The sequence below is a fragment of the Dermacentor albipictus genome, chromosome 5 (genome assembly GCF_038994185.2).
Source record: "Dermacentor albipictus isolate Rhodes 1998 colony chromosome 5, USDA_Dalb.pri_finalv2, whole genome shotgun sequence".
NCBI classification, from domain to species: domain Eukaryota; kingdom Metazoa; phylum Arthropoda; class Arachnida; order Ixodida; family Ixodidae; genus Dermacentor; species Dermacentor albipictus.
The window spans coordinates 106,133,032-106,205,120 of record NC_091825.1 but is presented as its reverse complement, the minus strand read 5'-3'; positions in this window follow the sequence as shown (position 1 = coordinate 106,205,120).

Below are 72,089 nucleotides of genomic sequence, written 5' to 3'. Positions count from 1 at the left end.
ATTTTACAACAGTGTAATTGCCGAATTGTACATTGCAGTATGTATTGTGTGACACATTTGTTGATGTCATATATGTATAATGTGCATTAGTAATTAGCGTTAATTCTTTCGGTTTCAATTGTACGTGAGTGCTATATGTACTGCATATACATTCTGTTTCACTTGAATTCATTTTACACATATATGTATGTATATATTATAGATATGCATTATGTCTGCCACTTGTGTTATTGGGACTTAGGTATTTCTAGCTTAATATGTAACACCTAACCCTATGCTCTGTCACTGCTTGTCAAAAGGGGCTGCGGGCCTTGTCAAGCCATAAAAAGGCCTTTTGTTCGCGGTCCTCAACATTGTGGTGTTGAAAATAAAGTGAATTGAATTGAATTGAATATTTTCGCCAAGCTACATAGCTCCCTTACCCCCCTGTCGACTCACACGCGTCGGCACTCAATCAAGTTTCCATTCGCGCCCAACTATACTCAGCAACACTCGCTTGCGTTCACAGTATCTTCCATTCACGCCAGCGCACGCTTGAGCTGATGCGCAAGTAAACTCGTACACACGTACTATCACACTCGCCGACCGTCACTCGCATTAGTACTGACCAGTGACCTCGACTGAAAAGTACGGTCAATGAATTTTATTCATCCTCACGTTAACTGGAAACCCTTCGCAATTAATTCCTACCTTCACAATTCATCAATTGTTATGCCCGTTGTACGAACGAATGTTATATTCCATTTCAGACATCAGGTACAATTAACGCTGTGGAGGCTAGAGATCGATTTTTTTATGCAGTGGCTGCGTTTGCACTTGAGAATAGTTCGATGTTCTTGATTGCAATTGAACGAAAGTGTTCTTGAGTGTCCCAACTATCATGTACCTAGATTTTAAGAAAAATGTGCAAATGCCACGTTGCTGAACAGAACCAAGGTAATGTTTGCCATTGCTTGGAGCTACTCAGATGATCTTTTTTTTCATTCGGCTTACTTACATAATTAGTCTTAATTACTAAGTTAATCAACTTCTCAAATATTATAATTAGATGAAAAGTGTCAATGAGAAACTTGAGGAGCAACATGAAAAACTCCCGATGCAGCTTTCTATTACTTAATACGTGGCATACATATAAGTGTTTTTCTGAGCGTGAAGGAAGCCCGACAATATACGCAAAGTTGCTGCGCGACTGGGAGCTCGATACACTCGTATTCATGGTCGCACGCATTACACTGGGGGAGGGGAGGGAAGCGGGGCGTTGTACAGCCAACCGCAAAAGTTTACGGGACGCAGGATCTGCCAAGTAGCTGGATTCTCGCGAAGCGTAGTCACACAACCTCGAATTAAAGATACCAGCATGTAGTAGCCTTCGCCACCTACATGATGATTCATAATATACGAAGTGTCATGCCTTAACAGTGCAGGAATTCCCATTTGAAGGGGAAACCGCATCCCGTAAACTTTTGCTGTTCACTGTACATCGGCCGCGTGCAGTCGCACAGGCTTTATCTTGGAAACAATCATCTTTGAGGGCACAGTCTAGGTGTGCCGACGGCTCGTAGCTTTGCGCGCGCAGTGTTCGCATCCCTCAGTTGGCGTTGAAGCGTCACTTCGCTCACTGCTGCTGCCGCGATTCCTCACGCCAGCGTTTTGTCAGCGAGTGTTCGCGGTAATCGAGTGTGAAACGTTCATGTTTGCCTGTGCGCGCTGACACCATGCTAGCTAATCTAGTTAGTAAGCGAATATTACACAAGGGGGCGTTCTACTCCGGCGGCTGCTGCGTATGGCGCGCCCGCGCGAGCCCTGTCTTGAATGCGATGCGGACAGTGTAGGTGTATTAGGCGCACTGATGGCCGATATTGTCCTGTGCTTCACCCGTGTTCGGCGATGTGAAACGTCCCTACAATTATTTTTGCGTGCATTTGAATTGCGACTTGTAGAGAGGTAGAATTCACAAAGCCTTGCTTTCGTATGTCCTGTATGCCAATGGCCTACCGCATTCGCTGATATTATCTCCTACATCACGATTGTCTGCATCTGCTCTTATGAACATTTCAAGCCTAAGAACTACATTGTGAACGCGGGCCCTGTGGATAACTTAGACCGTGGCTAGTGTTTCACGGTATATGATCCTCAAGAGAAAACAACTTCGCCTTTGCGTCAGTCATTAGCAAAGCAAATTTCGCACGACAGAAGCGCTCGTGCGCGACCACATTTATTGCTTCCATTTTTACTCTTTCATTTTCTTTCCTTCTCAGAGAAACTAGGGTTCTTCCCTGGCTCAAACCAATGATCGGCCCTGAACGCAATCGATATCTAGCAAGACAGCTGAAGAAAGAGAGACCGGAAGAAAGATCATGCACTGCGCGAATAGGTTTAGTTCAAGCATTATTTGGCCACAAATGTGCCCTGAATTTGCTATCTACCGTTTCACAGCTCAAATGAGTGCTTCAATATTCTCAATGCTCCTTCTGCCACGAGCTAAGAATGACAGTGGTGAGAATTAATGCGCTTTCAGACACGTTCGCACCTTTCCAAGCGTCAATACGCATTTCAATCACCTCAGAATCCTAGATAAGCCAATATCGAAAAGCTGCGAATAAGGTAGGCGTTAAAAGCTTGCGCCTGGTCTAATATCTAGAGCATCGGGCTATTTGGCCTGGGAACTTCGGCTCAAATTCCACTATTGGTTAGCGAAGAAGTTAGCGAAGAAGCTGACATCTATAAACACCTGAAGATGTTCGCTTAGCTGAAGGCCTGGCATTTGTGTTTCAGGTGTTAGTTAAGATATTGTATACACATGAGAAAAAAATAACGGTAACATACGAAGGTGGAACGTACAACCCACGGACTCGCACATCTACATCTTAGCGATGTAGACTATGCTTCATACTAAATTAAATTAATTTATAAGAGCTTTAAGGGCCAAAATCGCGACCTAATTGCGAGGTACGCCGTAGTTGGTGACTGCAGATTAATTTGGACCACCTGGTGCCCTTTAAAGTGCACCCAAGGCTTGGTAACCGGGCGTCTATGTCCCCATGGTAATGCGTCCGCCACGGCGTTTGCGAGCTCACCGCTACGATTCGTAAATTGCGATATGTGCCGTAAAGTAATGAATTAAAAAATCTTTCTGCAATTGTTGTTAATTATTGGATTATGAATTTGGATTTCTCGTGCGAGTAAGGTTCGCTGCTTCGAGCAATCTAGCTCAAGGACTACAAATACACTAACTGCCACAATCAAGCAAATGGGGCGCAGGGGGGGGGAGGAGGGGCGGTGCGACAGATGGAGTAGCACACGGTGGTATAAAAGTTAAATAAACAGGGATTAAGTGCCTCAGAAAGGCTGGCCTATGTTTCGATAGGTGGATCTATCTTTGTACTAACTACCACAAGAGATTTTTTAAAAATTCTGTGCTGTCTAAATAAAAAAAGCTCAGTGCCCTTCCACTCTGTGAAGTAGGATGACCAGCGAAGCTGTGTATGTGGGCCCCTCATTGGCGAACTCCACCTTCGCCACGGGTCGGTCCGGCATTTCATTATATTCGAAATCGGCCCACGTATGGGGAGTGCTTAACGCCTGCTTCACTTCACCTCCGTCGTGGGACGGCCCGGCATCGCCCTATATTCGGGATCGGCCCACATATGGGGAGTGCTTAACGCCTGCGTCTCCTTCACCACGGGTCAGCCCGGCATTGCCCTATCTTCGGGATCGGCCCAAATATGGGTAGTGCCTAACGCCTGCGTCTCCTCTCCCGCGAGTCGGCCCAGCATTGTACTAACTTCAGGATTCTTTTTTCTACACGCCGACACTATAGTGCGGAAAGCAGCCCTTAACAGCTTCGCTGTAAAATAAACACCCCGTGCAAGAACGCCCGCGTACCGACGCTGCAGAATAGAGAATTTGCAGGAAGAGCAACAGCTGTCCTGTTTCCTTCCATATTTTAGGGGAAGCAAGACCCGTTGCACAACGATATTCCCATTCGACGAAGCTAAAAGCTGCCACTTTCCGCTTAGTAGAGGTTTTGTTTAGGCCCAATCGAGGCACGCCAGTGCAGCCTGTACGTCGCGCGCACCTGAAATTTGGTAAACTGCGAAGCAGATACTCGCCCGTTCTCTGAAATCAAAGCAAAACGTATAACTCGGACGCACGCACACAAGAACGACGAATGCGTCTCACAGTCAGTGAGCGTTCAGAGGCAGTTTCGGACAAATATTTAGAGTGAACATCCCGGACAAAAGAAAAGCTCTCCGATTCTCCGAAATGAAAGTAAAAAAATACATTGCCTAATTCGCACATGCAAAATCAATTAAAGCGTCTCGCTGACACTGAGCTTTAGGAGGCACAGTTTTGACTGTACGACGTAAAGTGAAACATTGTCACTTTTCGGAGGTTCCACGAGCGCGCGCCACCAGACTTTGACCTCTGCGTCGCGGTCCTTCGCGCGAGTGGACGAAGGTGGGAGCGGAGGGACACTGCGAAGCATGGACAGAAATGAGCTGAGTTTTATTGCGTCTCTGTGCATAAATATGCAAAAAGGAAAGAGGGAGAGAGAGTGAAGAGGTCAGTTACATAGCCCCCAAAGAAACTTCACGCCTCCGCATCGGATTCTTAAGAGATACTGGTGCGATGGAAAGGGGTGAAGCACCACAGTGATATTGTAAGAGACGCTCGGGCAGAGCAGTTGCCGGCCTTGATCGCCAGGTTAAACCCGCCAATTGCTACGACCCACCTCCATTACCACCGCCAAAGAGGGAGAAAGAGAAAAATAGAACTTAGGAGGGACTCTGTCTATGCAGATCACGCAGCTCATCTATGCCACCGAGTGCCATAAGGACTACCTGTGTCTTATTTTTCTTGTTTCATGTACAGCGAAGCTGTTTATGGCTATTATCTGAAAAAAAAACCCATGTCCGAGATGTTGACAAAAACAAATCATCATGTGGGCTGAGCGTGGTGTATATGCAGAGAGGGTCCAAGCTCAATAGCACATACCCCTGTGGGCTCGGGGATGTGTAACGCTCTCTTGAACTACCCCTGTCGCACGTGGGACCCACGTGTAGAAACGTCAGTGTATACGTGTAAAGTAAAAAAAAATTAAGAAAGCAAGAATGAAAAATAAAAAAATTAACGAAAATTAAAAGGTAAAATAAGTAAATGAAAATAAATAGCGAAAGACAAAACAAACAACGAAGTTATGCTGTTGACAAAAACAATGCACCGGAGCGATGAACGCTGTTGCCCAAACGCTATCTATGACGACGTGTGTCGAAACATCAGTGAATATGCATAAAGTAAATATAAAATTCTTGGGCCAAGCATTGGCCTGCAGTATAAATAAAAAATTAAATAAATAAATAAATAAAACTAAAGTAAAGAAAGAAAAATAATAAAAATGCAAAGTATACAAAAAAAAGACGAAGCAAACAACGAAGTTATGTGTTTGTGCCTTTACTCAACCAATACAGCATAAACACCACGTAGAACTTAATATAGCTGTTGAGCAACATTACTGAAATACTATAGCACAATACTGCATACTCATATAGCAATACTGAGTACACCATACCAAGGCTTCGTATCGACGACACCATCGTCTTCTGCTGCCTATACATAACTTGCACGCACGTCACTTCCGGCAGCTTCCGTGACCGCGTCCGCCATTGCCGAGTACCAACCGAACCGGCAGCCGTACGGACGACTGTGTTTGCGTCTTTCCGTAGTCCTTGCTTTATTCGAAATAATGCCTATATGCGCAATATATGGTTGCCGAACAAGAAGCAAGAGTGCTAAGAGGCCCAGCTGCACTGGCTCGAGCGTAGGATTACACAGTGTGCCTAAAATAATAACTCGGCAGTGTGAGAGAACGAGGATTTTCTCCGAAAAGCGCAGGAGCCTCTGGCTTGCTCGTATTAATAGGAGCGACTTGAAGAACCTTGAAAACGTCCGTGTCTGCGGTCGCCACTTCATCACAGGTAAGGAAAAGGCACACCCGCATGCATTTACTCGCCGATATAGGCAAGCCATGCCGCTGATTGCGATGCACGCACGCAGTAGATCTCGTCCACTGTTTACGTACGCGGATCTTTCTCTCGCTTCTGTTACTGTACGCTGCACGCCAGGAATTCATGATTGCTGTTTACGTACGAATTTCGCTTTTTTCGCTGCACGCCAGCAGTTCTTGAATGCCGTTTACGCACGCTGCTCACTTTTTCTGCTCATTCTTAAAACGCTGCCTGCGCAACGTCGTTATGTGCCGTGTAAAAACATGTGTGCTTTCGTGTCGGCAGCTCGAAGTCTCGCCACCCTATGTGACCATTACATTGGGAGGCTTCGCGATGGCTCTAAATATTTGCAGGCAAGCCTTCCAAGTTGATGGATGAGGCAAACCCTGACTGGGCACCAATGCAGCATCTGGGTTACGGAAGTGAAAGACCTTTGACTAACGAAGCGAGGTTCCAGCGATCGAAGAAGCGCAGCCAAAAAAAAAAGAAAAGGATGCTGTCGAAGCCAGCGTAGCAGCGCAACAGTCTCCCGCGGGTATCGAGTTTCCCGAAAGCGGTGCAAGCTCGGAAAATGAGGCAGAATGTCGAATGGAGCTTCCAGTTTCTACTGTGGACTCAGAACCACGCAGACGTAAGTTTGCAACAAAATTTTGTGATACTGCCTACTGTGAATCACTTGAAATATGGTTTACATTTTTTTCTTCTTTTGCAGGTGATATTGGTGCGCAGACAGATTTAACGGGCAAAACATCCAAGCACTTAAGGCAGACAACAAGAGACTTACTTCTGAATTGTGCACCTTAAAAAAGCAAAAAGAATTGCTTGAAGTTACGGAAGCATCTCTGCGTCAAGATGACGCCAAAGTTCCTTTTACTCGGGAATGATAAACTATTCAGTCTTGCATGCTATATTCCAAATGGTCGAGTCGGCTGTAAAACATACGCCGCAAAATGGGTTGCCAAAGTTTCAAGAGTTCATTATTTTCTTAATGAAACTTAAGTTCAACTTTCCGCACCAGGATCTTGCCTACAGGTTTCACATTTCATGTGCTACCGTCAGTAGAATTTTTGAGAAGTGGCTGGATGCTGCCTTTTCAAGGCTGAGGTCACAAATTGTGTGGCCGTCACGAAATGATATACAAAGGACATTGCCACAAGCGTTTTTTGAATCATTTGGCTCAAAAGTGGCAGTCATAATTGACTGCTTTGAGATCAAAATTGAAAGACCATCATCCTTGCAGCCAAGAAGCGAGACTTGGTCAAACTATAAGAACAGCAACACTGCCAAGTTTTTAATTGGCATCTGTCCACAAGGTGTAATTACATACATTTCTGAAGGTTGGGGAGGCAGAGCTAGCGATAAGCACATAACCGAACATTGTGGCATTTTGGAATATTTGTCACAAGGGGATGTTGTTTTAGCTGACAGAGGTTTTGACATTGCAGACACTTTAGGGTTGTACTGTGCTAAACTCCATATCCCTGCTTTCACGAGAGGTCAGAAACAACTTACTGCGCTGGATGTAGAAAACACGAGAAAACTGGCCAATGTTCGCATTCATGTAGAACGGGTGATAGGGCTTGTGCGGAACAAATATTTGATAATGAAAGCAGTCCAGCCAATTCACTACGTTGCTAGCAAGGCAGGACACGCATTCACACCACTTGATAAGATTGTAACAGTTTGCTGTGCCCTCATCAACCTTTGTCCATCGGTAGTTCCTGCAAATCCAAAACTGCCCTCGTGAACAGACTTGCGGACATTTTTGCTGTTTACAGGTATGGTTGAATGGGCTTGGGCTAGTTGGTTACATACAGCAATGGGGGTCACAGCACAAAGAATGTGGTTTACATTGGGCAGTCGGAGAGATGCCTGAATGGTAGCCTAAAATAACATGACCAAAAATTGAACCGATGTAGAGATTGTCATGTGTCTGTGCATTGCGGTGATTATGGGTGTAAACCCTTGTTTAAGAGTGCTCTGTTTTGTATAGGAATGTAGATGAAGTCATATGAGATGTGATGAAGCTGCATTGATAGCGAGGGCCGCTGATACCTGCATCAGTTCCCCTTCGGTTGCAGTTCCCCATCAGTTCCCCTTCGGTTGCCCTGGAAGCGGCTGGTTTTCATATGCGGTGATTGGGCCGTATCGGTGTGTGGACCTACAAATACATGTTTTTCTGGGAATAAATACCCAGTTGAAAGTCAGCGCTCATCCTTGTTGTCTCGCTCCCATCCGTGTCTTCTGACCCCCATTGCCATTCTTTGGTGATTGCGCATTTTCATTTGTGATTTCACTGAGTGATTGCTTCCATTGTTCTCCCATTGCATTGTAAATAACTTCATGTTGCACAGTAGACAGTTTGCAAAGTTTTACTTAAGGCATTCTTTTACAAGTATGAACTTTTCACAAGTGCTTTTACATTCGCACAGGTATTCACTCAAGCACTTGGTGTGTGCCCACACACATGCATCTTCGAACAAACATGTGCTTGTAGATATGTGCTTAATGTGATCTGCAATGTGTGGTCGCAACATGTGCATATTCTCCCTGTAGTTTACTTGTGACACAGCTTCTCTTTTGATAGTCCATTTTCTGATTCCTGTACGTTGACAATAAAGTCTGCACTTTTGCTGCTTGCTTATCAAGGAACATTTTGTCGTTTGAGTGATCTTTATGTGTGTGTACTTGTTCGTCCACTTAGTTGCAAGTGCCTTCGCATCCCAAATAAGTTTTGACTGCGTTCTTGAGTACAATTGGTCTTTTTACCCTCTGCAATACCATATTGATTGTTTTAGTATTAAGCACTCCTGTCCTGACTGCAAAATGGTAGATTGCAGTATTGTGCAAATAATAACAGTAAGTTTATGAATAACTTCTTATTCTGAAACTTCTTCAATTTCAGCAAAAGAAAGCTAAAATTATGGGCATTGGACATAAATATGGCATACCAGTTCATATTGGTGCATTTACACACTTAAAGCTTTTCTTCATTTAGCAATAGTTGTTTACGTGGATCTAGCTGTACATGCAAATTCACAGTGTGTAATCTTGATGTTTGTTGCTGTATACATAACGGGCGACAAGGCTTCACTTCACTAAGCTATCCTGTGTTTACACTTGTCGCTGTACTGGCCGCTTCAGGTGTAGTTTTGACGTTTGACAAGCAGCTGAATGGTGCTGCAGCTCTGTTGGGGTTTGTAGCTTTCTGTTGGCTATTTCCAGTGGCACAGTCCTCACAAAACCACTGTTTCTGTTTTGGAGCCCTCTTAATACCAAGACAAACATATTGAAACTAGCCATACTTGCAATTTTTGCCTTCGCATGCCAGCATTTTGCCAGATTCAGGCCCTCCGCAGAAACAGTAGGAGGCTTCCTCTTTGCTCTTTTGGCTGCTTTCTGTACTTTTCCTGGTGAAATACTGTGCAAGCAGTTGTGGCATGATCACTTGTGTAAAAAATTTCTTTGTAGAGCACAGCATGGAGCTCAAAAAGGTATTGTCCTTGGCCACTCTTTCTATGTACACTGACAATGGTGTCCAAACAACAAACTTGCTATATGTTGTCTCGCATACCGCCATTTGTGTTTGCACTTGAAAGTAGTATGGGTGCGTTCGTTTCAATGTCAGCTTTCCATTCACATTCTCTAGACAAAAATTTGGGTCATTGCTCGCCTCTTCTATTCATCTCCTGGCCAGTGTGTACGGGCATTTAACCTCAACGACGCCTTTGCCGCAGCATGTGCAACTGATAAAAGCATCTGGTGTCGCTGCAAGGTATGGGTGCTGTGTGCTCAAGTAAACTCCCGGCTTTAAGAGTTCAAAGTCACTATGATGCCGCTTCATTTCAGACATGTAGCTCGTGATTGCGTCACACTCGTGCTCCAATCCCCATGTTGTTGATGTGCAGGTGAAATTCTGCTGCTCAGGATATCATATTTTTTTTCAAGAGACTTATAGAAGGCTTTTTCAAGCTCGTCGAGCATACACTTTTTGTCACAGAAGCAGTGATTCTGCGAGCACGGTACACAAACCAATTTGGACAACTTGACTTTCCTCTTGTGGCACTTTCGACGTGGTCCACCATTTCTTGACTGATGTGAAGCACACTAAGGAAGTCTTCGCCCCGTTTAATCAGTGTTTCCAAGTCCTCAGACCGAGCTTCTGCAAATGAGAGATCACGCAGAACACGTGGTTCTAGCATTCTTGGTTTCCCAAACATAGCGCTGTACCTTCGGTGGACCATGAAGACAGCGGGTGTAGCTCCAGCATCAGCAAGACGTGAATGGAACAGTTGTATGGACTCTTCAGTAGGAGCTAGTGGCAGGGCTTGTGGGAGGCACGTTGATGTGATTTCAACACCTTGCTGCAGGTGAATCGAGTCCATTTTTCTCTTCCTCATCTTGGATGACGAGAAATCTATGTCTCTTAGGCGCTTGGGCTGTGTGCCAGAGCAATTGGCTGGGAGCCAGGCATTTTTTCTTCCTGTGCATGTTCTCGTTTCTCTTAAGCGCACTGATGTCTCTACAGCAAATAGCACAGCATCAATGTGCGAGCATCCTTCCCCTGCACCTGCCATGCAGGTGCAGTGCGCTGTTATGACGCTTCCATCTGTGTTTGCTAAGCACAACACTTTCAGGTCTGGCTCCCGAAGCCGCTGAGAATGGCTGACCTAAAAGAAATGTTGCTTAGAATTAGTTTTCGAAAGTTTTGTTTGGTTAATGACCCTATCGCGAAGCTTTATATTGGCGCGTACAACGGTTGCGGCATCTAAACGTGCAACCTGAACTTTACTCTCGGGCACCTAAGAAAAGCTGCACCACGTTTACTTTTAACTGCTCTGTGCACAAAGACTGAACAGAAATAGCTAGTGCGGCAAATCGGCTGCGTCTGAATGGAATCGTAGAATAAAAACGAGATATTTCGCTGTCGTCTACGCTTCCTCGTGCACAAAAATGTGTTTTCATTCGCTGTTGCCTTACCTCGCCGAGTACGATGATGCGCTCCGACTGGAGCCGCATTGCTGCAATGTTCCGCACGCAGCCGCTGGTGAAGTAGTTGTGTGAATCCAGCGATTTATACACCTTCATCTGCTGCAAGGTGACGTAGCTGGTTGACAAAACCAGGTAATTGATTATGTCCACCAGCGTTGTAGCTGGCCGCAGCTCCAGATCTGCAGTCGCATCCGCGCCGACTCTCTGTGTGTAAGGGTCCATGCCGTTGCAGAGTTTGGTCTTCGTCTCGTATAGTGCCCGCATAGCGCCGACAAGACCTTCGTAGTAGGCAGGGCAAAACTCCGAACACTTTCCTCTTAGCACGGCCACGCTTCAACCGTCGTACACGCCTGTCACAGACGCGTTGTACTTCACAGGCAAAGAGCAAGCGACCCAAACGTGGTACCGAGCAATGGCGGGCGGTCGGTGCAGACGACGGAGGTGACGTCACGTGCAAGTTATGTATATGAAGAGCTGCTGGAACCCCGGCGTCCTTAGTGGGCGTGTGAACAGCACAGTGGTGCGGCTTACTAATCCGCTCTGCTTCTTAGTCCAGGTTAGTCATGTTACATCTATTTACGCTAAGAGATCGAATAATGTGTGTCTGTTGCTGTTACCACGCCCGGGAGTTCAGTTTTGCATGTCCCTTGAGTGCTTTGACGTTGCAACCCAACTGATTATGCCGTCTGGGGACGTTCAGCTCAACCCTGGACCTAGTACGAGAACCCAAAACCAAGTGCCGGACCCTGTGCTTGATTCGCAGTCTAAGCAATTTGATGAGATGTTCGCGATGTTACAAACAGTAAACACGCGAACAAAAAAAAATGGGAAAGCACCACATGGATTTAATCAAGCCTGTTGACGACCTTACAAAAAACGAAGGCGAATGTTCAGAAAAATCAAACATCTACAGACAAAAAGTTGAACGAGATTGAACGCAAAACGGTCGCGCTTGAAGAATTCGAGGAGGAGGTACAGTGTCTTCGTCAGTCAATTTATCAAAGTAAGCGGGAAACGTTCAACTGCGCTCTAAACAAGCTGAGCTTGTTTAGACGTGCAGACGTGCACGTGCAGACGTGCAGACGTGCAAGCAAGACGTGCAGCGCCGAGAGAACCTTCTATTCTACTGCCTATCCGACGCCCAATCTGAGTCCTAGACTCAGTCGTAGCTAAAGCTGTTCAATGTGCTTTCTTCCTACTTGAAATTGTCACCCTCTGAAATACTGATCGAGAGAGCACACTGGCTCGGAGGGTATACTTTGAATAAGTGCTGATCAGTTATTGCCAGATCCTCTTCTTTAAAGCTCAAACACCGAATACTCCTCAATAACTCTAAGCTGAAAGAAGTAAATATTACCGTTAGTTATGACTACACACCCGCTACTCGTTTTGCTAGGAAGAAACTGGTCGAATTTGGCAAAACGCAACCCTTAACTTTCAAGCTTCGCTTCAACAAACTGTACGTAAATAAAGAGTGCTACAGCTACAGTCGCTCTGATAAGTCTGTGCGTGAAACTTCTAATGCTTTCGCGCCATCGGTCGAATCTTGTCATTCTTCCGCGCCATCCGCCACTGAATAGCAGTGCTCGAGAGTAATGGGATCAAAGTTACCGGTCAGTAACCAACTTTCGCTTTTATTCACAAATACCCGCAGCATACTTCAAAAACGCGACGATCTTTGCTCTGCTGTCGATCCTTCTGACGCCGACATAATCAGTCTTACTGAAACCTGGTTATCTGCGAAGGTTGATAGTAGCGAATAGTTCGAATCTAAAAGAAAAAGAAAAGGAAGAAACTATAACATATAATGGTGTGACAGGGGTGCTATAGGTGTGGCGGAGACGTGGTTATAGCAGTCTCTGATGCTGTTTTGTCTTTTCCTATCATCTTACTAACGATTTAGTACTTGTCTTGGTTGAAATACAAACGTGCTCAAAGAAAATGATACTGGGTGTTTTTATCGTCCGCCCTCCTGTTCACCAACTTTTGCTGACGACCTTCATGATGTCATTCCTATGATATGATTACAGTGTGGTATCTGAAGAGCCCTTTCCTTTTCCTAGGTGACTTTAATTTCCCTAATATAGTATGGTCTAATGTGCATTCCTATTGTCATCCTTCTTCCAGTGAAGGTGAAAGGCTTTTGAATTTGTGCAATTATTTTAAACTTGACTCGGCTTGTAATGCAGGCCCCTAGAATTGCGCTTGTTACATCTAACATCCTGGATTTATTGCTCACCACTACGCTATCCTTTTCATCTCATATCGTACCTAGCAAGGCGAAACGGAACGAGCCTTCGCAGAAGTTAGATAGATAGATAGATAGATAGATAGATAGATAGATAGATAGATAGATAGATAGATAGATAGATAGATAGATAGATAGATAGATAGATAGATAGATAGATAGATAGATAGATAGATACATAGATACATAGATAGATACATAGATAGATACATAGATAGATAGATAGATAGATAGATAGATAGATAGATAGATAGATAGATAGATAGATAGATAGATAGATAGATAGATAGATAGATAGATAGACAGACAGACAGACAGACAGACAGACAGACAGACAGACAGACAGACAGACAGACAGACGGACGGACGGACGGACGGACGGACGGACGGACGGACGGACGGACGGACGGACAGACAGACAGACAGACAGACAGACAGACAGACAGACAGACAGACAGACAGATAGATAGATAGATAGATAGATAGATAGATAGATAGATAGATAGATAGATAGATAGATAGATAGATAGATAGATAGATAGATAGATAGATAGATAGATAGATAGATAGATAGATAGATAGATAGATAGATAGATAGATAGATTTACCCAAGGTACTTATAGCTACCTGCAACATAAACAGAAGAACAGAAGACACAGAAGTCTGTGTAATCTGTGGGGGCGCTCGAGCCCAATGACGGAGACGAGTGGTCGCCGCGATGTGCCACCTGCGGGGAGCAGTCCCTCACGCGCGACCACAGCTGTAAAAAACGCCTGAAGCAAACACGACCACCAGGCCGACCGAGGAACGGAGCACACAAAGCTGCTGAACAACACCGACCCCGGTGGTTTGCAACAGAAAACGAATAATTGGAGCTCAGGGATTTCCCGGAGGTCCTTCAACGGTAAGGGGGGACCCCCTCGAAACCTAGGCAAGAAAGAAGATCGAGATCCAAAAAGTGATCGCGCACCAGACGACGGAGTCGTCAGAGCTCTAGGTAAACATCCTGGGCACGCAATGTGAAGCGTCTAGCCCCTAAACAGGAGAGGGATCCGCAGGCTAAACATTATACGACGGCCACCGCCAAACAACAGGTAAGCTGGGCGCGAGTAGTGTCTCCCACTGCCGATCCAGTAACTCAGAGTCCAGCCTATGAAAAGATTTTAGAGAGCAGAATTTTAAAGGACAGCCTTGCAGAAATCCGAAGGAAGCTACCTGATTTCAAACAAAGGAATGAGGCCCGCACAAACAAAGTCATGCCACGAGAAACCAAGAACGCCAACCCACAAGGGACAGAAAAAGACGATAAACTGCATACCGTAGCGGGACAAATCCAACTTCTTTTCACGGAGACGCACAGGCTCAAACGACAGATAGAGGGCTCCTCTTCTCACATCACGAAAGAGGGACCGAACACACAAAATAATACCAGCCCAGGAATTCCTACACCCAGGCCTCAAGAGATAGAGCTGACAGACAGCGAAAGTTCTATAGATGGCTAGTCGCCACACGAGAGTAGCCGAAAACCTCGAGGTCTGGCAGTGGAACTGCAGAACTCTTAGAACTAAACACGCAGCGCTTTTGAGTTTTATAGATGCGACGCCAGTTACCTCGGATATCATTGCATACAAAAGCTAGGCAAGAGGGTACCGAACCACAGATGACACACGGTGCACACCTACCCTGACCATCCTCAGATAGCATGCAGCGCTGACACCGGCAGACATAGCGGTGAGCGTGGACTACGTTCCTGACTGCGGTGTCCAACACCGCGTCCACATGGTCTGGCCATGTAGACGCTGCAAATCGAAAATATTTATTGCCAACGTCTACATCCCACCTAGAGACAAGAAGGCAAAGTTCGACGTGCTAGTGACGGCCGCATTGCGCAAAGTGAAAAGCAACGACCGATCCTAGGGGACTTTAAGGCTCCGCACTCTGATTGGGGCTATGATCGAGGCACACCTAAGGGCCAAAGGCTAGCCAACCTCTCGGGGGAGCATGAGTTTGTCCTGCTGACGCGATCGAGTGAACCAACTAACCAATGACGCGAGTGAATTAAGCAACCAACCAATGACGCGATCGAGTGAACCAACCAGAACGGGAAACAGTGGAGTAAAAGACACCACACTGGACCTAACTTTCAGCAACAATGAAATAGGCGTTACCTGGACTAACCTAGGGAAAGACCTTGGCAGTGATCACTGCATCATTATTGTCTCAGTTGACACGACGCGGAATCACCATAGGTTAGGAAAAGCCACCATAACTGATCGGAAAGCTTATAGAGAGAAGCATAGGCAGACCACACCGTTCGATAGTGCTACAGAATGGACAGAAGTCATCAGGAGTACACACAGAAGCACTACGCGGAAATTCGCGACAAAGGTAGAGACAGCGGCAGGAGAGGCGCGTACTGCACTTGCGCATTTTCTTGCACACAACATTATACTGCGTCATTGTGCCCCATCGTGCGTCATTACCGACCAAGGAAGGGTATTTACGGCACGACTCACTGAAGACATTTCAAAATCAAGTTACACGACGCATCGAAAGGCAACTGCCTATCACCCGCAGACAAATGGCCTGACCGAAAGGCTCAACAAAACTGTGATTGACATGTTGTCTATGTGCGTAGACGCACAACACAAAACGTAGGACGAAGTACTTCCGTACGCAATGTTTGCGTGAAACACCGATAGGCAGGAAACCACACGCTCCACACCGTTCTACTTTGTTTACGGTCGTGAAGTCCAGACCATGCTTGAAGAAATGATCCCATGCGACAGCTTTGATCGTCTTGACCAAGACGCCGAGCTCTTCGTGCCGCCCCTCGAGGAAGCACGCCAACTGGCTCGCGCGAACGTAATGAAACAACAGCGCATCGACACACGACCTTACAACATCCGCCATCCACAAGTCGAGTACCAGCGAGGACAGGCACGTACGCAGGATTTTTTTTTCGGGCAACCCAAGGTAATATTTCTATGAAAATGAGGGGGAGGGTACTTTTACTAGTACAAATGTGAATAATGCCCACCATTCGCCATAAAGACGCGTACACCCTCAAAAGAGAATTGAAATCACGTGTATCTCACAGGTACACCTGTGAGATACACCTCCTTTTTAGTTGGCAAACAAAGAACCACATCAAATGGACTCGCGCATGAAAGATGCGCAGGTAGAACCTTGCCAAGAACAAGTTAACAAGCGAAAGTGCCAAATAAAGATTTCTAGTAGCGTTTTATGAATTAGCTTTGGAAGAATTATAGAAAAATGTATATTTGCGGAACAATCACAGTTATTTTCCATCCCTCATTTACTGCTCTACAAAGTTCCAAAACCGAATCATGCTGTTACTTGGGAAGTTGCGTAACGATTCGTGGTCCCCAGTCCCGTACAACCACGTAGAGCACAGGACGCTGTGGAGTTCTGGATGTACTGAGGCCACCGCGGAAGGTTAGAAAAACACCCCCATTAGCACAGCAGGGAAGTGGATACGTCAAGCGGCTCGATTAATAACTGTAGAAGTGTCATTCAACACACGGAATTGTTCTCAACTTCCAGTGTCGTTTTCTCTACTTCCTTTTTAAATGAAAAGATATTGATCCATAAGTATTTTCACGAACAATTTTCGCTTTTCCTCCCTGTTTGGCTGTTGCCGTGGCTTTCTCCCTTAGTACATCGCTTAATTTCTCATCTCCTTGCGACTCTTGTTTCCAGTTGCCAATTTTGCACGAAAAGTGCTGTACAATTAGGGAAAAACCAGACGAGGTAATGGGTGACAGTCATATTGCTTATGGGTTTAACGGTTATTGCGGGGTCTGATGATGGACGCTGTTTCTCAATATCTATTTTGCCATCTTATCTAACCCATGTCGCGGATATATGGTTCCGAAGATGTGCCAACGTCGCGGCGAGCCATCACTCGAGGAAATAATGAAGCAAAAAGAAAAGGTAAATGCAACTGACAGTTTCTCCGTCGACAACTCGTTCCACGAGCATACAGAATAACTTACTATGAACCGAATCGTTTTCCTAGGTAGTGCAATGCCGGGCCGATGCCCGGCGGAGTTGAAGCAGGCATTAAGAACTCCCCATACGTAGGCCGATTCCAAAGATATTGCAATACCAGGCCCACCCGCGGCGGAGGTGAAGCAGGCGTTAAGCGCCGATTGAGCTACCGAGGCACCGTTTTTCCATCCACTTTCTTGGTCATTTACGTGCCCTAGTAGAACCCTGGGAGTGCTAGCCAGCGCCACCACTTACAGACCTTGGCGGTGGACGTGGAAAGTCCTTTTTTACCGCAGGCGTCACGAGAATGTGATCTTTTTGGGTGCAGGCAACTGGTCAATAAACCCACACATGCTGCCTGAAGGCATCAATGTTGCCGGATTCGAGACCCTCGTTATGTAATAAACGAGAAAAAAGGGGGTTTAACCGAGGGTCCCGATTTTGATTATTCATATATTAAGAAGCCAACAAACACTGACACCAAGGACAACATAGGGGAAATTCCTTGTGCTTATTAAATTACATAAAGAAACACAGCACAAATAATAAATAGTTTTGGATATTTTTGCGTTAATGATACACTGCGATAAATTCACTGTCATTAGGGGCAAACGTACTCCCTGTGATACAGTTAGATTAGTTGCATTTGAGACATGATAGCATTACAGGGTCTATTACTAGTATCTCGTAGAAACAACTGTCATCTAATCGAGGCTTGACTAAGCGCAGCCCACACAAGGACAATATTGAAAGAAACACACACGCCAAACAGTGTTGTGTGTGCGTGCTTTTCAATTATAGAGCGTTTTGCTCAGTGTTCTTAGCACGACATGAATCATAACGTCACCCACACTTTCGCCATAGTAATTGAGGCTCTTTTTTTCTTTCAACTCCAGCCTCCAAGACACTGCTCATATTTGTTCACCTCTTTGAACTCTGCACGTACAAGTCAACAGTGAATGTGTCACACTGAAAGTAACATCAAGGGCCAGAATCCTTGCAAGGTATGTTTCGGAACAGCACTCCTAGAACCGTGATTTATTAATTTATTGGACCAACCTTTATTTCATCGTCTTTCACTTGCATCTTTGTAATTGCTTCATCATCTCTCTTTTCAAGAAGGCGAAAAAAAAAGATATTATTGGTCTGCAAGCTGCCCACGTCAAGCCATAAGCTCAACGGTCGCCATAATGACAGCAGGTTCTCTTGAACTCCATGCCTCACCATGAACTGTTTGCAAGCTTACCATATGGACGGGTATGAGCCCTATACAGAAAAGCAGCGGTCTACAGTTTTGTGTTATTCTGATCAGGAATAAAGTTTGACATACAAGCATACTTGCTTTTCAGGCCGTTTTATCGTAAACAGGAAAGTAACATGTGAGTCCCGACACGTTTCTTTTCTAGTCACTATAGCCATGTCGACCAGAACAGAAACAATGTAGCAAGCTCCTACTTGCTAATGCACAAACTCTGTCATCTGCTCCTGGCAAATCAGCTTGACGGTCATTACGACCGAGTATCAAATGTTCCCTCACAACGACTTGTTACATGAAAATGCAAAGAACTTTAAAACGATCAAAAGTGTTCAATGCACTTTTGAGGAAATGATACTTAATGTTGACTCAATCTCTGGCAGTCACTCTTACATGGTGCATGTACAGTTTGCATGAAATCAATAACTAGGCCAGCCCTGCACCATAAGATAAGAGATAGCTAGAAAAGGCAAGCTTACACAACCAGCCTATTCCACACTGAACAACATGACAAATCGCTAAAAACAACTTTTTCTTTGTGGTGGTGGTGGTGGTGGTGGTGGTGGTGGTGAATTGTAGCAACAGGCGGGTTTAGCCTGGCGAACAAGGCCGGCAATTGCTCCGCCCGAGCATCTCGCACAATACCGCTGATGGGCTTCACCATATGTCCATCAACCCAGTGTCTCTTAAGAATTCGATCAGGAGACGTGAAGTTTCTTTGCGGGCCATCACTGATCCCTCGGGAAATATAAGGTGTTGCAGGCGCGCATGCGGAAGGTCCTTGTTTTGCAAATTCTTCAGGAGAGTGTCTCTTTCATCTTGGAATTGCTGGCAGGACCACAAAAAGTGCTCAATGTCTCCTGTCTCGTTGCATGCCGTACAGTTCGGAGAATTGAGTCGCCCCGTTTTAAATAACCAGGCCGGTGTGTTAGCAGATCCTGTCCTTATACGATATAGAAGTGAGGCTTCCTCTCGGTGCAATCTCTTGGTTACGCAGGGCATATGCGGTGGAACCCAAAGCGACGCAAAGTGATTTCGAATGTCAGATTTTTGCACGTTGTTACTCTTTGGAGCCTTGATTTTGGGAGGATGATAGAGTGCTGCGTATGCAAGCGCATCAGCTTTTTCGTTTCCTGAGATACCAATGTGGGAGGGAATCCACTAAAATTTTACTGTGAAGCCTTTGCTGTTGAGTTCTTTCACGATGGCTAGGAATTTGCGTGGGAACTTGAGGGATGGCAAACCACGGTATACTTGTTGTAACGCGGCCTTTGAGTCCGTAAGGACAACCACATTCTGCGGAGGCAAAGTCTTTAATTTGCGCAGAGCAGAAGCTATCGCTACGCCTTCCACAACTGTCGACGAGGCTATACAGTCCAGACGCCCAGACCACGTATATCTTAGAGAGGGAATGTAGTATGCAGCTGCACAGCGGTCTTCGTCTGCCTTGACAGAGCCATCTGTGTATACTTGTAGGTGATTCGGGTAAGTCGTGTTCAGGTGTTCCAGGACTAATGACTTGGCTTCTGCAGATGGAATGCAGCTCTTTGATTGCAATCGTGGTACACTTAAGTTGCATGTGATGTCCTCGAATGTCCAGGGTGGTTCTATCCTTTCCCTCGATCTCGAGCAGCGCAATCCTAATACGCGAAGCGTGTTCAATGCTGCATAAAAATGTGAGCGTGGCCTGTTACCTATACGTCGTAAGAGGGCTCTCCCGGGCGTAGACTCACTCAATCGTAGTAGCGGGATCATCAGAGCCTCGGAAGCCTGAAGTCGTAGAGGACGTGACTCAGCTTCGTAGAGCACTTTCTTGTTTGACGCTGGCTGAGGGACTCCAAGGCAAAGTCGGATACCTTTTCTGTGGATGGCTTCTAAGCGCTCGTATTGGCTGTCGGAGGGTGACATCAGAGGTAGCTGATACAGGACTCGACTGGTAAGCAACGCTGTATGTAGCCGTAGCATTGACGTCGGGTGGTTGCCCCAGCGTATGCCAGCGACTCGCTTGAGCACATGTAGCCTGGGTGACGATGACGCCACAACGTGGTCAACGCCGCGGCGCCAGTGTAGCCTGTGGTCTAAGGTAACGCCCAGGAATCGGACGTTGGTGACTTGTCGAATCTGGTATCCGTCCAAAGTCAGCGTCAAGCGTGTAGATTTTCTTTTCACTCCAGGAAATAGTATGAATGATGATTTCTCTGCTGATAGTGTTAATCCAATCGTTGCCAAGTGACCCTGAATTGCTTTTACTGCTCCCTGGGCTATTCGTGCGAGGCGGCGATGCTGGTAGCCGGAGACCCATAGGCAGATATCATCGGCATATATAGATATCTTCACTGGTGTTCGATGGTTTAGTACTGTTGGGAGGCTACTCATGGCAATGTTAAATAATAAGGGAGATAAAACACTCCCCTGTGGCACACCCCGAAATATACGTATTTCATCGCTTAAAGTGTCGCCAAGACGAACTCTGATGCGACGATCATTGAGGAACGTATGTACGAAGTGCAAGAGATGACCCGTGAGGCCTATAACTTGTAACTGGCTGATGATGGCTCTTTGAGACACGTAGTCGTAAGCTTTAGAGACATCCATAAAAACAGCAAGTGTCGACAGGCCGTCCGCACTGTAATGTTCTATGTGGCTTAGCAGGTCCAGCACATTGTCTTGAGCGCTTAGACGCTGCCGAAACCCAGTCATGCACGATGGTAGTTTTCGACCCTGCTCGACATACCAAGTGAGTCTTGTGCACGCCATCTTCTCCATTAGCTTCGCTGCACACGAGGTCAGTGATACCGTTCTGTATGAGTCCAGAGCTGCAGGATTCTTTCCAGGTTTCAGAACCGGTACCACCCATGCTACCTTCCATAAATGTGGGATAGCCCCACTGGCATAGACTTGCTTGAAAAATGCCAGCAAATCACGCCGCCTCTCAACCGGTAGGTTTGTCAGCATCTGATTACTGATAAGGTCAGGTCCTACCGCACAGCGACGTCGGAGGCTGCTCATGGCTAGTTCCAGCTCTCTGAGTGTGAAAGGAGCATCCATTAAAGACGACGACAGCGGCGGTGGCGGGTCGGTTGTGCCGGCTGACCTGCCGGAAGAGTATATTTCAGCGAACGCATTCGCAAGACAAGCGAGTGTCTTGCCTAACTTCATTGCTAGGGCTTCAAATGGCTTGTGTGGTCGAAAGTTTCCAGCAAGGTTATTAACGACCCACCATATCCTTGGAACTGGTGTGAAGAACGATAGGCTTGCACAAAATGATGCCCATTGATCTCTTCTTAGTTTCCTTGTAAACCGCCGAATCACTGCGTTAATCCTGTTGTATATAGTCTTCATTGGTGGGTCACCCTTCGTCCTCATCAGCCTCCGTTCCGCTCTTCTACGGGCAGCGCATAGATTTTTGAGCTTTAGATCCGGAGCGGGGAAGTGGTCGGGTAGCCTCAGCTCAGCGGTAGCCAATCGCTTGCTACGTAGCATGTCCGCGAACAGGTCTCCAGATGATTCGCTTAGGCCATCCCTGTACGTATCCCAATGCGTCACAGGACAGGATCTTCGGCCGTTGGTTCTATATCCAGCAATGTTAACGAAGAAAGGAAAATGATCACTGCCCATTCTATCCTTGCTAGTCGTTGACGATGCGAGGATGTCCGTTGAATGTAACGTCAAGTCAATGACACTGTAAGAGGCCGGTGGTCGAAAAAACGTTGGCTGTTTGTCATTTGCCACGCAGAGTCCCTCGGTGTTTAAAGCTCTAACAATTTGCTTTCCACGTACATCAGTCGTCTTGTCGCCCCAGAGAGTATGGTGCGCGTTAAAGTCCCCACATATAATCCTCGGAGCTGGGCAGCGGCTGCAGAGGTCTCTTATAATTTCTCCCATCGGGACCTTCTGACGAGAGCTCACATATACGGAGGCCACGCTGAGACTTCGGTTTCCCAGCCGCACTTGTACAGCAGTGACTTCCAAAGCACTGCTGCAAAGGTCTTGAACTGGTAGAACGCAATGTGGTATTTCCCGTCTCACATATAGCATGGCGCTTCCGTTCGGAAATGTCGGAATACTTTGATTTCCATGTGCGACATAACCAGCAATTGATCTGGAACTTGGAAGACCAGCCTCGGACAGGGCCAATATTGGCACAGGCATGTTGCGTAAGAAAAGCGACAGTTCAGGTAAGTGGCACGCAAGACCCGCACAGTTCCATTGCATAATAAGTGGCACCTGTGGACGAGATGGTGAACATTGTGTCCTGACCGCATCCATATTGCTTGGTGCTTTAAGAAGAGGCAGAGCTTACAATCGCTGACTCGAGAGCCAGGACTACTTCGAGCATTTCCTTCATCGAGCTCGTCGGCATCTTCTCTATGTGCGATCGCAAGGCCTTGAAGAGAGCACGTAGCACCTGCTGACAGTCCTCCTGTTGATTTTTTTCGTCGCAACGCGATTGGGGTCGCTGCAGTGCAGACGCATAACTTCGCTGCTCCGGTTGTTCAGCAGTCTTCTCTTCCACGGGGCCCCTGTTCACTGATTTGACTGCTTTAGCCGGTCCGCTGTGCGATGGCACCACTGTGTCCTGGATTCCTGGAGAAGGCTTCAGGCTTGGAAAATCAGTTTCACTCTTTGAGCTCCATTGGATTTCGTCCGACTCTCTGTGACTTTCTGTCTTTTTCTTCGTCGTATTTTTCTCATCGTTTCCTGTTGGCCCCAAGATAAACGTTTTCTTACGCTTTATTGCCGCTGCACGCGTAGGACACTTGCTGTAACTAGCTGGATGGCAACCACTACAGTTTGCACATAGAAAGTTCTCGCTGCACGTGCATGTTTTGAAATCATGCGGTCCTCCACATCTCTTACACCGCTGCTCACCACGGCAGTACTTGGCCACATGTCCATAGCGCTGACACTTGAAGCACCGAGGTGGTGTCTCAACGTAGTCAATGGTCTCGTGTCTTGTGAAGCCCAAGTTGATCTTCTCTGGGCGGTCTGTATTTGGAGCGAACGTAAGAACCACGGAGCTGGTTTGCCTGGACTCCCAATCGGTTTCGGAAATTTGGACGCGTCGCGTGACTCTCCTTGCATGGTAAACACCTTGTGGTTTTAGGTATAGCAGCAGTTCCTCGTCAGTGTACCACTTCGGTACTCCTCTAATAATGCACGTGTTTTGCAGGTACGAATTGGGCACTCGTGCTGATATTGCAGTCCCTGAGATCGACTTGCAGCTGAGAAGGGAATTCACATGCTCTTCTGTCTGTACATCTAGAAGCAGGGCTCCTTGAGCAGTAAATCGGCTCCTAACTGGCGATGTGCCAAGAATCTTTTCAATTTCCGTAGACAGAACAATGGGATTTACCTTTTTCAGGTCGGCTCCTTCTGTGGCAGGGATAATTATCACTGGGATTCCGACGGTCCTCTTCTTGCGGTGACGCACAAGCCTGAAGCCTTCATCGTCCAGATCTGTGATGTCAGCTATGTCACAATCGTCAATAAGCGTAGACTCGTCGTCTGTTTCTGTAGCCTTGTATCGCTTACAGCCACGGTTGCTCTCAGGGTCAGTCGGTGGCTTCCGGCCCGGTGTCAGGTCAGGCGTAGTCATGACGGAGCTCTCGCCGCTACCAGATCGGGCTCTTCTGCAGGCTCCTATCGAAGCGACGGGAGGCGAAGGCCCCCCCGGCCTCCGGTAGGGAAGGTACCTTGGCGAGTCGTCCGACGTTTTCGACAAATCTATTTGACAAAACGTCGAAAAAATTCAAAAACACTCGGCAGCGAGACAGCAGCGCGACTGTTGTTGTTGTTGTTGTTGTTGTAGCCTGTGGCACGTGTGGCTCCTACCCACGATGGGGGATTGGCCAAGAAATGGATGGATTATTCCAAAATAATTTATAGCATAAATTTCCTATTATCTATGGGAATAGCATTGAATAGGGTTCAATAACCGGCTAAAATAAAATCAGGAAGGTGCTGTTGAATGAGAAATAATTAATTTAAAAGTAATAATAAAAAATAATCTGTGTCGAACCAAACTTCTTCTTCTTCCAACTTTTTCTTTCTCTTCAAATATCAGATGCGAAACCTGAGCACAATGCGTTCGCAAAAAGATTTTGAAATATAATTGCAGGATAGTAAGTTCGGCTTCACATTCAGCCAATAAACAGTGGACGAGCAAGGCAAGCCTCAGTGTGGCAGCTTGTCTTCGTCAAGGCCCTCACAAATATGTTGGCTTGTTGAAACGCTGGCTCCAGGCTGAGGCTTCCCTTGCGGACCTCTGTTATTGAGTTGAAATGTTCCTCTCCTGGCAACCTCTTTGCCTTGCTTGAATACACAAATAGATATTATTTTTCGACATGAAACCATAACTCGAATTTTCCAAGCGTCTATGACCATCAATTGGGCTTGATTATAAGTTCATTTAGTGTCCATGTTTATTCATACAATATTTGCAGAAGTCCCGTGAGCACTGCTGTCTCCATTACGTCCCTTGCTTTCCTATGAGTGCTGGACTTGTGTCAAATCCTTTAACGCCGCAATGGAACATTAAATTTGCAACAGAAATATCAAGAGCTGATAATACGTGCGGGAAATTTAGCATAACGTTTTTTTTTCTTTCCTACACGACGCGACTCGCACAGCAGCCCGAGCTTATCTTGCTAACACTACATCTTTGCCGAGCACTTATGTCTTTTTCTTTCATGTAGCTGAAATCTTCGAACGCGGATAATATACGTATAGTATATATGAAACACGTCAAGCAGCATTGTAGCCAACTACAGAACGAGGGTAGTCCAGCATAAATATCGTTGTCTGAAGCGTCGTTTTCCCTGCTTTGGCGCACGCCGAACACAATGAAACAACTTTGCTCGATTTCGCCTTTCAATCCCATTAAATAGATTGCTATCTCTGTTTCCGTGTGTTGTAAACTTAGTGACGCATAGCATTAGGTCCACCTGACCTGTAAGAAATTTGTGGGCATGTGCTGCTTCATCCACCATTGACAATAAACAATGTAAGCTTACTTGTTTGAAGTGCTTTTGCCAGCAGAGGCCTCTAGACCACCTGGCTGCACAATAAGGATATGTGTAGCCATGGTAGAGTACCTCCCCAACAGCGGTAAGAAAACGCCCAAAGCTAGCCAACGAGCAGCGCTGTCTGCCGCTACCGTAGCAGCCGTATTGCTCACTACAATGATGATGATATTAGTTTTGATTTTGCCAACGCCATCTCTTGGCCGCATACTTTAATTCACGACTTCACCATTACCTTTATTTCCGCTGCACTGTGGATGGTGCAGTATCCCTTCTCTGAGTATTATAGGTGTTCTGTGCTAAAGCTTTCTCTTAAGCTGATGAACTGCGGCCGTGGAGTGGACAAATAACATTTTACTTATGGACCATCTTTAGCATCTGTATCATAACGTTGTGTAGTGACTAATCACTGTCCGTAAGCTATAATAACGTTTTCACGTTTAGCAACATGAAAAACAATACCTATTGCGGTGATATAGTCTTCTTGTCACCTAAAAAAAGTCAATTGCCAAAGATAAGTTAGACTTCATAGATTTTCGGCAAGTGTTGCAGCAAGATTGATGATCATAACAACAAATTTGTTCAGAACAGCAGCTATATATTAGTTATATCTATTAAATGCAAAAAACTTTATCAGTGTTGTTCTGCGAATGCCCAGTTAGACAATTAGACGTTACAGTGAACTTATATAGGATTATAGTTTTGATAGACATCGTAACGAAAACAGAGACAGTAGTGGAGTGAACAGAGCGCTACACCCTTATATACAAGATTTCTTATCCTACACGTTTCTTTATATGGGATCTCTTTCTTCTCTCTGTCCCTCTGTTAAAACAAAGTTTTCACTTGATAGAAAGACTTTAAGGACTGCGGAATCACAAGACCATTACACCTTCTCAACACGGGCAAAAATATTGCACCTCAGAGGCCCTTCGGGTTTCCACCACATTGTGAAGGATATAGGATGAAAAATATTTAGGCTTGGCTGTTCCTGTGTATTCCCATTTGAAAAGACGTTGCACAAATTTTAGGATGCGTATGAATGTCAGTGGAATGCGGTAATCTGGACTGTCTGTTTATGTTTTCTACTCTAATCTACATAATCCAATTTTCGCTGTTGCTTTCGGCAGGCCACGCAGCGAAGGAAATATTTCAGCGCGGTTATCTTGTGCGCCCAATGCCGAGATTGCTCCTCTTTTTCTCTTCCTGCATGAGTCTGCAAAAGATGAAAAGTTTGTCCTCTGAAAGGACCGCCTATTTCAATACTCCAGCCACATAATACTGTTTAAGCGTTACCGAATTAAACACTGTCAAAACAAATACACTGATTATGTAAATCAAAATGGAAAGAAAAACATAACAATGAGACCTGCATGCCTAGACATACCAGACGGTTGCATGCAATCAGCGCTTATATGCAAACTAGAATAATCCCACGCTTGTGAATATAGGTTAAAAGAGTATAAACATTAAACAAGCGTGAACAAGAGATTACATAGGAAAAAAAAAAGAAGCACACGTACGGCTTTTCACGAAGAATTAATCATGTCACTTCCCAAAAGAAAATCCCGTAGAGCATCGAGGGATAATCTCTGTTGTGACGAAGTACTTTATGCGCAGTCAAGGAACGTCTCTCTAAAGCGTTGAGACGACAGCGAAAGAGGATCTCTCGCAGTTCGTCACATTCTGGACATTCAGTTAGGCCGTGCTCCTTGCAACCCACACAAAAATATCTCTTTACGAGCTACTGGATGACTTTAACGTCCCGGTTGTCCTCTATGGACGTTTGGGGCGAATGCACTAAATTCGAAAGCGTAATTTCTCCTCTTGTGCGGTGTCTTCACTTTTACGCGCATCTGTTTGGCGTTGCAAGTACGTCGGCTAAGCAGTCACAATTAAAACATCGGCGACAGCGCACAAAACAGACCCGAATGAAAAAGTCACAATGAAGTTGTATTATCCATAAGGATCAACTTCTCAACGTAAGGACGTTGCGAAGCACGGCGTCCTGTGGAAGGACATACGCATAATGAAAACCCGAACCGCTCAGGACGTCTTCTCGAGTACGAGGAAAATAATGCCTTGTTTCTTTTTTTTATGTTCTTCTTCCAGGTATAGAACGGACAGATCTGTACCTTTAACCACATTATTAAGCGACACGCCACCTTGGGCAGGAAAAGCGCATATGTTTGCAACCTCACCATGTGCGCAGACACACACAACTCATTTACTAGTTGTTATTTAGTGCTAAATAAACGTGACTTAAGCAATAGACTCAAGGAAGGTATCAGCATTTAGTTTGAGGAAGGATGCAACGCCCATCTTAAACAACACACCCAATAGTCTTAGGTTTTGGGGAGGTATCAAATAACATTGCTCTTCGAAGAAGAACCCACGCCTTCCCGGAACATAAAGATCACGAAGGGCTGTTTACATCGAGGAATCTATCAAGCGCAGCAGGGATGACAGAGAAGAGTAAGAAAGCGACACCTTCGACTTAAGTGAATGAGCGTCAGCGGGATGGCGGACGTCTCTGCGTATGCTTTCGGGGAAAGAAGCGACTAAAGAATCAGCCCCTCCCATGGGACAGACGTACGCGCTTGCGGTGTTGCGCAACTCCCATGCTACATTTTTTCCTTGCCATAAACCACCGTGTTGAGTTTGATAGTCGCGCGTATCTATATGACGTCTTCAAGATAATTTTCGGCCAACGGCTTTGGTTAGGGTGCCACATCATGACGGGGCTGATCTGAGTCTGGTGGTGGTGCACTCACGTGCTAGCAGGCGCTTGAGAGGGAGAGAGAGATAGAGAGAGAGATACTTTATTACCAGGAAAACCACGGAGGTAGTTGTGAGCCAATGTAATCTGTAGCTTGTTCTTTTGCATATGCAAAAGGAAGTGGAAAGGAAAGGGGAAAAAATAAGCGCTGAATGCCGCAGGGCCCGATTTACGGTCGGTCTATAAAGGCGACGGCAGGCTGCAACATTGTTTACCATGAACGCATCAATAAGCGGATGTGCGAGACTCTGCAAGAACGCTTCGCGCGCACATCCTTTTTCACCCACTCAAGGTGGCGGACGTTGTCCTGTACGTGGAAATAAAGCAGAAGCAAATGAGCTGGAGCTTCCTGTCCCTGCCAGCCAGCTCTTTCTTGCTGCATGTTCGCTGTTTTCAAGCATAATGAAAAAAAAAATCGGCTCCGTGATGCCTAGAGCAGGAGGTCAGCCACTTTGTATAGGACAACCCAACAGCATGGAAAAGCCTACTTCCGGCACTTGACGTATGACTCATTGAGTGATCCTTTCGATTGTGGTAGTGATGTTGGAGCAGACGGGTTTAGCCCGACAGTCGAGCAAAACAGAAAATTGGGCCAATTGGTTATAGGGTACCCGTATTCAACTGATAGCGCAAAAAAACAAAGAAGTAAGAAGCGGGTCCAAGCAGGAGTTGAAGTAACGACCGTTTGGGTCTTTTTCTTTTACTTGTACTCTTATTTTTTTTTCTTGCACTACAGTTAAATATGGCTGATGGTCGAGGCCGGCAACTGCTTCGCCTGCAGCGTTTCTTTCGGGTGACGTAGTTTGTCAGCACACGTCTGAAAGTCCACTACCATGTGGTGACACGAGGAGAAGGAGCCATGTTTCCTTGTTTTTCGGATTTCCTCTAAAAGAGTGCCGAGCGAGGTGGAGTCGGCTCACGTCTTAATGTTTTTGCTCAGCGAATGCAAAGGTTACACTAATTGGAAAATAAAAGCTCACTGTTTCAAGCTAGAATTTTACCTTTGGCAGAGCACTAATATCACGATTCGCGCATAAAATTTACAAAGATGTCCAGCTGTCATCCTAAAACTGTTGGCACGAAGACAGATCTGTGCGATCGGATCGGATCGGAAAACATTTATTGGGCTCTAGAAAAGAGATCTTCGCGGCTTCAGACGGCCTCTTCCATCTTCTGATGGATTCTTCTGTCTGCAATCACAGGGTTGGTGCCCTAGTCCAAGGCTCCACTGAGTATGGCCAACCCGCGAGCTCGCTCTACTAGGCGCTTTTGGCCGTTCAAGCTTACGCTGGAAAGCATACTCTCCCACTGTTCCGCACTCGGGTTTTTAATTCTATAGATAGTTGGGGACTCGATATTTTGACAGGCCCATGATATGTGGTACAGATCTGGTTTCTCTCCGCACCATGGGCACTTAGCCTCATATTGTGTAGGGAAAACTTTATTCAGAAGGTTTAGATTCGGGAAAGTACCCGTCTGCAGTTGTCGCCATGCAACAGCATCCTCTCTGCTTAGATCCTTATCCGGGGGTGGGTACTTCAGGCTGACCCCTTTATAATAATTTAGGATATCTGAGTAGCCCATGGGTACTGACTCGGGTTCCTCAAAGCGAACGAAATAAGCGAACGAAATATGCGAACCTACATATATATTTGGATGGCGTATGTATGCGAATTTTGTTTGAGTTGGAAAGCGTACACATAACCTTTTTTTGTTAGGTTGTCACTGAAATGTAGAACGTCTCACGCTATTACCTCCGAAAGTTTGTGCAAGCATCTTCGCCTGGTCAGCTAGAAATGCGAAGCGCAGCCAAATAATCTCTTACAAGATTAGTTGATCCGAACAGTCGCCCGATTGCAACGATGTCGTGAAAAATAAAATCGCGGCATTTGCAGCTGGTCGGTCATGCACGGACAAGTAAAGTCGTTATATCACTCAGCCATTGGTTCCTGAATACTCGTGACCCCGTCGTTTTAGTGGGAACCCATGCCACGTGGACTCGTCAGAACGGTATTTCAGAATCGCACATCTTTCTTTATGTACTCATGACGCTCATGACGCTCATTTTTTTTTGGTTAGCTGACATGAGAAAAGCATTGCTACAAATGAATTACGGACGATGATGGTGTATTCTTCAATAAAAATTTAAGCGTTATTTTTTCCGTCAGGTGAAGCACAGGCTTCCTGTGCCCCTGGCAGTGACTGAGTGCCGGTTACGCGAGAAAATAACGAATGGAAAGAAGTGTATTTATTTTTTTTATTTATACATACTGCAGCGCAATTTGCGCTATAGCAGGAGTGGGTTTAGAATATGTACAGAAAATGCATTGGAGTATACAGCGGTAAACACAAGTGAACACTTTTAAAGAACACAGATGAAAGGAAAATACACAAAAATACAAGTGAACACTTTTACAAATGAGCACTGATGAAAGAATACACAAGAAGTTATACAAATGCTGCCAGGCATACCCATGCCTGATTATGCCCATACCCATACCCATGATTATGCATCTGGGATGGCTGTTGCAAAAATTTGGGATGAGCATGAGCGAATGGACCCAGGTAATGAATTCCAGTCTTCGATTGAGCGGGGAAAAAAGCTGGATTTGAACATGTTAGTACGTGCGTAGTAGGGTATTAAGTTTAGGTCATGATGTCTTCTCGTTGATAATCCCGGCGCGAAGTTAATGTAATTATCATTTGAGAGCCTAACTAAAGAATTGACAATGCAATGCAAGAATTTTAATGATTCGACGCGGCGACGAGAAGAGAGTGTGTTTAGGTTCAAGGAAGGAAGTGTTGAAGAGGGCGAAAAGTCGCGATCGTAACGATGACATATAAGTCGCACAGCTTTTTTCTGTATAGCCTCTAGTTCATTAATCTCAAACTGCTTATGCGGGCTCCAAACTACAGATGCATAATCAAGAACAGGGCGGATTAGAGATTTATACATTAGTGACTTTGTGTCTTTAGGAGATCGGGTTAGCGTTCGCCTCAAGTAACCTAATTTATTTAGTGCTTTACTGCATACGTAGTCAATGTGTTTGGACCATGACATGTTATGCGTAAAAATGGCACCAAGATACTTATACTCAGAAACCTTATCTACTGTAAGGCCATTGGACGAGTAACTGAAAAGGGAGGGGGAAGATTTGTTGCAGAAAGACATCAGAACGGTTTTATTGAAATTAATGTTCATTTGCCAAGTGTTACACCAATCGCAAAACCTAGAAAACGACTCTCGAAGGCGATAATGATCATTAGAAGATTTAGTCACTTCATATAGAACGCAGTCATCAGCATAGAGACGGATGTTAGAAGAGCAGTGAAGCGGCAAATCGTTTATGTATAATAAAGAAGCGGCCCAAGGACGGAGCCTTAGGGCACACTTGATGTCACATCAACAGTAGCGGAGTCAATCCAACTGTAAGAGACGAACTGGGAGCGAAATGAGAGAAAGCGTAAAATCCAATTAACCAAATGAGGATTATTCAGTACAGCATTAAGTTTAGCAATAAGTTTAGAATGTAAAACGGTGTCAAATGCCTTCGAGAAATCTAAAAAATGGCATCAACCTGGTTGCCTACGTCAAGGTTAAATGAAATGTCATGCGTGAACTCAACTAGCTGCGTTAACGTGCTAAAACCGCGCCTAAACCCATGTTGCATGTTAGACAGTAAATTATTTGATTCCAGAAAGAGCGTGATGTGCTTATGAATGATGTGTTCAAACATTTTGCATGACTGTGACGTCAGTGAAATTGGTCTGTAGTTCAACAAACACTGCTTATCTCCAGATTTATAAAGAGGGAGCACTTTGGCTAACTTCCATGAAGAAGGTACAGTAGAGGATGATAAGGACTTTCTGAATATGATTGACAGATATTTTGATGACCACAACGAATAACGTTAAAAAAATCGAAACACTGTGAGAATGTTAAAATGTTAAAACAATGTTCAAATTCGAAACACGGTGACCTAAATGTAGTAAATCTGCGAGTCATGACCCGGTGCCGTCTCGGTGACAATATCACCGTGAGGTGCGCGCTGATTGGCTGGTTGAGGAAAAATCAGATGACGTGAGAGTCAACCAGCCAATCAGCTCATCCGATTTTGCTAAAACAGTCAATCAGCGCGCGCCGATGGCGAATGCGTGGCCAAAGCGACACTATCGCCGAAAGTGATCGTCGCAGAATACATCCCCAGGACATGAGTCAGTGTAGTGCATTTAGACAACTTGCTGCCTGCCAATGCGTCATAGGAGTTTGGCAGCTTTGAGATGCTGGCAAAAGTGCCAAAGCATACAGGTGATAACTAGGGGTCGGCGAATACTCGAAGTCTTGATTACGAATCGAATATTGCACACTATTCGTATTGGAAAGCGGAACTATTGCGTATTTCTTTTTAATATTGGAAATCAATCTATTTTTTTTCGCTATACAACTTGTTGCTGTCCTCCATCTGCCAAACCAACTCTCTAAAATTATGCTCCTGACCTCAGGCGGCAGTGATCGTTGCCCATCGAGGGCATGGAACTCCGTTGCCGTTCCGGTCCGTTCAAAGATGGCTCTGCTCGCCGCCGTGTTCTGTAGTCTGGCTGGATTTTTGCGAAGCCAGAACCACGTCTGACAGGTCGGCGAAGGTGTTGTGGATCCAGAGAGCCGCGAACTTCTCGTTTGAGGTGGTGACAGGGAAAACCCAGGGCCGTTTCGTACGCGCCTCTCTTGATGGTATCGACTTGTTCTAGGTCTCGTTTGTTTAACGAGTGGTAGTGATACGGCATGCGACACGTCACTTTGCTGATCGCCGGGGCCTTGACGAGGCGGTGCATGTCCTCTTCTCGAACGCTTTTTCGAGTTCTGGTTGTTCTTTTGATAACTCGCGAGATCTGGTTCGTGATCCACTCGTCCCGTCAATTCCCACCCTTTACCTTCGTGACCCTGCCATCCAGATACGGCGAACGCCTCGAGATCCAGTGGCTCAACCGCAGGATTTATCCTCCCCCTCACAAAAAGCTCAGCACTGAAGAGGCAGTAGCTCTCAGACTAATCCGAACAAACACATTGCCAAACCTGCACAGATACAGCAAAATGTACCCACACACGCTCTACACTCTTCCACAACTAATTTGAGTGCGGAGGGAAACCTCAACACTTAAAGACGCCTAGCACGTCATTTGAGTGGTGAAAGGTGCAGCTGACTGACGATACCCTGGCGTGCCAAGAAGCGCTCGCCCAGCAAGTTCGTCGAGCAGTCATGACCAGTGGAGTCCTGGAATGGGGCCACCACCCACCCGACCTCAAGAGCAACGACCTCGATGGTTGAAATAAATGTATTTCTTTTTTCTTTCTCTCTCGGAAATTATCAGAAGTGAAACAACCGCAGAAGTTTTCGAAGGAATGCAGAAACAAAAGGGATAATGTAGCTTTTGTCTTCGATTTAAGTTTTAGGCAGTCTAGTCAAGTAAAATTTTTATATATTACGCTACGACCAGACATGTTTTCTTTGCAGCTGGGCCTGCTACATATGTTTGCTGCATACAAGTCCTTCAGCAGCTTTATTTTTTACCACAATTCCGGCTTTTTTATCCGCAACAATTATATTGGGGTTTTTATTAACATTACACTATCCAGCTTTATTTCACACAATAGCCATTCTTTCTTGGAAAGCTCCTTTGCAATCAGGCTCTAAAGATGTTGAGAGGCTATTGGTGGAGCTTTTAATGGCAATGAGTAATTTTGTGTTCAAGACTAATTCTTCGTCCTTGATAATGCGTTTCTTTAACTAATGATCGAGCACAGACGTGGTAACTAATTGTGCAGAAATACATATTCAGACTGCAAATGGGTATACGCGTCTGCGGGTAACTATTCGTATTCGATTTGTATCAAGAAATTTTGGTGTTCGCTCAGCGATAACTTTACGATGTGGCGAGTCATGCGAGGTCACTTTACAATCTTATCAGATTACATATGAAGTGGAGGTAGGACGGAAACGAAACCGGGAGTATTTTAAGCTCAAAGTGTTGGGGCTCTGACAACGGGGCTGCCACAAGACAGAAATTCACAAGAATATGGAGGTTCGAAGTGATTTGCATTGGTCGAACAAGAAACGGCGCTGGAGCCAACCCAATCAGCGAGGAGACTGACGAATGCGTTACCTCAAAGTTGGCTATAGCGACAGTTCTTGTTCTACCATTGGCAATGGAGTTGTTATACAAGATAGAAGATCTTAGCACAGATGCGAAATAGGCTGAGTGACAGGTGTCCCTCTTGAGAAAGGGAATCCATGTGCAAAGATAAGCCCGTTGCCATAGGCCTAACGCCATGATAGTTTGCTTTGAACACCTGCGGCCCCGTAGTAGCTACGTGCTGCGAGAATCGTGTTGCTGCCGTGGAATGGGATCGTCATGCCAAATGAATTTTAGCTTAGAAGAGAGACATAGAAATGAGATGGGAAAATCAGGGAGGTTAACTGGAACAACTGCTTCTGGTTGCCGAGGTCACGGGATCGAATCCCGGATACGACGCCGGCATTTCGATGGGGGCGAAATGCGAAAGCACCCGTGTACGCAGATTTAGGCACACGTGAATGAACCCCAGGTTGTCCAAATTTCCGGAGTCCCCCACTACGGCGTGCTCTCTAATATATTTTTTTTTCTTCTGGTCGCCCGTCTTACAATGGAGAAGGGTTAGGGCAAAAAGAAAACAAATGCGCGCGCGCACGAAAAAGAAAGAAAGAAAAAGAAAGAAGTGATCGGGGAACGCTCGGGAATAACAGAATTTCTCGAATAGGCGACTCGAACGTACAAACTTCAACATCGTCTAGACCGACTTCTGATGTGACGACCGTATAATGTGGTCTACACGTATTTCTTTACTCTAAATTAAAGGCGTTTATCGCAGGTGCCAGCCCGCACAATATCGTACATACAAGTAGGAAGTTCCCGCTGAATGCGACGTTGTGACATTTCCTGCGTATTTTTCTTCCTCCACGTGGCCGGGCTTCTTCGTTTTCCGTCCAAATCAGCATCGGACTTCAATTAAGTAAACATGTTTACGATCGCCCCACTCACCTGGCTGCGTCAGAAAAGTGCAAAAACTGGTTTCGAGTGCCTCGCTGTCTATCATTTACAAAAGCTCATAGCACCACTGGTCGCGCCGCACTCATTTCACCATACTGGAAATGCAGCTAAGCACAAGGCTCAAGGCACCTTAAGAGCCTAAGGGCTCAGCACAAGGCTGAAGGCAGCTTAAGAGCCTAAGGGCTTTGTACTGTAAAATAATTTACACCCTTAAAAGTGAAAAGGGGTATATATGCGTCTATATATATGATGGAATTTTTTAAAAAATTACAGGTGCGTTGAGGTGGCCGTAGGCAATGTTCAAACTGCCCTTGGTGCCAATAAAACGCTCGTGGGATTAATAAATAACATTTTAGAAGTGTTGTTGCAATGCCAAGCTTTCAACATGTGCACTTAAGCTTTCGACACATATGGGAGACATTATACACTCAGAATGAGCAAATTAAGGCATCCTTCTAAACAAAGAAGTAGTTTTGGAGTGTTCCTTGTAAACAATCTTGCCTTCAAACGAACGAAACCGAAGCCCATGCAGCCGTCAGAGATTTCTAATCGAAGCTTTTTTTTTCCCTCCTTCAGTGTCTCCGTCCCGGTTCAGCGAGAACGCTGGAGTTTCAGCTAAACTCCGAAGCGGAAAAATAACAATTATAAAGTGGTTTGAACCAGTCTGTGTTCGTTTGCATAAACATAATTATTACAAAAAAACAGCATAATTATTTTACAGCAACTCTTTGGTACGTGCTCCTGGGCTGCACGGGAAGGCTCAAAAACTGGTACGTGTATATACTGTTCTTCAGGCCGCGTGTATAGACACGAAAAACATCACACTGTGGAAGCGTACATCAGAAGCAACACGTCAGGAATCAACAGGTAATTTCCTGCACACCTATTTCAGTTTCCATACCAGTCGGATCAAAAGCGACCGGCCAACTATATAGGATGCACTTCTTTACTTCAGCGATTATATATATAGGTCTCCCGCCACTGTAAAATAATCTGACAAACACCAATTTCAAGTGCTCAAGCGCCTACTACTAAGATGCCGGCTTCGGTACTTGACATGCGTAAAAGTGCACTAATGGTGCTGAAACGTCTAAAAGGTCAGAAAGCTCAGGTGATCTGCATCTTTCTTTCCTTTCGGTTTTGTACAGGAGTGAAAAAATAGCGCACACCATTCCGCTTCAGCTTATATATATATATATATATATATATATATATATATATATATATATATATATATATATATATATATATATATATATATATATAGAAAGGGGGTTAACCGAGGGGCTCGTTTTTTATTTGTCATATCACAAGAAGCCAACGAACATTGACACCAAGGACAACATGGGGGAAATTACTTGTGCTTAATGAATAAAATAAAGAAACGATAAGTTAAGTGTAATTAAAGTGGATGGAAAAACAACTTGCCGCAGGTGGTAACTGAACCCACAACTCATCGCACGCGAAATGCGAAGGTTGTGGGTTCGGTTCCCACCTGCGGCAAGTTGTTTCACCCTTAATTACCCTTAACTTATCGTTTCTTTATTTCATTTCTTAAGCACAAGTAATTTCACCTATGTTGTCCTTGGTGTCAGTGTTTGTTTGTTGGCTTCTTACGATATGACTATATATATATATATATATATATATATATATATATATATATATATATATATATATATATATATATATATATATATATATATATATATATATATATATATATATATATATATATATATATATATATATATATATATTCAAAACCGAAAGGGAAAAAATGAATCGGCACTGAATGTCTTTTTTTTTTCTCGGTCTTTGGTTTAGTTCCGGTTAGATGCAATGGCAGGCGCTATGGCTTGGCGCTAAACGAAAGTGCCTTTTTGCCAGAAAAACGATCCAAATCATTAGCACGAAGCGTGCGGAGCGCCGCGCCTTTTATGCCTCAAGATCTTCTTCGGGAAAAGTTGGTTTCTTATCCAGCAAGGTCGCCAATGCTGCCGGTTTTTCTTTCTTTTCACTTTTGCCCTTATTCGCGTAAGCTGTTATGCTAAAATTGGTCGGCGCAGATTTATATTTGCTTGCTTTTCAAGCATGTAAATGCGCCTATAAGTGAAAAGGACGATAAGAAGGACAAAACACTGCTTGTCTCTTGCCGTTCCTTTCCTCATTGCCTCTTAGGCGCATTGACGCGCTTGCAATGGAATACTAAGTTCATTCCATTCTATTTAACTTGTTCTATTTAACTGCCCGCTGAACACGCTTCGTCATCTATAGCAGCGCCGCCACCAAGTCAGCGTGCGTATGAATTTAAATTGACATTGTCTGAGTATTTACGACGCGAGTTCGACTCCGCCCTGCACGAGATAATTTTTTTTATCATTGAAGAGTGCCCCACACCCTGAGGTACGTGCTTAGTTGACCCAAGTTGACGTCAAAGATGTTCATCGAAGAGCGGTACATACAGAGTGCCACATACAGAGTGACCCAAGATGGCGTAGAAGGGGGAGGTAAGTATTTTTTGAGAGAACAAAGGTTGCTGTAGCACTGAGATCCCGGAAAGCAACAACGTAAGAAAGCGACAGCACACAAAGACATTCAAGTGAGAAGCGATGAGAAATTGAGTAATTTCCACAGATAGGACCTGATGACTATTTACGAGAACGAACCGATGCTTGTGCACGCATTCGCCGCTCGTCCCAGTGTTTCCGCGCTATGCATCTGCTGCATAGACGATCGTCAACGGGCCCCAATTTCAGCTCTCTTGAACCGTTTCCCAAGTGAACCGAGGGGCAGCGAAAAATTTCCCGTTTATATAAACATGGGCGATATTCAGTTGCAACAAAGGATATATTCGTAGAACGGATCAAGTTCACGTCACAAACAACGGAGTACACTTAGAAGGGACTCTGTACAGATTTCAGATATAAGTATCTGGCCTCGTCTGCATGATAGCCCGCCATTCATAAACTCTTCGGCCCGAGAAAACAATGGAAGGATATAAAGAAACCCGGTAGTAGGGAACTGCTGTCGTATTTATTTCAGAGACAGCTTATCATGCAGTGTGAAGCAAGATCTGCGGAGCATTATTAAAAAAAAAAAGAATGAACACCCGGGAAATACATGTCCGGCTTGTCAAGGAAATATACCGAGAAACTAGGACAAAAGTTCGCAAAGGCGCCTCGGCGAAACTGAAAGTTTCAAGATGAAAATAAAACTCAAGCAAAGTCTTGTGCTAAGTCCCTTCCATCCTTGTACAGAAGAAGCATAAGATTGTCTAGAGAGGAAATGTCTGCCCCAGAAAAAGAAAGAATGGATGAAATGAAGTTCGAACATAAGATCAAGCTATGAGGAGTGTGGTGTGAGGATCAGCAGCAAACATACGTCGCTTATGACTGTAGCACAGTTATTGAGTTTCACGGTGACCTAAAATTCGACGACATGACGGAGGCTGCGTGACGAATAGATCAAGCAGCATGCCAACAAAGCTGACAAACCCGATACAGCCAGGGTTATGAGTTAGAGAACTAAATGTTCTATATGTTTCTTTGGGCATGCTTAACGCTACGAAAAAAAAAAACAGAGATTATCGTGGCACATGGAGAAATATGAGGAATTCTAAGCCAAGCATTTATAACCTCACCATAATTGCTCTCCTGGGCGCATTGTTAGCGACCATTACTTAATTCTAAGTACTGCTCGGCAGAGCGACGTCAACAGGCGTTATTTTCTAGTGTAGTCAGTACTCGTCGTGCTTCCCTACCGGGGGGCTTCAGGCCCTCGACACGTTCGGCGTTAGCCTCGTGGCATTTACAAAAACGTATGACGTGCGCCTTTCCATTCCAGGAATAAGAAAACAGTGACCTGCCTACCTCGGCCTTGAAGCAAGCAACTCAGGACTGCTGCAAACTTTCTACTTTTACGAAGCCCACATACATACGAATGGCTTTTCCACTTAGGCCAGCTGCACGGTGCTTATACCATCACGATCAATAAGCATCACGTACAACGTTTCTCACGTCACAACATCGACCGGTTCGAAGCTTGTTGCCCTCCGAGGGACCGTTGATTATATTGACAGCCAACCGGCTAATATGTGGGCTATATTCTGTGATTCGAAGGTGGCCCAACAATCTCGTTTCTCATCTCTTCGTATCGAAACCAAGGAGGAAGGTAATTATAGGAGGGAGCATGCTGCAGCGCGATTGAAGCCGATGTGGCGGCCCAAAACCTGGTAAGAACGTCGGAGCGCGCGGTAGGTTTTAGTACTCCCAGTAGATATTTCTTTTATGCGAAGCATATTACGAGGGCTCAACCCAGCTCCTCAGGCGCGGCGGTGACCATGAAATCACGTGACACCGTGACGTCACGACAGAGGAGAAGTGGCTTTGGCTCAACTCTTGCAAGACGGGCTGGGTGGGAATCGAACCAGGGTCTCCGGAGTGTGGGACGGAGACGCTACCACTGAGCCACGAGTACAACGCTTCAAAGCGGTACAAAAGCGCCTCTAGTGAATGCGGTGTTGCCTTAGAAACGCGCTGTTTCTAAGGCGTGCGTCTCTTGCTCAGGCGCACATTTCGTTGCCGCGCCGAACGCTGCTTTGCTCGACGCTCACCGCGTCCAATGCGGGGCGCGTAGTCGCTGCCCTGTAGCCCATTGTCTTACACCCCTTGGCGGGTCGACGGGAACGCTGTCGCGTTCCACTCTTGAAGGCGAAGAAGTAATGCATGAGTTGTTTCTTCGTCTAGCCGAACCAAATATAGCCAAGCAACAGCAGTTCACCAGGCTAAACAGTGGTTCAACAACTAAAATAAAGGCTAGTATGCTTCGCATCCTGGGCTTAACCTTACCTAAGCCACAGCCATTTTTTCGATACACGTTCAAAACCATGTGTAACTATTCAAATAAACAAAGAAAAACATGGCTACTACTGCGGCACCTTCGCTTAACGCCGCGCTCAAGTTTCTGGATTGTTGCATCGAATCGCGGTGTCGCACTATTCGCGCCCGTTCGGCGAGCCACATTGAAAGTGGAAGTGAAAGTGAAAGTTTATTTCTTTTCAATGAAAAGAGGGCGCCAAGACAAAAGGCAAGAAAGAGCCTGACAAGGTCCTGGTCACCCGTAACAGCTGGCATTGTGCACGAGCACTTCACAACAAATTCACAATGAATTTCTCAAGCTTTGTAAAAGGCATGACGCAGTCAGTTAACATATGCAAAGAAAACAATAAATCACGTACACAACTTACTGTGTGAGCGGTATAAAGATACATAATTTTTCTACAAACATAGAAATGTCAGTTCAAAAACGCACAAACAATATCACAAAGCTTACAACGTGTGCGTTCGAGAAAAGTACACCTCAAAGGTAGTAAAATAAATACAAATGAATATAAAGTCCGTTGATTAAATAAAGGGAAGCTGAAAGGTTTTCCAGAAAAAATGAGTGAACATCTGTACATAATGGTTTTCAACCCTCCGAATTCGAATATCATATCGACATTGAGCGAAAGAAAGCGCAAATGTATTTTATTTCGACGAAAAGTGCAGCAGCGGACACGCCCAGCTCGCGCGTCTTGTTTCCGCCTGTGATTGGTCGGTGCGCCTCGTGACGTCAACTCTGCCGCTGCCGACCTCTGCCGCTACACATGAAGCGCGGTGCCAGGTAGTTTGGTGCTGTTTTTCTGAGACAGTAATGGAAAATTCAGAGAGACTGCGTTTTTCTGAGGAGTTCGGCGTTACTCCTTACATGTACGAGCCGATTGCGAAGAGCCGGCTTCTCGAAGAAGCAAACGGTGCTGGTGCGAGCAGTGCTTTCGACACGAACGAAAGCAAAGTCTTGGGATCTCCTCGTGTTGGAAATGCTCTTTGCTGAGTATGTTTTTTGCAAAGCGATCTAGTGGTCTCGCCGATCTTTCGCCGATATACTGAGCTCGTTTCCGGTCAAACAACTGTAGTGTTGTGTTCCTGCATGCCTCCTCGTGGAACGTAAGCGGGGATGCGATCGTGGGCATTTGTGCGCCGCCAAAGCTGTCGGCAATCTACAAAGATGGTTTAAACGAGTGAAAATCTTCCCGGTTCATGCAGTACGTGTAGTGACCTTCATCTGTTGACTACCACTCACGTTGACTACCACTCACGTTGATTACCACTCACGTTGACTACCACGCACGTTGACTACCACTCTACATACACGCAGACGCACCAACAAAGGAATGCATGGTCGATCAAAGCAGATTACGATGGCACGCACGCAGAAACAAGCGCGGTCAGGCACGGTCGCGGACGCTGCGAAGGAACGAAGCAGAGTTGACGTCACAACACCGCGGTTTCCGGTCTCCGCTCCGCTCGCTCACTCAAAGGGGGGCGGAGCTACAGCGCAATTTCAACCGACGATTACGTCGCTCCTAATTGAAATAAAAACCCCAAATTTTACCTACATGGTTTATAAGGCTCCCGCATCCGTATATGAGCGTCTTATTGAATTCGACAGACTCTTCAGCTTCCCTTTAAATAAATATCTCATTCCGTTAGTTCAAATAGGTATTTTTTATTTGTAGATTTAAATCGTAGATTTTACATTTTTGTGGAACGTAATATTCAGTTTCAAAGGGAAATTGATTTATTACCGTGGGAATTTGGTAGCTTAGCGCTTGCTTGCCGTAATGGGTGCGCGTGATTGGAACAAGTTTACGTTTCGTCCTGAAAGCATATCGGCTGCTGGGATTATCTGGACAAGAAAAGAACAATTTATGACCATGGATGTACTTAAGTAGGCAGAAATTATTTACTTCTTTTACTTTAAGGGTGCCATGTTTCTGAAATAGCGGTGACGTATGTAAATCTGAAGGACTGCCATGAAACCCCTTACTAGCACGCATAGCGGCTTTATGAATTGAAATTAGTTTAAGGTGATTGCAAGACGTCGTAATCCCCCAAACAAGAATACAGTATGATAACCTCGAGTACAGGAGTGCGTAATACGTGGATATCTTTAATAAGGAAGGGGGGGGGCAACAAATGAGATATTTTATACAAACAACCGACTGTTTTACTTAGATCAGACATTAATTTGGTGGTGTGAAAATTCCAAGAAAGACTCTGAACCAAACAACAAGAAATTTCTGGTTTTAAACTCGCTTTATTTAGTATGCTCGTAGACAACTTTCGGAGTGTTACTATCTACTCTATTAATAGGATGAAAAATAATGTATAGTTCGTCTTTGATAAATTAAGGCTTAGCCTGTGTATTGGTCAATAACGAGTTATGTAGCTTCCTTAAGTATGCATTTGCCGTAGCCTCCATTTGGGACAAGGAGTGGGATGAAAAAAATGTAGTCGTATCGTCAGCGTGCATGACCAGATTAGGCGATTAGGATATGCCAGCGATTCTCAAGCGAATCTCAAGCATGTCGGAAGTTGAACGCAAATGTTGCAGGCCTCTCCGAAAGGTGCGCGGCGTTGCAACACTGCTGACTGCTTTTGCGGTAAGGGTGCGCTGCTGTTCGTGTTGCAGTAATTTGCATAGTGATGTATGTTGCAAGTTCAGAAGCTAAGCACGCATATCCTTCACTTATAAAGGGAGGCTAAAAGCTGTTTTGTAAACTGGTCAGTTCTCGTGGGACGGATTAAGCAAAGTTTAGCTTACCAGTTGAAGTGCACCTTTCTGTTTCGTTTGCCGATACTAGTTATGTTTTACCCGGCATGGTTGCTTAGTGGTTATGGTGTTGGGCTGCTAAGCACGAGATCGAATTCCGACCAAGGCGGCCGCATTTCGATGGGGGCGAAATGCGAAAACACCCGTGTACTTAGATTTAGGGGCAGGTTAAAGAACCCCAGGTGGCAGAAATTTCCAGAGTCCTTCACAATGGCATGCCTCATAACGAGATCGTGGTTTAGGCACGTAAAACCCCATTATTATTTTGTTGTATTAAGATCGTATGCGTCCGATGACCTACCGCTTGTTCGTGTTCGCAGTACGCACTGTTCGAAGCAGGTTCAGTGCTTGGGAGCATAGCGGGGACCGCACGACCGGGCCGTATATGGGCCTCAAACTCCAAAAGCTGTAACAAGCGCTGTTTACCACTGCTTTTCTGGGGCGCAGATAAATTGATAGCGCACGGCGTTTCACGAGAAAACAGCATAGCACGCACGTACCGTTTCTTGCAGGAGTCAGCGTCATCTGAGGCAATAGAGTGTTTTAGTTTGGCGTTGTTACGCTCCGCTCAGCAGCTAAGCGGTGCGGAAGCGCGAATGCGCATGCGCCCTCCACTTAACCGCGAGCGGGCTAGCGGAGCGGCAAACACGGTCCGCTTTGCCTGAGCGGAGCGGGCTGCGCAGCACGTTGGCTAGCGTTCACGTCAGGAAGGATTGGATTGGATGCAGAAAGCAAGCTCACTGGCTATCACGTGACGTTCCCCAAGACGGCGCTTTATTTTCCACTGAATAAAATGCACCGGTCACGCATCACAAGCGCACGTCTAGATGCTTCATGGACGAATAAGTAATACATATACGTTTTACTCTGTAGAAGTGATCAATGGGCGTTTTTATTTTCTTTTATTACCCTGAATTTGGCCAGAGGGCTCTGCAACTACGAAAGGTCCGCTCCTCTAGGCTAAGCGTACAACTAAAAGGTGAAAATAGCACGCCGCTCCTCTGTGGCTTAGCGGGGCGACCCGGATTTGAGCGTACCGTAAGGACGCTCAACTAAAACACTAATAACCCCACCGCGTTCGACCAGCAAGGATGACGCCGCTCCCGCAATGCGATCATCAATCGCATGCATGCAAACCCTCATGCATAAGATTACACTTATCCAGCGACAATGCAAATCAATGAAGCTCCCATTACAGAGCAAAGTGCACACGGGCAAGGCCTCGGTCAAAAAATGTGACGAATACACATGGCTTATTATGCTCACAACGGTCTGTTTACTTCGGCCGAAGTATACACGTAGCCTTAGTGCGCTGACGTTAAATTGTGAACTTCTCACAACTCGCCCAAAGTGCGGAACACATGCCTTGCAGGAAACGACGGAAACGAAACAGGCAGTCAGAGAAAAAAAAAATGGCTGTGGCTTAGGTAAGGTTAAGCCCAGGATGCGAAGCATACTAGCCTTTATTTTAGTTGTTGAACCACTGTTTAGCCTGGTGAACTGCTGTTGCTTTGCTATATTTGGTTCAGCTAGACGAAGAAACAACTCATGCATTACTGCTTCGCCTTCAAGAGTGGAACGCGACAGCGTTCCCGTCGACCCGCCAAGGGGTGTAAGACAATGGGCTACAGGGCAGCGACTACGCGCCCCGCATTGGACGCGGTGAGCGTCGAGCAAAGCAGCGTTCGGCGCGGCAACGAAATGTGCACCTGAGCAAGAGACGCACGCCTTAGAAACAGCTCGTTTCTAAGGCAACACCGCATTCACTAGAGGCGCTTTTGTACCGCTTTGAAGCATCGTACTCGTGGCTCAGTGGTAGCGTCTCCGTCCCACACTCCGGAGACCCTGGTTCAATTCCCACCCAGCCCGTCTTGCAAGAGTTGAGCCAAAGCCACTTCTCCTCTGTCGTGACGTCACGGTGTCACGTGGTTTCAAGGCGACACCGCCGCGCCTGAGGAGCTGGGTTGAGCTCTCGTAATATGCTTCGCATAAAATGTGACCAGAGATACAGGCAGCAGAGCAGCTGAGCAGCCATGGAGGCCTCCATCTGACCAGCTAGCAGCTACCAGCCGCGCGCGCACCGAATAAAAACTACTGGTAGCCAAACGTCTCGGCAAATCTCGAATTGGCTCCGTGATCTCGACGCAAGAGGTGACGTATTGAGTCACCACTGTGGCTTCACGGAGCGTTCGCTTGCCAAGGCTGGCTGCGTGGCGTAATGCTCCCTCCTATATTTAACCTTCCTCCATGCAAGAAACGCAGCATCATGTGATCGCGAAGAGACACGACGCCATGTTTCAGTGGCTGCCTAGTCATTGCGCTATCTCCGGCGACGACCTCGCCCACGAAGATGCTAGGAAAGCACACAAAAGAACAAACTTTGTTTCTGTCCCTTTATCGAGGACTAAGTCAGATAAACACTTCAGTTTCAGTTTATTCTCCATTCAATAACAATGAATAGTAACAGATAGTATGCAGACGAGGGTCACAAAATGAGTGACTGCAACATGACCCTCGGTTCTAAAAAAAAATGCATACAAAACGTGGGTTAAAGCAGCAAATTTAAAGGAATTACAAGGAAAACCAATGAACGCGCGTAATGCAATACATTGGTAAAAGAAAACAAACAAAGAAGTACATATATAAAACAGCATAATTATACAGAAGAACATATTATCGAGCATGAAACTATTTACTAAATATAATAACATTTTAATTCATGACTGAATACATTCAGTAATGACGTTAGTTTAAGTGGATGTAGTAGGGCATTCCATATCTTTAATGCTGAAAACGAGGATGTCATTTTTCCATAGCTAGTATTACATTTAGGCAGTAAAAAGTTGAAATTACGCGCAAGCCTAGTGTGGTTGGTATTAGTGAGTAATTTGTAGTCCACAAATTCGTAAGCAACCTGTTTGTTAAGCAATTTAAAAAATAGAATGCTTAAATGATATTTACACAAGCCAGATACAGCTACTATAATGTTAGTCTAGAGTAGCGGGAGAGCATTTGAGTAAAAGGAACTGTTGGTGATAATACGGATAGCCTGCTTCTGTATATGTTGAATAGACGAGAGGTTTACCCAGGAAGCAATACCGTAGTTGATATGGCTATGAATGAACGCAAAGTATAAAGGTAATGATGCGTGTTCTGAAAAGAATGCACGTGTTTTAATCAGAGCTATTATGCCGAAAGCTGTCTTTTGTTTAGCAAACGCAATGTGATTAGTGAAATTCAAGTTAGGATCTAATTTTAGGCCAAGGAACGACACACATTCCGCTGCAGGAATTAGGTGACTGTCGACGGTTACCAGTGGCATACATACATACATACATACATACAGTGGCATACATACCAGTGGCATACATACATACAGTGGCATACATACCAGTGGCATACATACATACATACATACATACATACATACATACATACATACATACATACATACATACATACATACATACATACATACATACATACATACATACATACATACATACATACATACATACATACATACATACATACATACATACATACATACACACACACACACATACATACATACATACATACATACATACATACATACATACATACATACATACATACATACATACATACATACATACATACATACATACATACATACATACATACATACATACATACATACATACATTTACCCGCCGTGGTTGCTCAGTGGCTATGGTGTTGGGCTGCTGAGCACGAGGTCGCGGGATCGAATCCCGGCCACGGCGGCCGCATTTCGATGGGGGCGAAATGCGAAAACACCCGTGTGCTTAGATTTAGGTGCACGTTAAAGAACCCCAGGTGGTCAAAATTTCCGGAGTCCTCCATTACGGCGTGCCTCATAATCAGAAAGTGGTTTTGGCACGTAAAACCCCAAATATTATATTATTATTATTACATACATACATACATACATACATACATACATACATACATACATACATACATACATACATACATACATACATACATACATACATACATACATACATACACATCCTCTGCTTTGTTTTAAATGTCATGAACGGAGTTTTGAGAGGGTTTAAACTTAAATGTGTGCAACTTTCGCTAGTTCATTGTTCACTTTAAAGAGTAAGGTTGTCAAAGACTTACCTGACATTAAAATAGTGGTATCATTAGCATATAGAATAGCATAGTCATGTTACTGTAAATGCAAAACAAGGGTCCCAGTATTGACCCTGTGGCACCCCTTGATTAATAGCTTTCAACTCGGAATAAGCGTTCCCTACATATTCTGTTTGCTCACGGTCACGTAAATAATCTTTTAGAAAAATTATAACTGGACCTGTTACTCCTAAAGATTCTAGATTGGTAAATAAAATGGTATTGTTAACGGTGTCAAAACCTTTAGTAAAATCTAAAAACACTGAGCCACCAAATTTATCGCTGTCAACAGAATACCTTATGTAATCGCTTAATGGAATAAAAGCTAAGCTGGTCAAACTGCCGGGACGGAAACCGAATTGGCAAGATTTCAACAACTTAAACTATGTTGGATAGCTGTTTATACGTTTGAGAAATAATTTTTCGATAAGTTCACTAATGGAGGACAAAATAGAGGTTGGGCGATAATTAGACAACAGAGCTTTATCACCTCTTTTAAAGAAAAATTAATTTTGTGTTCTTAAGCGAACTAGGACAGGTATCGCATTTAAAAATTATATTAATTATGCTGCTCAGATTACTCTAACACAAGGAGAACAGACCTCATCGGCTGAGACGGGAAAAAGAAAGAATGTATGATTGCAACGGTTACATGGATAGGAAGAGGCTATCGGGCTATTACTGTATACTTCATAAAAGTAATTACTAAATGAGTTGGCTATACAAGATCATTCAGTGCAAGTTTCATATTTATAAGTTTATAAGTGTTTAAAAGTCGTTGAAAAGTTGCCATTGTTTCGTAGGATTATTTTTAGCCTTGCAGAATTATTTCTCATAATAAAGCCATTTTGATTTTTTTCAGTAGGTTGTTCAACAGGGTATTGTTGGCTATGGTGTTGGGCTGCTGAGCACGAGGTCGCGGTATCGAATACCGGCCACGGCGGCCGCATTTTGATGTAGGCGAAATGCGAAAACACCCGTGCACTTAGATTTAAGTGCACGTTAAAGAAACCCACGTTGTCGAAATTTCCAGAGTCCCACTCTACGGCGTGCCTCATAATCAGAAAGTGGTACGTTTTGGCACGTAACACCCCATAATTTTATTTATTTTTTTCAACATGGCATTGTATTGTTTAGCGATGTGCTAGACTTACATTGAACGGCTGCTTTCTGGTCTTCCTGTAAAGATTATCTTTTTATGCATGCTGGTTAATAAACCTTTTGTTATCGAAGGAGTACGTGGAAATTTAAACTTTTTTTTGCATTTGACAGTTGTAGTGTTAGCGCATGCAGTTTTCAAAAATAATGAGCAGAAGTTTTCGAGTGCCTTTTCAGGATCACATAGAGTACTAATTGGTGACCAGTTGCTACCACTAATTGTATTAACGAAGTTATCCCGGTCGAAGCTGGAAGTGAAATTACAAGTGTCATAGCAGGTTTTTTCTGCGGCGAAGATAATAAAAATCGGAAGATGATTTGTTATAGGCATGTCAATGACACCTGCACTTGGAGATGGTGTGATATTGCTTAAGGCGTGATCAAGATGAATATTAGTTCCATAAGCGAAAAATGGAGTGCGAGAAGTAATTAAAGATTCATGCCCAAATCAAACAAAACAATCGATATATGACATTACTGAACTACTATCAGAATCCATTAAAAAAATGCTTATATCGCCAACTACTAAAATCTCTTTATTTTCAGCTGAAATGTTATGAAGAATTGTGGAAAGGTTGTGCAAGAAATCAGGAATAGACGAAGATGGGTTTAGACGAAGAAAGACGAATAGACGAGTAGACGAAGAAAATTGAGGTTTAGGTGGAAGTCGAAACCAGGACCTTCGGAATGGGAAAGGGGCCACGAATGCTCGTTGGTTCAAGCGTGTTAGAGGGGATCGCAGTGAGTACTTTGTGGTCTTTGACTTAAGAAATTGTATTGGAGAAGTGTACTGTTGCGTGCATGGTAATTATCAACACGGTAAGTAAGGATGGGGTAATTAGACTGAAGTGATGCGAGTGTTGGGGGGGTTCATCCTACTTAAACGAGTGAATGTATGTGCGCATGTGCGATGTATCGATAAGCAGAGTATGTTCTGACTTGGTAAAGTATCTTAGAGAAATGTACTGACACGTACATCCTAATTGAGAGTATGCTAATTAGGAATGAGATAATTAGATTGAAGTATAGGAGTGTTGTGGTTCATTTAACTTAAACGACTTGATGCATGTGTATGTGTGATATATCGATGAGAAGGTTGTGGTTAGAGTGCCTGGTATTGTCAATGAGTATGTATGGTAAGTAGTAAATTACGAATAATTACAGGTGTTATGTGAGTGTTTGGATGCTTCATTGAATTTGAATTGATGTGATTGTGACTACAGAGAAGCATGATACATGATTCAGTATACATGAGTGCAGCAGTAATGAGTGCTTGATTTTCTAGTGGTGATTGGTCACTGATGATGTATAGCGATTGGCGATTCACTTATAGCGTAGGTTGTCGAAGACAATGATGTGTAGGAGAAAAAAATTGTAACAGTAAACAAGCCCGATCAAAGCATATCAGGTAAACAGCGACGTGGTGAGAAGCAAGTGAATGTGTCAAATAAAGATATTGATGTGCGATGAGAAGTAGGTCATTGTCTGTGTCAACATGATGAGAAACAGCTCGTGGTGAGAAACTAGAACACGAGAAGCATTCGGAACCATTTAATGTTATTGCGTTCTATGCTTGAGGTCGAAGCTTAAGCGTACAGTCTTTGCTGAGAACTTCCTTCAAGATCGCTAACTGCTTGGCTGGTTGGTGACGCAGTGGGAACGCTCCGCTGAGCGGAAGAAACGCACGAAACGAATGTTGGTGAGGAGGACCATTTTCTCCTCGTCTGTTTTTTTTTTTCAGCATTTTCCTCGTTCAGCCCAACCTTCATACCTTTTTAACAACTAAAGTTACGGTTAACTATGCTATTTTTAATCAGGATTGGTGAAATGAGAGCATTCCTCCTTATGTTGAGCAAAGAGAGAGAAAGAGAGACAAATTAAGAAAGGAAAAGCAGGGAGGTCTACTAGAAGAAAAATCCGGTTTGCAACGTTGCACTGGGGGCAAGGGGGGGGGGGGTATTCTGAACATACCTGCACTTCTCTAATCTGAATTTTCAGGTATTTCGTAATTTTATGTGAATGTAATTAATAATTACTTCATTTAACACGTGTACGCCGAAGGCGGCGTTAGATGTCCGAGACCTGCGGAGCTAACACTCGAGACGAACGGATCTCGCGTGCCAGGCTTCAATTCGGCTCATATCTTGCCTGGTTGTCTCTTTCCTACGCACTGCACCTTAGTCTTTGAAAACCTCGTTACAAACAGTGGAGTCGGTCGCAGAAAGGTATACAAGAGGAAGTTCAAGCAGAGAGGTTAATGGATGTTGCGCGCGGTTGACAACTTTTCCCTAGGAGAATGGGAAAGGAAGAAAGAAAGATAATGACTAAAAAAGATAGGCGTAGTCGTGAGTACTTGGACTTGGCGGATGCCATTTTCGAACGTGACAATTGAAGCACAGGTTCACGGGAAGGGAAGAAAAAGGAAAAGATACAGAACTCTAACTTTTCATAAAATTTTATTCCAGAAAAAGAACTTATCGCACACAACGGGGACGATACGCAACTTGGATGCTAGCATCGCCTTTTGGCAGCCCCTTATCACTCGGTAACTCGAAGTGAATGGTCTAGTAATCCCATAATTATAATGGCTATAAATTCGAAGTAATTTCAGCTTCCATAACTGCGCGTGTCAGCTTTTCGTGGTGCTTGCTCCCTTACACTGCATGAAATAAAAGGTTCAAATGTTCCTCGAGGAGCCTCGCATACATTAGATGGCCATACGCATATAGTGCGAGTTCAAGAGGTTGTCAGATGCTGGCTACACGTTGCTTGAGTAAGCCGCCATTGCAGATTTATTGCTTAAAGAATGTTATATTTTACGATGTTATAATTATTTCATAAGTTTTCCAACAATATAGAGACGATAGCTAAGTGATTGAGAGCACAAGTCCTTTTTGTGCCTCGTTAAATTTGATAAGCTGCGTCGCTCGAGGAAACAGAGGACACGTCAAAGGTGGTTAATACAGCACTGCATCTCGCATAATCCATCTGCCAGTATTGTCTATAAGATGTCAGCATCGTGCGGAAAGCAGTACTTAGGTCAAGCGGGCTTCTCCATCAATGACAGTCCTAAAAAAACATTACACTAATGTAAGAAGAGCGCGTAAGGGCTCGCTCGTACATAATTTCAAAACTTGTGGTGGTGAAAGTTCATTTATTCACTGCACTGCAGTGAATATATAAGGAACACGACCGGCCGACGCGCAATATTAATGAGGCCGAAATAATCTCGAAACTACAAATTAAGATCGTGCGAGCAACCCTTCTGTGTTTCTGAGTGATGGAGAGTTGCACTTACCTAGAAGGGGGCCGCGTGATGCAAGCATCCGCATTACGTGCCGTCCTCCACGTGTATAATTAGCGGTTTTGTGGGAATGAAACGCTGCTCTTTGCTAGTGCTTCCCCCCGTCTCTTTCTTTTCTTCCCTTTGTACCTTGTGCTACAATTATCAATTATGGTAACAGAGAAAAAGAGAGTCAGTGTACACACGTGTAATGTTCACTGACGTACACAAAGGCGGCCGTACAGGCCGGTCGCTTTCAAAAAAGCGCAATAGCGCTTTCCTTGTGCGTGAAATACTACTTTGGTCCAAGGTTCCAGGATGTCTTCAGAGCACTGTCTGTCACCTGAGCAGCTGAGAATTAGCGCGCGGAGAACGTCATTCATCGTCGAAGGAAGGACAGCGGCGCACAGCGACCTCTACGGATTTATCACTGCCACAACAATTAGGTGCAGTTGCTCTTAGTCATTCCATGGAATAAATGTTCGTAAATGCGACTCCCGAACCACGCGCGACGCGATTAAGTACTTTCCCGACGGCAGTCTCAGTGTCGAGCAAAGTTTCGAGTAATGGTCAAGCGAATACGAGCTGTAGTCGAATGCGCCATTTTCCGTGCAGATAAGAAGATGGGAGACGAGGAGGCTAGACTCGCCAGACATTCCCACGTGCCGGCTAAGTGGTCAAGGACAGTATGCGGAAGGAGATTTCACACTTTCCTTCTCATTTCTGCGCGACTCGTGCTGCTCAACACGTACTGTTTTACTGATTTATTTATTTTTTTTTGCTATCGAAGGCATTTGCGCTTGTTCGTGCATGCCTTACGAATAGGTCGCCCAACTGCCAAGGTTGCATGCCACGTGGCTGTGAATGTACGCAGGCAGGCGGACAGCGAGGACAAACCACTTCAAGGAACGCGCTTTTTTACCGGAGCGAGCTCGTGGCCGGAAAAACTAAAGAAAATCGTATATAGGCGGCAGTCATATTGACAAACACGGCCATCGGACGTCAAATTAAGAGACGCGGATAAAGGATTCCTATATTTAACCTCCTGTGACGAATAAAAGGAAAAATAACCATGCAGTGATGCTTTTTACCGTAAGTACTTTTAAAGCCAAGCTTTCTTTGCTTCCACCCACCCCCAATTCGGGGGGATCTGACTGGCCAAATACAGGCAACGGTTGAAGGATTCGCACTAGCTGTCGCCCAATAAGGAAGATAGGTGTCCGATGATCGGATGGTCAGCGCTAGCGACCGTCACCGCCACGAAGCGGCACCAGCCGGAAACGAGACGAAAGTGCGGCCGGTCATGCGATACCTATCGGCAGCATAATGCAACCACTTGCCGCTCCGCTGACCGAGAGACAGGGGGCGCGTGCGGCATTCCTATTTCGGAGTCTCATTGGCCGGCGGCCGCATGGTCTCTCTCTGAGGCGGTAGGAACACGTGGCGTGAGCCCGTCGGCGCTGGACCCTGCTGGGTCCTATGGCTGTGACGAGGACACAAAATAAAGGCAAGTGATTAGACATCGGTGTGAATACACTAATCCGCCACTGAAAAAGGAAGTCATGCAGTTTAGTAGGCACCTTCAGTTTGAATCGCGCACACAATGCCTGCGAGAATGCTACAAGCGGAACCTCGCCATTATAGCAATGGTAAGCACAGAAAAGCCGTTGGGCCCACCGTGTCCTAGCGCAGGCGCACGGACGCAACGTGTTCATGCCGTTCCTGCGTGTTCACGCGCACAGGAGAGCGCCTTGGCCAAGACATTGGAGGGAAAAAAGAGACTATTACTACATAGGTTTGTCCGAAACACTTCACTCGGGACGACTACTTTCTTTCCGATGAGCAGGCCATCGCTTTCTTTTTATCTGTTTTAAATATCTTGCTGGTGTTTCAAACCGCCAAGTGCACTTTGTTTAGGCAGGTGCTTAACGATAAATCACAGTGATGCCCGCTAAAGCTTTATTTTGTTTTCTTAGTCTACAGTTTTCTGCACCAGCATCGGCGTTACATAATGCTTTAAACAGCAGGAGTGTTCTCGCTAATGTACTCTTGTCTGCAGGCACGGTAGCAGGAATGAGCTTCTGAGATTGATCATGACACATGTTATGCCGGGTTAAAGCTGGCTCCAATCCAATTTAATGTGCCGGGTTGCGACATGTCGTTTTAATAGCATGATTTAGTTCTGCGGCAAGTAGAAGATGCCGTTTCACCATTTAAAGCGGTGAGATCTACCCCCGGCAGGCGAGTGATAGTTTCGATTTCAAGGAACATGCGCGCTCCGAGCGGTTTCCAGGCATCCTAACTTATTTTTTTTTAATTTATTTTTTGTGAATTTGAAATCGGGCGAAGCGCGGTCAGTCTTCGCGCGTCCGTTGAGCTTATCTCCGCTCACCTTCGCCACTAGCTCAGCGATATCGCAAGTCGGATCGCGCTTGGTCCTCTGCTTCGGTTGTCCTCCTGGGTATGAAGTTACAAAATATAAGAGAAGCTTGATCAGGGGTGCAACGAAAGGAAGACGAAGGAAACAAACAGCTTAGGTCAACCAAGCATTAGACGAAGATTGCTGAACCGGAGCATCACTTGTGTTGCGCTGCTCCATGGTGTTCTGACACCGGGAATTCCAGTTCGGCAAAGCTTTTCATGTTTCTTAACAACAGCAGCTAAGCGCAAGTATTTTTACTTTCGGAGCAGGTATTCATTTTCCATGAGTAAACCAGTTCTGAGGCCGGTATTTTGTAGCGATGCATTTTCCGATTCTATTCTTTTTCAGACTTTTCGTGCTTGGCCAGTGGTCAGAGCGACGGTCTGCCCACATTATCAACGGGATCAGGCGGCCGTGTGTCGTGGATGATAAGAATAGCATAGAATAAGGCATAAGGCATCGCTACAATATAGCTGCCCTGCGCAAGCCTGAGTGGACTGACATAGGAGCAGTGTCGCTCGACCCATTCGTCATGACGGCAGCCCATGTGCTGTCGGTGAAATACATTTAATTAAAATTAAATTATGGGATCTTACGTGCCAAAACCACTTTCTGATTATGAGGCACGCTGTAGTGGAGAACTCTGGAAATTTAAACCACCTGGGGTTCCTTAACGTGCACCTAAATCTAAGTACACGGGTGTTTTCGCATTTCACCGCCATCGAAATTCGGCCGCCGCGGCCATGATTCGATCCCGCGACTTCGTGCTCAGCAACCCAACACCATAGCCACTGAGCAATCATGACGGGTAATACTTCCAATGAAGGGCTTGAGTGCACGTTTGATTCTATTGCTCAGTTACCTTGCTTTAGGCTCACCTTCAGTGTGTGCATGTTTTTAAGAACCTGTATTATAGACGAGGCGCAATGTTTTGTTTTGTAATGTTTTGTTTTGCCGGCAAAATGTATTTAATTATACCAGTAATACAAGTATAGACCATTTAATGCTAATTAAGTACAAACTGGTAATCCCCCTTGCAATGAATAGTGCTATTAAGATTTTTTTTTATGAGTGGATGATTCCTTGCGTGGCTGTTGTGTGGCAAAATAGTGTCCTAATACTCGACGGGCTTTTCTGTATGTATGAATATGACGCAAATTATGACGACAGGCAGATTATATATGCTTGTAAGCGCTATAGAAATATGTCCCCTCATTCGGCATGAAGTTCAAATAATGAGAGCAATTATAGGCTACTTCTTGTTTATGAAGATGCATGTAACCAGTTTAAAGTCTGTGGATCTTTACTTTTCATACTGTCAATGAAATACATGTATTGTACTCTACCTCCTTTCTGTAAGCCACGAAATGTGTCGCCGTGATAACATGCGTGATAGTCAAGTTCCGTGTGACCAGCGCGTGATGGTTAATTTTCGCATTGGTTTGGATCTTCAGGAATCTATGTTCGCTCATTATGTACAAATTTCAATTGTGAATGAAATTTGCTTTTGCAGATTGGAGGTCAGTCTATTTCCAGTACGGAATGTGTGAATAAAAACACAAACGTTCAACTTTTACTTGTGTTGAGTTTTGGCTGACCGAAAAATCGACCAGCTTTTGATCCCTTTCAGAACGCATGAACAAAATTAACGATTGATGGCGCATGTGTCTGTGAAAACATTTTTTGAAGTGAGGTCCGGAGGCTCGACTTATTAAGCCAAGGCGGGCCGCGCCCACGTTGGCACTGTCAGGCCAAGCCCTTCAGCGACATCATGGGCTCTCTGGACGGCCCTTAGTTGGTCTTCAATTCAATTGGCTTTGAATCTTTTTTTCCCCACTGTGTCCATTCTTGAACGAAATTGGGGAGAGTCGCGGGACACACCGCCAGCATATGTCTGATTCCAATGATGACATTACAATCGTTGCAGTCTATCTTAATCTCCCTCTCTGGATATATTTTATTAATATGGTGCCAGGAAGTTACTTTCTTTATACTACCCCCCATATATATGTGGACTACTCGAATTGTAGTCCTAAGCTTAATTACAAGTTAGGAATTTCAAAGCAACTATGTTCACGAAATGACGAAATGTAATTTATTGCCCTGCGAATATTGGCAGTTGACGACGGCTTGCTACATAAACATTCTTCATTATAATTGCTTGGCACTGGTGCGTATGAGCGCTGCCCCAGTGCTTTAACAGATGAATAAAAGCTTCCGAGGTAAACGCGGCAGAAGAGAAGCGCTTCGTAAACACGGCTCACTTCAGCGGGTTCTGCTCCGCGATTGTGGCCAATGTTGCCGCGTGGCCAGCGTACCTGCAAAAGAACACGAACACAGCCCACTTGCGTGCGATGTGGGAAAGGAGGGCTTCGCGGCAAGGCTCCTCCTCCAGGCGGCGCGCCCTCTCCCTCTACCTTCTGACCTCATCAGTGACGTCATGGAGGCATTATTTTGTTCGTTAATTTCCAGTTGGATGTCCGGCAACCGCCAGTGGTGGAAGCGGTGCTGCCGCCACCTATCGGCACGGGACCGAGTGTGCCAAGGAATGTATAGGGAGTTTCAGGACGCCTAATGAGATGTCAGTTTGAGCATTTGTTCCCCAGAAACTTAGAATCAGCTGCAAAAAGCGCTCGTCCCAGCCTTGAAGCGTTCGACCTGTGCACAACGCCGTTAGTTTGTTTTCGGACACTGTGCACACACAGCTAAATTCCATTACAACTGGTTCAATTCGTTTCCAATTCATGCATTTACGAAAATACTATCGACTTTGCCAAAAGAAAAACCTCGACAAGTTTTGGAAACCTGATGGAAGAAACTCAACCTGGTCCGATTAGTTGCTATTCGCTTCTCATGGTTCACCGGGTTTGAGAATTTCCACGGCGGTAGGCGTCTGCTGCATTCCCAAGCCTGTACCCTACCTAGAACACTGCGAACTGCGCGCACGGACAAGCGCCAGTCATCAGACATGTGCGTTATCACACGGATCAGCTTACCGTAAAGAGAAAGGTGCAAACCGACTCACTAACGAAACTGTTGTTCGTTTTTATACCAAGACATACTGACCAGGTAACTTAACAGTGTTTTGCCACGGTATAAGTGGACAATACCTGTACTTAGCTTCTGAAAGCACCACAGTCGTTACTGCCTATGTATTGTGGAATGCTGAATTTATATTCTGCAACAGTAACGGATTCTGAAGTTGCGAATATCGTTTGTCGCATGGTGGTTGTGGGGCCATTCGAGGAAGGCGTCGGTTTTACCCGAACATCCCAGCCATTTGGAATTCCTTTGCTCTGTAGAAAAGAGAGTGCGGTTTAAAATCTAACACCAGTAATTTTCTTTTCCATGTGCATACTGCAGTTTCTTGCATATTTCAGTTGGACTTTAACTTTCACTTTTGTCATCTTTCTTATTTCTTGTTTAACTGCACTGCACACAGATTCACTAGCGTCATATACCTTATTTAATTGTGCATTAAGTTTTGGACATTGTTAACCTCTTCAATAGCCACTAGTATAAACTATAATTAGTTGCTAAAATATTAAATATTATCCTCTATCCAACGCTTATACACTTGTGTTTAAATACACCTCTCAAACATTAAAGTATGGTCTTACAGAAATAGATAACTGTGCTTCAATCTTTTTAAAAGACCCTGGCGAAAATTTCGATCAATCAAGTCTTCTCTGAAAAAACTTGCACCAAATGCGATTAATCGATTAAAGGCTAAAACGTTTAACCAGTTAAAAAAATGTACCAGCCAGAAAAATATTCCACCATCCCTATTCGCAATGTGTTGCACGAGACAGACTGTCCGCGCCAGCCAATATGTCGTGAAATGAAAGCACTTATAGAGCTATGGTCAAATTTCTCATTAGGGAGCATGATAATCGTCGATGATATTTTTTAATATTGTCACAGGTATAAAACTATTTACATGGTGTATTTACAGGGTGTATTTACAGGGTGTATTTACATTTTATAGACAGCAGCCGAGGATCCCGAGAGGCTGTTGCCACTTCGTCGCCTTCAACATCGACGACCTTGTCTTCCTTTGAAACCGTAACACGACCCCCGGCAGAAAAAGCACCGTCCCGGTGCTTCAGACGGAGCCGTCGGTGAGGTCATTGTAAGGCTTAAGCCAAGAGACATGTACGACATCAGGTGATGTGGAACCGGGTGGCATGACGGAGGTCTCGGGGATTATCTCGTAAGTGACATTGGCCACTTGACGTAGAACACGGTAAGGGCCTTTGTAGCACGGAAGGAGTTTCTCGGAGAGCCCCACTCGGCGGCAAGGGGACTAAAGTAGCACAAGAGAGCCTGGTGAAAAATAGGTGTCACGATGGCGGCGATTGTAAGCGTGTCGTTGAGATTCCTGCGATGCCAACAGACGAGTACGGGCAAGCTGGCGCGCATGGTCAGCGTGGGCGATGGCGTCGCGGGCATACTCGGTCCTCGAATCCTGTTTCAAGGGGAGTGAAGTGTCCAATGGTAATACTGGGTCACGACCGGAGAGTAAGTAAAAGGGGGAATACCCAGCAGTATCGTGGCGTGATGAATTATAGGCGAACGTGACATAAGGGAGTGCCACATCCCAGTCCTTGTGGTCGGGTGAAACGTACTTTGATAACATGCCAGTAATGGACCGATTAAGTCGCTCAGTAAGGCCGTTGGTCTGGGGATCATAGGAGGTAGCCAGTTTGTGCTTGGTAGAACATGAGCGTAGGATATCGGCGGTGACTTGGGAGAGGAAAGTGCGGCCGCGGTCAGTAAGGAGCTGTCGCGGGGCGCTATGTACGAAAATGATATCCCGGAGGAGGAAATCTGCGACGTCGATTGCGCAGCTCGTGGGAAGTGCCAGAGAGATGGCTTAGCATGTCGCGTAATCAGTAGCCATATCGATCCACCTGTTGCCGGAGCTGGACTCGGGGAAAGGGCCAAGGAGATCCAAACCCACGCGAAAGAATGGCTCAGATGGAATGTCGATCGACTGTAAGTACCCGGCAGGAAGCGTCGCTGGCTTTTTGCGAAGTTGACGGGGCTTGCAAGCAGCTACATAGCGCTGTACGGAACGTGCGAGGCCGGGCCAGTCGAAGCGGCGGCGCACGCGGTCGTAAGTGCGAGAAAACCCAAGGTGTCCGGCAGTTGGGGCGTCATGAAGCTCCTGAAGCATGGTTGAGCGGAGGTGTTGAAGGACGACAAGGAGAAGGGGAGGACCGTCCGGATGAAAACTGCGTCGGTACAATATACCGTCGTTGATAATGAACCACCGTAACGATGGATCAGTAGGAGCAGATTCCATGCGGTCAATGAGAGTCCTCAAAGTAGCGTCATGGCGTTGCTCGTTAATTGGCCATGTCCAAAAGCTGGGAAATGGAAAGAACGCTTGCGTAGGCGTCCATGTCGGCGTCGGCTGGCGTGTGTACAGGGTAACGGGACAAGCAGTCGGCGTCCTTGTGTAGGCGACCAGATCTATACACCACCGAATAGGAATACTCTTGTAGTCGCAAAGCCCATCGTCCAAGCCTCCCTGTGGGATCTTTTAAAGACGAAAGCCAACACTCGGTAGCAGTTTCGTCACGCGTGGCGAGTTGTCGCTTGGCAGCCAGTTGTCGACCGGTCGGATTACCAAAAACGTCGTACAGCTTTTCTTTGAACAAGTCCCAGCTGGTTAGATCTTCCTCGTGTGTGTAAAAACACGTTCGCGGTGTTCCGTCGAGGTAGAACACGACACTGGCCAGCATTATGGTCGGATCCCACCTGCTCACCTTGCTGACGCGCTCATACATCCTCAACCATTCTTCCACGTCAACACCATCGAGGCCGTTGGACTTGCTGGGGTCTTGCGGCTGAGATAGAGCAACGTACTGGGTATGTGTAGTTGGCATTACTGCTGCAGATGCGGCGCCTTCCACTGGAAGCATGGTCGCAGGCTGGGTGAGACGTCCGTTGCTGAGCTCCGTGGCGAAGACGCGTATCCTGCACGTCCACCGCAATGTCACAGGTATAAAACTATTTACACGGTGTATTTACAGGGTGTATATAGACAGCAGGCGATGATGATGATGATGATGATGATGATGATGATGATGATCAAGCCTCAATTAATGGCACAAACCTACGGTGGGGGATAGGCCACGAATCGGGTGGTAATATGATTCAATAAATAAAATAAAATAAATTGGTTAATAAATAAATAACACATCAAGGAAAACAAATAAATAATCAAAGATTCAATATAAACTGTGAATACATGAGATAAAGTATTGATCAATACTATAGTAAGCCTTGCGCTGATAGGAATATTAAAAAGAAAAAAGAAAGAAAGAAAAGAGGATATACTTAAACTTGAGTGAGGTAAATTATGAATATTAATATTAAGATTTAAACTGTGAATTAGTGCTTTTACTTTTAGAATTTTCTAAACTGAAGTAGAATTAAATCAATTGTTGAAACTAAAACTATTAAGAAGGTATTCTTTTTGTGCCAAAAAGAAAATTATAATTGGCTAGGCAAACGTTCCTGTGGCTATATCCCAGAACTGTTGCTCCAAGGGAGAGTATAACAGTACTGCTTAAAGGTAATCCTAAATTTTGAAGTGGAATTCCGAGGATCCCGAGAGGCTGTTGCCACTTCGTCGTCTTCGACATCGACGACCTTGTATTCCTTTGCCACCATACCAATAGAGAGACGTCTACAGTTGATCCAAACCGAGACGAACAATTAACATCGCATGGTGGTTCACCGTGTTGATCTTCCCTCCCGCCCTCATAGCATCTGAACTGTACCAGATGGGCGTTTTGCGTCCATGGTGATGATACAACCGTCACTACCAAACTGTATGGTACACTTTCTCGTAAACGCCAGCAACAAGATGATTAAGCCATCGATATAGTGTGCCACTTGACTTTAGGTAAGAGCAGATTTTGAAGCGAAAGCTCTACTACGCCATGTCTCTCGAGGTCATTCGTCACGTCGCAATGACCTTGAGCCGTCGGAGCGCGTGTGTGGCAGGTGTGACGTCACGCCAGGTGGCCCACTGCGGAAAGGCGTCGCAGCTGCGGTACTACGTGACTAGGCGAGTTTAAAGGGCTAAATATAGTCCGACGTACCATAGAGGAAGAAATTCAACAAGAGGGGACACTCGGCAAAAACTGGCAACAGAAAACACGTCATGCCTAGTGTTAATCCCATCCGTTAGCTCACGCGATTATCGAAAGAAAAAAGAATGTGGAACGAACTCAGACAACGCTTTATTTGTTTTTTATTCTTTCGCACTAAAACTAAAACGTTTTGCGCATAAATTAACTTATACTTTACGACTTATTCTTCTTGCGTTACCTAGCAACAAGCTAGCAGCACGCCTGACTTGCCATATGCATGCGTCATGCCCCAGCCACGCCATCGAAGCGAGCGAGGCGGGCTGGGCATGTGAAGTTGGCCTGTTCGGCGACCCATCTCTTCTTTTTTATTGGGTGTAGCCTGCTTTGTCGGGCTCCCGGCATATTCTTGCCTTCCTTCTGCGCTTCGACATGGCACCACTGGACTACTGGACTACGGCAAGGTGACAAATCTTGTTTGGCAGTCTGCGACGCATTTCAAGCAATTTAGTCTTTTAAGGCACGGAACCGACTTGTGACAGTTAGCGAAAAACAGCTTGCTGGTCCTGGCGTAGTTAATTTGAGTTAGTGACTCGTATTGGGTGATGTTTGCGATGCTTTCTATGAGCCCCTACATTATTTAAACTTTTTTCGGCAGTTTTTGGGCACGCTCGCCGCACCCGGCTTTGCGACGCAGTTGGTTTCGAGTGTACTGAATCTTAATGGGACAAGTTTTCGCGCTTTCACCAACCCCCAACATTATTGTGACTAATTTAGTTGCTTTCTGGGATACCTTTGAAGAACAGTGGCTACACCCGGCGTTGTGACGCAATTAGAGAAAAGCAACTCGGCCGTGTGACGCAGTTAGTTTCGCATGTACTGAATCTTGCTGGAAGAAGTTCGTGACGCTTTCTCTAACCCCCAACATTATTGTGACTAATCTCGTTACTTTTTGGGGTACCTTCGAAGCACAGTGACCGCGCCCGGTGTTGTGACGCAGTTAGCAAAATGCAGCTCTACCGTGTGACGCAGTTTCGCGTGTACTGAAGCTTGCTGGGACAAGTTCGTGACGCTTTCTCTGACTCCCAGCAGTACTGTAATTTCATACTTACATATTGGGATACACTTGAGATACGCTTGCCGGGCCTGGCGTTATGACACAGTTAGCGAAAAGCAGCTCGGTCGTGATGAGAAAGTAATACCCCTGTCACACGGGAAGATTTAATGTCATTCGAATCGAATGACACTCGCATATAATCCCACTAATCGTCATTTAGACGGGGAAATTTAATGTCATTCGAATGGAATGACATTTGCCATCGAATGATATGGGGAACTCATTCGCATTTGATTTCGAACCGAATGTATACTCTTGACCCCAGATAGACAGCAGCGACACGCAACGCAAAAGAATAATGCGTGCATCAGCAAAGTCAGAAGATATTTTTTCAGACTTATAAGAAGGAATAATTATTTTTGCCGCGATGATATTTTCACCACGGGCTGTGCTCAGTGCTATTACTCTTTGCATCAGGAGTCTGTTGCGGCGGTCGGCCGTATTGGATGTTTTGATCGAAGTGCTTTTAGTTGTGAACAATTGGCGTCAAAATGTTTTCGTACGTTTTAAAAGTACTCGCAAAAGTTCTCAAACGCGTTTAATAGGCACAAAATATTGTTCCCGATCGTCATTGCTATCATTTGCGAGTGCCATTATATTTTACTGTGTGGAACCGCAAGGAGACCGAATGGCATTCGATGCATCGAATGACACTAAATCTTCCCGTGTGACAGGGGCATAAGCTTGGCGTGTACCGAATCTCGGTGGGACAAGTTTGTCACGCTTTTTGGGGCCCCGCAACTACATATACATTCTTTTGGCACTCACGCTTGCGAAAACGCGACGAGTGATTGCCAAGAGTCATAACTCTGGAGCGTGTTGCTTGCGTCGGCAGAACGCGCAAAAAGATAACGCCGTGAGCTCAATAACTAAGAACTTAAAAATTCTGTCTCCTGAACGACTGAAAACAGGCTTTGCACCAACACATTTGTCTTGAGTGCGAGTAGAAGGAATTCTGCCAGCATCAAGCATGGTCTGACTGAGAGCCTGTATATCTAGTGGCCACTTCTGTGTATGTATCCTACACCTACACCTACACCTAAGTTCTATCTCTCTCTCTTTCACTCGATTCCCCATTCCCCATTCTCCATTTTTCTTTTCCCCTCCCACGTGTAGGGTAGCAAACTGGACTCAGTCTGGTTAACCTCCCTGCCTTTCCGTCTTCCTCTCTCTCTCTCTCTCTCTCTCTCTGTATGTAGCCTACCATTGCGTCGGCCGAGGCCAAGTCGTTTTGGAAACGCACCTTCTCCCGTGTATTTGTGCTCTTAAAGCGCAGGAAATAATGACCCGGGAATTGGGAATGCTTGGCAAATCAGTTGTTTTCATATTTTATGGTATTGTTAGGGATCAGTCGGGTATTTTCTACGCCATGTGTACGGAGAAACGAATTGTTTTGGTTTATTAATACCACCCATTCACGACTATCGCACGCTTCGCATCTGCACGAAGTATCCCTACGAGGTCTAAACACCAAAATGTCACATGCTTGTAATTTTTTCAGCTGATGCGGTCCGGTGGATCTTCGTACGAGAACTACTGCTGCTTACCTGATGCCACAACGTTGGATGAATGCACAGAACCCCCGGAAGGACCGTTTATATAAAGAAAAATAACCATTTCCTCATTTACAAGGCGTCTTGCGTCTGCTTTATCAAATTGCACGTGGCATGGATTCAGTGGAGGCTTGTAAAGATTGTTCGCAATCATTTGTACTAAATAAAGCGATTCCGTTCTAAGAACACGCGCGACTATGCAATAGAAGTTCTCACCAGGACATTGTTTTCCCGCGCGGGAACCAGTTAGATAGGAAGGAGGTTTCTCGCCTTTTTTTAGATTACCTGCAGGACACGGATTTGGCCTCCACATGGTGACCTTAGGAGTGACTATGTGTAGTCGTGAGGTCTGTGTCTGTTTTATGTGATATATGTATTTTATGTGTCGCTACGATGGAGCAATTGCCGGCAGCTACTGCAAGGCTAATCCCACCAGTAGCCTACAACCACTCAACTCAACTCAACTCAACAATTCAAGCAATAAAAGCAAAAAAAATTGGAGGACGCTTAAGCTTCGCATTCAAGAGTGGGACGCGACAGCGTTCCCGTCGACCCGCCAAGGGGTATAATACAGTGCGCTACGGCACAGCGATCACTTACGATGCGCCCCGCATCGGACTTAGCGCCCACCTATCACGCGGTGAGCGTCGAGCAACGCAGCGTTCGGCGCGGCAAAGAAACGTGCGCCTGAGCGAACGGAACGAACCAAAGAACTCGGTGTCTCGGAGGGGAAACGATCTACGCCAGCCAAACGTCGTGATCGGCACGGGCAGAGAGATAGTAATCTAAACCGGGAGCACGGCGAAGCGTCGTCAGGGGAGAGGGAGTCCCGCGACGCGCCTGGCAGTGGTCCCAATGCGGGCGCGGCGCGCCTCCTGTCGGGGCAGCGCCGTACATTGAGAGGAGGGAGTCTTCTGTGTTTGCCGCAAGATGGCTCTGCGTGTGCGGAAAGCGCAGAAGAAATGCAGCGGAAATTCACTTCGCAACTCGTGTAATTGCGACTTCTGTACGTTACATGTTCATAATTACCGATATACACCGCATTATAACTTTCCACGGCTCGTTTCGAAGGCAACACCGCATTCACTAGAGGCGCGTTTGCACCGCTTGGAAGCATCGAACTCGTGGCTGAGTGGTAGCGTCTCCGTCTCACACTCCGGAGACCCTGGTTCGATTCCCACCGGGCCATTCTTGGAAGTTGCTTTTTATTTCTGAAGCTCCTGCCGTGATTTATCGCTCACGGTCAACGCCGCAAACGCCGACGCCGATACCGACGCCGACACCCGACGCCGACACCGACGCCGACGACACCGGCTTTTCTGCGACACGAGCTCCTTAACGCTATCGCGTTAAAAGGAAGAAAAGGCGGCGCTGATTAGTGCAGCCGGCGCAACGCGTGCTGGCTAGCGTTCAAAATAGCGCGCGCCCAAAACCGAAATCGGATGTTAATCCCATTAGTTTGGTGCGCTACAGTCAATTCGGCCTCTGGGCTCTATGGAAGTGTCCGCTCTTGTTGAATGTTTTTTTCTGTGGACGTACCGTGAGCACGCGCACACGTTACGTCACGTGGGCCATCATTTTCTTTTTTTAAAACGGTTTGTTTGTAATAACATTGGTTCAACATTGCAAATATTTTGCGACTTTTTGCATTTTTCACTGCTGTGTTTGTACTGTTATCAAGATTAATTACTTTTCCCATCGTCGGCGGTTATGACAACAGCAACTTGTTAATTTCTAGTAATAAATGTACGCAAAGCGCCGCCTTGAAGTTTCCTCACGCGGTGCGGGTAAGCCGCGAAGTGGACAAGAGATGGCAGCGCCGGCGCTTGCGTCACGCGAGCGGACACCTCTGGCGCGCGCAACGCTATCGGTGATTTCTGCCGTTTCTCAGCCAGCCGAGTCGGGCAGAGTCACTTGCGTTTCACGGGATAGCGATAACGCGGCGTAGAACGTGTGCTCACAACTACTGCTATACGTCGGGTACATTGTATCAAGGTCGAAAAGCGGGTTGGCACCAATATACGATGACTAATTCCATATGCTGAAACTTCATTTTACTGGGGGCGGTGGGAGGGGGGGTAGAGTGGGCTGTGCTAGGGGGGGGGGGGGTCACCATCTTTCCGGACGCCACTTGCATCATCATCAGTCTCGTTACGCCCACTGCAGGGCAAAGGCCTCTCCCATACTTCAACAACCCCGGTATTGTACTAACTGTGGCCATGTCGTCCCTGCAAACTTCTTAATCTCATCCGCCCACCTAACTTTCTGCCACCCCCTGCTACGCTTTCCTTCCCTTGGAATCCAGACCGTAACCCTTCTTGACCATCGGTTATCTTCCCTCCTCATTACATGTCCTGCCCATGCCCATTTCTTTTTCCTGATTTCAACTAAGATGTCATTAACTCGCGTTTGTTCCCTCACCCAATCTGCTCTTTTCTTATCCCTTAACGTTACACCTATCATTCTTCTTTCCATAGCTCGTTGCGTAGTCCTCAATTTAAGTAGAACCCATTTCGTAAGCCTCCAAGTTTCTGCCCCGTAGGTGAGTACTGGTAAGACACAGCTATTATACACTTTTCTCTTGAGGGATAATGGCAACCTGCTGTTCGTGCTCTGAGAATGCCTGCCAAACGCACCCCAGCCCATTCTTATTCTTCTGATTATTTCCGTCTCATGATCCGGATCCGGCGTGATTACCTGCACTAAGTAGATGTATTCCCTTACTACTTCCAGTGCCTCGCTACCTATTGTGAATTGCTATTCTCTTCCGAGACTGTTAAACATTACTTTAGTTTTCTGCAGATTAATTTTAGACCCACTCTTCTGCTTTGCCTCTCCAGGTCAGTGAGCATGCACTGCAATTGGTCCCCTCACTTACTAAGCAAGGCAATATCATCAGCGAATCGCAAGTTACTGAGGTATTCTCCATTAACTTTTATCCCCAATTCTTTCCAATCCAAGTCTCTGAATAACTCCTGTAAACACGCTGTGAATAGTATTGGAGAGATCGTATCTCCCTGCTTGACGCCTTTCGTTTTGGGGATTTTGTTGCTTTCTTTATGGAGGACTACGGTGGCTGTGGAGCCGCTATAGATACCTTCCAGCATTTTTACATACGGCTCGTCTACACCCTGATTCCGCAATGCCTCCATGACTGCTGAGGTTTCGACAGAATCAAAACACTTTCTCGTAATCAATGCAAGCTACATAAGAGTTGGTTATATTCCGCACATTCCGCACATTTCTCTATCACCTGATTGATAGTCTGAATATGGTCTATTGTTGAGTAGCCTTTACGGAATCCTGCCTGGTCCTTTGGTTGACAGAAGTCTAAGGTGTTCCTGATTCTATTTGCGATTACCTTAGTAAACAGTTTCTAGGCAACTGACAGTAAGCTGATCGGTCTATAATTTTTCGAGTCTTTGGCGTCCCCTTTCTTATGGATTAGGATTATGTTAGCGTTCTTCCAAGATTCCGGTACGCTCGAGGTCATGAGGCATAGCGTATACAGGGTGGCCAGTTTCTCTAGAACAATCTGCCCACCATCCTTCAACAAATCTGCTGTTACCTGATCCTCCCCAGCTGCCTTCACCCTTTGCATAGCTCTCAAGGCTTTCCTTACTTCTTCCGGCATTACCTGTGGGATTTCGAATTCCTCTAGACTATTCTCTCTTCCATTATCGTCGTGGGTGCCACTGGTAATGTATAAATCTCTATAGAACTCCTCAGCCACTTGAACTATCTCATCCATATTAGTAATGATATTGCCGGCTTTGTCGCTTAAAGCATACATCTGATACTTACCAATTCCTAGTTTCTTCTTCACTGCTTTTAGGCTTCCTCCGTTCCTGAGAGCATGTTCAATTCTATCCATAGTATACTTCCTTATGTCAGCTGTCTTGCGCTTGTTGATTAACTTCGAAAGTTCTGCCAGTTCTATTCTAGCTGTAGGGTTAGAGGTTTTCATACATTGGCGTTTCTTGATCAGATCTTCCGTTTCCTGCGATAGCTTACTGGTATCCTGTCTAACGTAGTTACCACCGACATTTATTGCACACTCCTTAATGATGCCCACAAGATTGTCGTTCATTGCTTCAACACTAAGGTCCTCTTCCTGAGTTAAAGCAAAATACCTGTTCTGTAGCCTGATCTGGAATTCCTCTATTTTTCCTCTTACCGCTAACTCATTGATCGGCTTCTTATGTACCAGTTTCTTCCTTTCCCTCCTCAGGTCTAGGCTAATTTGAGTTCTTACCATCCTATGGTCACTGCAGCGCACCTTGCCAAGCACGTCCACATCTTGTATGATGCCAGGGTTAGCGCAGAATATGAAGTCTATCTCATTTCTAATCTCGCCGTTCGGGCTCCTCCACGTCCACTTTCGGCTATCCCGCTTGCGCAAGAAGGTATTCATTAACCGCATATTATTCTGTTCTGCAAACTCTACTAATAATTCTCCTCTGCTATTCCTAGAGCCTATGCCATATTCCCCCACTGCCTTGTCTGCAGCCTGCTTCTTGCCTACCTTGGCATTGAAGTCGCCCATCAGTACAGTGTGTTTTGTTTTCACTCTACCCATCGCTGATTCCACGTCTTCATAGAAGCTTTGGACTTCCTGGTCATCCTGACTGGATGTAGAGGCGTAGACCTGTACAACGTTCATTTTGTACCTGTTATTAAGTTTCACAACAAGAACGGCCACCCTCTCGTTAATGCTATAGAATTCCTGATGTTACCAGCTATATTCTTATTAATCAGGAACCCGACTCCTAGTTCTCGTCTCTCCGTGAAGCCCTATCTCCCACTATGATGTCTTGTGTATACTGATATAAGGCGGTGACTTATACGTGTTAATATAAGGTGGAGGTGTTAAGAATACTGCTTCGCCTTTACGGCGAAACTGCAGCCTCTTTTTTTACAGCAAAGCTGTTAGCCGCTCGTTGGTCGGCATTTTTCTCATCCGCGTCCATGTTCAAAAATGTGAGCCGACCCCGAAAATTATGCAATACCGCGCCGACCATCGGCGGAGGTGACGCAGGGGTCAAGCACTCGTAAGAGTTAAGCGAAAACTGCATATATTCTTTCGAATCACGTATACAACATACAGAACAGCATTCGGTTTAATGAAGAACAGCCACAACACAAGCATCCGAACGAGATAATTGAGGATAAAGCGCTCCTGATAACAATACGAAGCACGTAGCGCTCCCCGCATACGTTTTCCGGTAAAGATTAGTGTTGCGCAAGCATCCACGGCGACGGCAGCTTGCGACGTGTGGGTGACGTCACTGGCCTTTCGTATATGAAAGAACCAGCCTAGCAACTAATTTCATTGTTCTTGCAGCACCGCTATAGGTAGGCAACGCATATTTAGAACTTGTCGGGAGCGGGGTGAATACGAGATGCGGCAAAGGGAAAAAGAAACAGCAGAACGATCAGCGGCGGGGTGCTGTCAAAATTACCACTTCTCCCATTACTCTAAATTACCAATACTACAAGCACTCTAATGCAATAAAGCATTGTATACCCCCTCAGCAGTTGTAATGGTGGTTTTCAATAGCTTCACCGGACATCCACGTTCGCTGGTCCGGGTCGGGATGGCGAGTCGTTATTTTGCTTTTTTTTATTATTTTTTAAAATCGTGAGTGCGAGCATAATCGCTGCTGAGAATGATTGCAGTTGATTCTGACTACCAGTGAATTCAACTTATCCTCATTTCGATTACTGAGTGAAATATATTTATGTCCTTCGCATGCAAGTGGCGATGTTTCCATCCCTAATAGATGTAAATTATTATAAGAGCTTTTTTTTTCATGAGTCGTGAGTATAGCCTACTGGAAAGAGACGCAATGGTGAGACACATATCATTCACGTGCATTTCACACGCCGTCGATGAAAGATGCTGCCGGAGGGGTAACTAAAGTCTGCAGGTTTTTTTTTTTTTCGGGGTCAAAAAAAGCACGCAAGGCAGTTTGAATCAAGGTTAACATACAGCAACATATTGGCATAGGGTATCCATGCCATTAGAAATATTTGTTAGTTGGGTAGCTTCTTCTCTTTAAAAGATATAATAAACTTTGTCCTGTGTATGCAGTGTGATGCACCAAGATTTAAATATATGCAGATGCCACGTACCTGGAGAGAACCAAGGCATTGTTGTTTGCCGTCACTTGGAGATACTCAGATTATTTTTGTTGCCTTCCGCCTAATTACGTTATTAGTCCTAATTAATTAATCCCAGATTGGTTGGCTTGCAACCACTCTGAGATCGCCGACGCACGCAGTCACTAAGATTTCTGCATCACATTATCAGCTCCTCTTGCCCAATACAATACATATATACATATATGCACAATACATATATTGTGTTTGTGCATGTTCATAATGGAAATATTTAAGAAAATGTTGAAGTTAATAAAATAAGGATGAGGTAGCCGTCAATGCTGCTTTAATCCGCTTGTCCTCCTTTTGTCAGGACTTGCAGATATAAAGCTAAAACATGAATTAACAGCGATGCGCATCCGCGCCGACAATGATGCAGTAGGCTTTTATCCACAATAACATTTTAGGCGAAGAGGTAGACGCAACTCAAAAATAACCTCAAATGATGTGGGTAACAGAATACTTTGGTAATGACACTTTAAGCAGAGGTGGAAAGAGCTTCGGCATCACCGTGGGGAGGGGGGAGGTCAGCAAAAGCAGCACAGTACTACACGATAACAAAACTACCCAAACGCGAAAGCGCAGATGGCGCGGGTGTCGAGCAAAAACGAAACCTTTCGATAGCCCGCGTCGTTGTCAAGGGCAAGGTCAATGACTTCTTTTTATTGCGATGGCAATTAAATGGCCACTCCCGGCGCATTTATGCCGTCAGTGTTGCCATTAAGTTCCGTATAACATCAAAGGGCGATAAAATCGTCGCTGTATGCTGTACGTGCGAGTGAAAGCATGCGAGGGTGAGCCGGCGACCGCGGCTCGATCCCGCGCACGTGACGGAGGAAAGCGGGGATCAAGCGCGCCGCCTTCTGTAGCACGCAAGGCTTCGCGGGGAGAGTAGGGAGGGAGCGCATACTACTGCGGGAGGCCCAAGTGGCCAAGCGCGCCCGGCCGTGCCACTGCATATAGAAAGCCATCTGCGACGGTTACAGAGTCTGCGCTGCACTGTGTTTGCGCGGCTTAGTTCGCGTTGATGCGAGCGGCGTCACGAAAGTCAATTCGCTCGCTGCTGCTGCCGCGTTTCCTGACTGAAGCGTTTTGAGAGTGAGTTTCCACCGTCATCGAGTGAGATGTGTTCAGTTTGCTTGTGCGCGCGTGACATCGTGCTTGTCAATTTAGTTAGTATGTCATGTTTACGAGTTTGTGCGTTTGTAGGGGGGGGGGTCTATGCTGCGCTGGAGTCACCAGAGACACCCTGTCTCTCGGTAGCTTCCCGGACTTGCTGGATGGCCCAAAGTTTGTCCTGAAGATCTGAGCTAGTCAGTGCGGCTCTCCACCGTGCCTCTAGTTCATCATGAGTGACTGCAATTCTCCTCTGAACCATTTCACAATACCAAAGTATGTGCTCTAGGGTGGCTCCTCTATCATCCCATAATTTACATTTGATATCAGTGTATAAGTCCAGAAACATGCGGTTAAGATGTACCGGGTTCGTGTAAGTTCTGGTTTGAAGGCGCCTCCAGTCAACCGCTTATACGGTCGATAAATGTGCTATCCTTACTTCGCATAGCCGTCCACTAATTTGCTATCGCAATTGATGCTTCGCCTTCCGAGCGAAACTGCGACTTTTTAGAGCGCAGTTCTTAGGCGCTCGTTCCGGAGGCGAGCGGTGGCGGCGGTGGCGGTGGCGGTGGCGTAACCGAACGAACGAGCACAGCGAAAGATGGAAGGGCGAACGTGGAGCGGGAAAAGAAACACGCGAGTCGCGAACGGCGAATACCAATGAAAGTAGCCCCTACAGTGACGTGCCCGCAGGAAACTGGTGTCATGCGGACCGACCCGACCGCTCGATGTGTACTCGTATCTGGTCTCAGCCGGACTGCTCGTTTCGTACTATCGTCTGCTCGCGTCAGCTCTCACTCGCGCTTCTTTGGTTTACTTGGTTTGGCCTCGTTCGCACTTGTTTCGATTGTCATGGTTGGTGGTGGTGGTGGTGGTGGTAAACATTTATTACTTGAGCCTTGTTTGCAACAGTACTTGCGAGGGGGCTCAGCAGCGCGTAGGGTG